The 72,089-nt window shown below is 36.5% G+C and overlaps 2 protein-coding genes and 2 pseudogenes across 2 annotated transcripts; 1 reads left to right on the forward strand and 3 right to left on the reverse strand.

The window, feature by feature from the left end:
- Positions 1 to 4,025: 4,025 nt before the first annotated feature.
- LOC132612726 (beta-D-glucosyl crocetin beta-1,6-glucosyltransferase-like) lies at positions 4,026 to 22,247 on the forward strand (annotated as a pseudogene).
- Positions 22,248 to 23,603: 1,356 nt separating this feature from the next.
- On the reverse strand, positions 23,604 to 25,161 carry LOC132615486 (UDP-glucosyltransferase 29-like). The gene has a single exon (XM_060330090.1). It carries the CDS (start codon positions 25,084 to 25,086, stop codon positions 23,749 to 23,751), a length of 1,338 nt encoding a protein of 445 aa, XP_060186073.1. The 5' UTR covers positions 25,087 to 25,161; the 3' UTR covers positions 23,604 to 23,748.
- Positions 25,162 to 33,185: 8,024 nt separating this feature from the next.
- Positions 33,186 to 41,671, reverse strand: LOC132615487 (organelle RRM domain-containing protein 1, chloroplastic-like; annotated as a pseudogene).
- A 5,205-nt stretch (positions 41,672 to 46,876) lies between these two features.
- Positions 46,877 to 48,408, reverse strand: LOC132612727 (uncharacterized). The gene is made up of 4 exons (XM_060326827.1): positions 48,220 to 48,408; positions 47,538 to 48,149; positions 47,382 to 47,462; positions 46,877 to 47,284 (listed from the first exon to the last, which is right to left on the reverse strand). Exons 1-4 carry the CDS (start codon positions 48,406 to 48,408, stop codon positions 46,877 to 46,879), a joined length of 1,290 nt encoding a protein of 429 aa, XP_060182810.1.
- Positions 48,409 to 72,089: the final 23,681 nt, after the last annotated feature.

The following is a 72,089-nucleotide window of genomic DNA, read 5'->3' on the forward strand; positions in this document are numbered from 1 at the left end:
CTCACGGATGAACTTCGCGAAAATGCGTTGGTCCGAATTGCATCCCAGAAGCAGAGAATGGAAAGGTATTACAACCGGAGGGCCAATTTTTGACATTTCCAAGTTGGGGACTTAGTGCTTCGGAAAGTTTCTTTGAACACCAAGAATCCCAACGATGGTAAGTTAGGTTCGAACTGGGAAGAGCCGTATAAGATAACCGAAATAACGGGTAAAGGGTCATATCAGCTGGAATCCATGGATGGACAACGGTTGTGCAATAACTGGAACGTGGCACATTTGAAGAGATACTACTACTAAGGTATGGACACTTGCCCTTGTGCTTATATTTTGCTAATCTTTTTTTGTTTTTGCAGGAATTCGAGTACCGAATGAAGTTAGATGTTAGGTCTGAAAACACGTGTTGCACTCTTTTCCTTAGTACGGTTTTGTCCCAAATTGGGTTTTCCGACAAGGATTTTAACGAGGCAACGAGTACAACGTGTTACTTGCTAAAAACGAATGTAAGTATCCGGAAATTCGGGGGTACCCCACGAGTGGGACTGGATAGTGCTTACCCGATCATACAGGTTGGATAAACACTAGGGGACTACTATACCCACATCGAGGCTTACCCCGATAAACAGAAAACGAATCAACAAAGCAAGACGCCATTAGGTCCTCGAAATTTTGTTTCACCTTCGTCCAAAACTGGACCTTCTGTATTAAGTTTCGATGTAAGGACTAAACGATTAGAATGAATCGTGTCCACTTAGTATTTGCTACAGCAAAAACAGAAAGAAACGGACGAAATCCTCATATCATGTACATACAAATACTTGCAATATAAATTATTGAAAATTCAGATTGTTGCATTTTGGATATGTTTTCTTGATAAACACCCTACCCCAGTGATTACCACTGTATTCGCTTTATTCAGATACCCTACACCGGAGACTACAGGCGAAATTCGACAAAGGCAAGGTCACGTTGAACCAAGCCAGAATCTTTAACACCCTCGAATGGGGATTGCTATATCAGAATCTGCTAAGACAGGGATTCAGGTGTCCGAACCTAATCCACGGAAGGTGAACTGTCGAATAATATCGACCCTAAAATGCCTAATGTGATTCGGAGACGTCTGAATTCACAGAGCATAATTAAGTCCCATGGGCAAACAACTTGATCAAATCCCCGGACAAATAATACCGGACAAAGTGTAATGCCGATAACAAGGCATAACTCGAAAAAATATCTCCGAGCAAAAGTCATAATAAACACAGATCGAAGAATAAAGAAAATCAACATGCAAAATGCGCATTCCATATATGTAAGGTTTTTTACGCTTGAAATTCCTACGAAGATAAAAAAAATTTAAAAATTAAAAAAAAAACTACAAAAAAACAAAAAACAAGCCAAAAAGGCAAAGACAAAATAAAGGCTAAGTACAGGCCCTGATCTATCTGGTGCAGCTGGAACCAGAACGCTCATATACTGTTTGCTCGGAATCCTCGAAATCGGTATCAAAGGCTCTCTTGGCTTCCTTCTCGGTCTTTCTGGCTTCGAGTATCAGGGCCAGGAGATCCCCAAAACCATGTTCGGCTTGCTCAAGGGTGGCCCTCCGGGAATTCTACCGTTCATACTCCACCGTAATCGTGGTATGAGCTTCGGCAGCCTCCACATTCCTAAGGGATTCTGCCAAATTGGCCTCAGCCTGGGCCAGCTTGGCCACTAATTCATCTCTTTTTTCATCGAGGACTCTTTGGATTTGAGTGGCCGACTCGAGCTCGGCTCTGAGAAGGTCATTAGCCTCGGCTGTCTCCTCGAGTTCAGTTTTCAGCTAGTCACAGATTCGGGCCCTATCCTCGGCTTTTAGCTCGAATACCCTCATCCTCTCCTTATACTTAGCAATCTCGGATTCAAGCAGCCAATGCCTCTCGACCATGTTCGAAGAAAAACGAGCATTATCTTGGCTAAGGCCGACCTTGTCCGCTTCCAGAAGCCGGTTCTTCTCGACCATCCCGGCCAACTCATTCTTTAATCGAAGGTTTTCGGCCTTCGCTGATTCGAGCTCGGGTTGAAGGTTGAAAAGGGCTACAGCTCGATTCAATTGATCCTCCTTCACTTGCAAAAGGTGCTGGAACTTCTCCATTTCCCGACCCTGGGCGTCCAGCTGGCCCCTAAGGTCGTCAATCTCTTGCTGAGCACGGATAAAGGCTTCATTGACGAGTACTACGCTCTGTGAAAGAAATGAGACATTAAACTTGGATAAAACGAGAAGGAAAAATTCACATTAAATTATGAAAAGATAGGCTGATAAGCTTACCCGGTTACCCGCGTGCATGCCCTTTTTAATAAGACTCTGCCAGGGGACCCCGGTCATATTTCGCTTATCCGAGTCCGAGACGAGGGGTCTTAGGTAGCTTGCAACCCTCACAGGACGTGATAAAAAACTGCAGTCCTCGGGGACGGTAATCACTGTCGATCTCGTCCTTCTAGGTTCCACACTCGGGGCCGGAAAGATGCGCACCAGGCTATCTCTTACACCAGTTTCAATGGACCGGCTAGCTGCCTTCGTGACTCGAAGGATAGGGAGATGTTCGAAACCGGCAGCTTCCTCGGTAGCAGGAGAAGTATCCAAGAACATATCATCAAAGTTATCTGACCTCGAAGCTGGAGTTGGAGAATTCGGAGCAGTCTCAGCAGCCTCAGTAGAGGCAGGGACCTTGGAGGTTGCAGCAGTTTCGTCACCGGGCAGTGGACCAGTATCCATTGGAGCCTCGGTCTCGGAGACCGACTCAGCCCTCTGATTGGCTTCGGCAGCTGGTGCATGCCCGGACCTTCTGGATCTTTGCAGAGGAGTCTCCTCGGATGAAGCATCACCTGAAATGTCAACATATTCAATCAACCTTAGAGGAGTCGGGTAAATAACTTCTTCCCCACCTGTGTGCAATGCCGGAGCTGACGGTCCTTCCCCGACTGAAGGAAGTGGCGTAATGATGATATCCTCCTCCTAAATAGAAGCAACGGAAGAGGTCACACCAACCCTCCGAATGAGGAAATCGGGCTCTGTTTCATCTCTTAGAGGCCGAATGACGCTTCTTGACCTCTTCTTCGGTTTCTGCCCTTTGTCTGAGGGCTTTCTCAGCCTTTTGTTGGCAGCAACAATGATACGGCATGTACCCGCTGAATTAAATTCAGAAGCCGGCGCAGCTGGCTCGGCTGCTGGCTCTGGTCTGGGCTCCACCGAACCCTTGGGTAAACCTGAATACCGAAGAAGTTATGAAAAACGGGAAAGGAAAAGATAGAAAATGCGATAAATTCTGACATAAGCATAGTATTACTGTGGTTTTGAGCGATCCATCGGCCACGCACATGAGTTCCCATGTCCGTGCTTCATGGGCGTGTTGGCTAAGAAGAGCACCAACCCATTCATTCATATTCCGTATAGCCGGAGGTATCCATGCCACGACTGTTATAAAGGAGGGGACAAATCGTGTTAATACGAAAAGGCGAGCATTTGACAAAGCATTCAAGGGTAACTATTAAAAGAATTGAGAAACTTACGATTATCATTCCACCTCTTCGGAAAGGGCATATAGTTAGCCGGAATAATGTCCATGGTTCTCACCCGGACATAGCGCTCTAGCCAACCTCGGTCTCTGTCTTCATCCATCTTCGAAAAGATCGGGTTCCAGCTTCGCTTGGCGAGCTTTATCACACCACCTCGGAACAACCTCGGGGAATATAATCGGACGAAGTAAGCCATCGTATGCTTTTTATTTATGTTGTTGGCCAACAGCCGGAGGCAGGCCATAGTCCTCCAGACTATCGGACTAATCTGGGCCAAGGTTACATTATGTGTCCGGCACATATCCAAAATGACCGGGTTGATTGGGGGGTCGAGCTTGAGTGTAAAAGGATAGGTGTAAACGTACAGGAACTCCCGATGATCGGTGATCGATTCATCGAGTCCAGGGGAAAACAATTGCACCGGATGGTTATCCCATCCGCAATCAGCCCGGACTTGATCAAGTTTGTCCTCGGTAATGGATGATGGATATCGCCTTACATTAAACCCTCTATCAGCAATCGGAGAAGGTTTCTCAACTTCAAACTCTTTGCTATAGTTGGGTTTGGACGGTACTATGTCCAAAGCAGTGGGCTCAGCGACGTTTTTTCCCTTGGGTTGAGAAATTGGCTCGGTTCCTTGAGAAAAAACTGAGGGAATATCCTGGGAGGTGGTTTCCGTGTTGGCAGATATTTGAATTAGATGATGAAAAAGGAGATTCGGTGAACTCGATGAGGGAGAAGGAACAAGTTACAAAAAATAATAAGAGTGAAGAAGTAGTTGAGAGAAAATTTCAAAATGGCAAAGTGAGAGAAGAAGCAAAGTAGCACTTTCAGTCAAAAGAACAGTAGTAGAGAAGTTGACAAAATTGGTCTTTTTATGATCGAAACAAATAAGAAGGGGGATGATCACTATCAAAGAAGAAAAATGGAGAGAAGAATGATCAGTGAGTGAAAAAGGGAGAAGTGAAAATAGTAAAATGAGAGGGTTGAAAGCCTTATATAAGCATGGGAACCGAGACGGTTACAGAGCCCAGCCAACCGAGGGATGCCACATGTCCCACAAATAATGAGACGTGATTTGAAACGACGTGCGTTACGGCGGTTACCAAAGTTGACCGTTCGGGATGAGACACGTGGTTGATGACAGAAGGGCGTGACATAACTGTTCCCACCAAAACGAAAAGATAAGAACGGGCTTATGGAACCGCCAGTTTCGTGACTCATCCACTTCCCGTTACTCTGGTAAAACTGCAGTCCGAAAAGTGAGGGGACTATCTGTATACGGTAAAAATCGGATATATGAGAGACCAGTGAGACCGGAGATCGAAGATAAAAAGAGACAGGCATGGTCATCGAGTCATCCCTTAGAACTGATGGAATTGCACCGGCTGTGGTTGACATGAGAAAAGTGAAGAAAATATGTTTGGTCCGGTATCTCCGGACCAAACTCCACAAACCAAGTTAATCGTGGCCGTTAGTCCGATTTCTCCATTATCGAGTTGATCGTGGCCGTTGGTCCGGTTAATCAGTTACAAAATTGCCACGCGTCAAGACCGTTCTGTCACATTGTACTGACAACCGTACGAATGTCAGATCGTGCGGCCCAACCTTATCCTTTTAGGGCCTTTTCTTTTATTCCAAAAAGGCTTTATGTTGTATGTAAGGCCCATAAGGCAAAACTATAAATAGGGGGCATTTCCCTACTTTGAGGGGTTAGCTTTTTGAGATCAAGAACATTGTAATAGATAATACATATTGAAGCTCTCTCTTTTAGTCCGGACCAGTGGTGTTTCATGCTTATTCATCCAACATAGTCGGCTTAATCATAAATTTCTATATCTTTGTCCAAGTCATTAACGCATATATTTGCACACATATGCTATAGCACGCAAATCCATGAATATTTCTCATAAACCCAAAATAGATTAAAGTTCATCCACATATCCTATACCTCACTTATAAATCCAATTAATTACCTAAATTCGGGGTAAATAGTTTGGCGCCCACCGTGGGGCTAGGATAATAGTGGTCTTTGATCTTGGCTTCTATCTCTTACCCGTTAAGATTGAAAAAATCTTTTGTTCGTCTCTGTGAAAACGGACCAAATGGCAAGCAGTGGACCAAACGGTAAGAAAAATTTAATGAATTTCTTCTACAAATAGTTGTTTGGTACATCTCAACTTCTTTGATATGGAATCGGCTGGCACACTACAAGAAAGTATAGATATCGCAATAAAAAAATTTATATTTGGCAACAACTTAGTTTTATTGTTGGCAAATGATTTTTTTGTTGCCAAAGAATTTAATTTTGTTACCATAGTATTGATTATTGTTGCAAAAAGTATTTTTCACAACAAACAAAAAAGAAGTTGTTGCACGTTGTTGCAATAACAGCCGTCGGGAAAAGTTCATACAACAATTTTATTTTATTTTTGTTGCAAAAAGTACTTTTTGCAACAATAATCAATCTATGGCAACAAAAAAAAAAATTATTGCCACATATATATTTTCTTGTAGTGGCACTTTTATCTCCTGTATTTCAGTTGTTAAAAGCTAACTTAAAATTTTCCTGAAAACTCTAGCTGCAATTTTTGTCATCTATTTGTTGTTGCTACCTTCTCGGTTATTCCTCTCACTGTAGTTTTTCGATCCAGCTAGCATTCTAGTTAAATTTAGTGTATTCCTCTCAGATCTCCATTCAGCCCCTTGTCAGACTATCTTGAAGTATAAAAATTTGCCAAAATAATCATTTTGAGCTTTGCCTTCTTTTTAATCGAAGGAATTATTGTACTGCTTCTGTATCATGGCCTTAACCTCTACAAATATCTGTTATATATACATGTATAGGAACAATATACTCTGCATCATTCATTAGCATTTAGTTGTTAGATGGGTGTTGGGGTTGTTGGGTTCTTTTGTGGGATTGAAAAATATGTTGGATTTGTAACTTTTGGTTCTTGGTTGATGAAAGACTGGTTATTAATATGAAGGAATGATTTTTGATGAACTTTTTGGTGGTGTATCTGTTTTGATACATTATTTACAACGTAGAATTGTGCGTTACTGCGTTAGGACATGAATATATCGAATTACTAGGACAAGCTAACCTGAAATTCTTGATTTTTGTTATGGGATGGGTGTTCTTTTTTCGTTTTTCACCCTGTTACTCTAGAAATGACGTCTCCTCTCACCAGGTTGAAATTAGTGAGGTGTATGAATTTAAGTGATATTGAACTTACAGGGACCACACCAGGAAGTAGTGAAGTCTGCAACTATCTGCAACATTAGTAATATTAGCACATTAAAGTAGTAGAGGGCTATGTTATAGTAAAATATGTCACCAACTTGCTTATATGTTTACATACACACAAAGACATCGAGTCTTTTGGCTGACAGTGATTTAGCGAACCCTGATTTTCTGAAGCAGATTTGGAGATTGCTGATATTTGAAAGAAGTTTAACTATATATAGTACTGAAGACATCGAGTCTTTTAGCTGTTAAGACTTAGCCCGACCAATTAAATAGACATCGTTTGTTCTTTTGGAGTATCACAGCCTAAGCATATGGAGGGAGATCTTCTGCCTTTAACCAATTACCTTTAACCCTTTTCTGTTAAGATGATGAGAATATGAGTAATTCTGCTATCTTTTTTGTTTCCATTCTTCAAGAATGGAGATCTGGGGGATCTGGATCTTAACAAGTATAAAGGTACCATTTTTATGGCTTACTGATTAGAAAAAAGTGGAAAGGTACCATTTTCTCTACATACATTTTGTATACTGTGTTACATAAATTTTCACTGGTAAAAGAAACAAGGTAAAGAAGATTGTTAATTTTGTTGATTGTTGTATCAGAATAGATACCTATTTATGCCTCAACTAGAAAGAATACCTTCAGTCGGAATTTTTTTAAAAACAAATAATAGATGTTGTCTATCTGATGACTGTTCTGAGGAATTTGGTGTACTCGTGCTTTATCACCTGAAGATTATGTAATGAGGAATTGGCTGCATATGGATACAATGAGGTGAACTGGGCATCAACATTAATTCTTGTTCAGCCAATATCTACCTTAAATATGAACTACAATAATTCTTGTTCATTTTCTGGATTCTTTGAATTGCTAAAGTACCTCAAGTGAATTGTGCATCAATATTCTAATTGATCTTTTCAACTACTTTCGTTGTATATTTTCTTAAGCTATTGATTCAAAACAAAAGTAGCATGAAAAGTGACATCTCTGATTATGAGGATCTGATCATTAGTTATGATCCTTTTGATTTATTTTATTTTATTTTAAATTCTTTTAGTAGCCAAATGATGTAGCGAGCATACACGTTTGACCCATGGGCATATGAAGATCATTTGATGGCGGTAATCCTAATAACAACCAATGAAGTTCCGTGCAGTTATATTAGACAATCAGGTATAGTAGTCGATTCAATGGATGTAGTAGATCTTTTATGATTAATGGTTGTAGTGGATGTGTTTAATGTTATTTTTGGGGACTAATGATATTACTGATGTTGGAGTGGATGTGTTTATTGTTTGTTTTTGAGACTAATGATAACTTGATTTCTGTTAATGTCAATATGGCTTAATGATATATCGAGGTTACTTGATTTTAGTAAGCAATTTGAATAATAAATTGATGCTTTATTTTATATTAATATATTAAAAATTTCAGATCAAGGTAAGCATGTCAAGTGGGCCGGGCCTGGTTTTAGTTAGTGGGCCAGGCCAGATTTTAATTATTTTAAAAAAAAAATCGAATACTAAAATTTATTAAGTTTGATACTTTAAAATCTAGTTGTTGTCAACTTTATTTTAACCATCAAGTTCCTTAAATTATACTTTAGCCCTATTTTCAATCTATAAATACCATTCATTCTTCTCCATATTATCTCACAATTCCCTACTCTCCTCTTTCCCTAAATTTCCTACTCATCGAAATCTCTCTCTCTCTGTCTCTCTCTATCTTCCAACTTCCAAGTTCAAATTTCAAAATTTAAATTTAATGGATAATGATAATCCTCCACCTCCTCCTCCAGTCCGAAGATCAATTTAAAGTCCGGCGTTGTTGCATTTTGAGCGAGTAGACGAGGAACATGTTTAATATCAACATTGTGGTCAAATATATCTCCATAAGTCCGAATCGATTTTTGGGGGTACCGGTCCGTTACGTAGGCACTTGGACAAAAGGAACAACATTGAACTTTGAAGTTTATCTCTTTTTTAATTTTCTCCATTGATGCTAGCGTTTTGAACTTTTCATTTGTAATAAGTTAGCCGCTCAAGTGTGTATGTTTTGAATTTGCAATGGTTCCAATTTAAGTTTGAAGTTTTATTTTAAATTACTTATGTAGTCTTGTATCACATTCTCAACTTTATATAATTTTTAGCACTTAAATAGCCGTTAGGAGTCTTCATTCCAACAACATATTCAAGATATACACAAATATACCATTAACATATACAAGATATACACAAATATACCACTTAAATTTTTTTCTTTTAAAAAAAAAATTAATTCGAAGTGGGCCGGGCCGGCGGCCCGTAGGGCTAGAACCAGGGTTGTTGGTGGTCCGGGCTACCAGACTAAATGGCATGTCCGGCCCAGCACCCTAATTTTTTCCCCTAGCCCAACCCACCACCCTCTTACCGGGTTAGGGGGCCGGGCCGGTTATGGGCCGGGTTAGGTGGGCCGGTTATGGGCCGGGTTAGGTGGGCCGGTCCCGGGCTGACCCGGCCCAATTGACAGGCTTAGATCAAGGTATCAACAATAGCATAACTACCAACGTCTAGGCAGTAAAAATACATTTTTCAAACTTGCAGAGGTTGTAAGCCCCCGCTAAATAAATGAATTGCGGGGGTTTTAACCCCCGAAACCTTTTTAAATAAAAACTATTAAATAGTCAATTTTACGAATCACGGAGGTCGAAACCGTCGTTAAATACGTTATATAACCGCCACAATTTTATAGCAGCGGTCGACCAACAAACCTCCGCAAATTGTTTGCGGCGAATAGAATTGGAGGGTTTTGAGGACCGCCGTTACAACAGATGGGGGGGGGGGGGAGGGTTAATGACCTCCGCAATGAGTGAATTTGACTCCTTCAAATACAACGCTTTTTTGGAGTGGCATAAACTCTTATAGCACCCTTGGTATTATGAAATAACACCCAACATGGGTGTGGTTGCCATGTTAAAAAAAAAAAAAAGTGTTTTCTTTTATATATGAATCAAACATTCATGTGAGCATATTTTCGCTAATAGATTGTGATGAAACTCGAACTTAGACCTTTGCTTACTTTGAGTCACGTTAAACCGTGTGAACGATAGAATCTATGAGTTTAAACTCACATATAAGAAAAATACTCTATTAATTAATACGCTCAAATACTTACATTGATTATTAGAATAACGTTAATTGTCCATGTAACAATTGTCTAAGTTCGAATATACTTCTTAAAATTTAATTTGTAAAATTATACTTGAGATCTACAATTAAAAAAGAAATATTAGATGAAATTAACCTAAATAAAGCTTCTTATAAAATTAGAAAAATAAGCTTCAGAAAAATATATCTCTTTGTTTTTGGCAACTCTCTATTGGTGATTTGGTTTGTGTACTTGTATTTGAGAACTGGATCTTGGGGTTATTCAGTGAATCATGCCAGTTTGACTCATTTGCTCCTCCAATCCCTATGATATGATATGATATATTGTAATACTATAGTTCATTTATTTCTTGTCCTTTTAATTTTCAACTACATTATGGACACTTCAAAAACTCTTACAGTTTTCAACTTTTATGTTTGTATTCTTTTTATGTTTGTATTCTATTATAGTATAGATTTTCTGCTCTTTCTAGAAGAATGTACATTAGGAAGAGGAACAAGTCAATTACGAGGCTTAGCTTACTTTTAAATTTTGTTTGTTCTGATGGAGACTCACAATATTGCGACTTATTGAAACTTTTATGCTTTAGACTTTACAGTTTAGACGGCATCAGTGAATCTTTAATTTGTTTCTACAATTAAAGATTAATTACTTCATGAGCAAATTTTGGGTAAGTAATTTCAATAATAATTAACATATAATTACTCTTTTTATAGTGACCCGATGTTAATCTAGATATTGGAGTATAGTTTTACCAGTATCTTATGCCTTTGAAAAAATTAAATGGCTTTATTAGTAGACGTTTTGAGTTGATCCCCATAGATTGAGTATTTTGATACTTTTGCTCTGTAAATAATTGCTATAAAACTCGACAATTAAGATAGAAAATCAAAAACTAACTCGGGAAAATCAAAAGCAAATTAATCTAGTCAAACAAAAGGTATGTAGTAATAAAGCTACTTTTAAAATTGCATTTTGCCTCTAGAATAGAATTAAATCAAGCACGAAAAAAGTTTAACTATACCAAATTTATTTGTCTATTTGTGAATAAAAAGACCTAATAGAATTAATCAAAAGCTGATCGAATCGGCCCATCTTCCTATTTGATCTTTTGGCTAGTGATAGGTATGTGGTATACATAAAGTAGTGACACCCGCAAGGCCGCAACCTTCAAATTCTAGATTCGCTTTTGTGAATGAAAACTCATTTGTCAAATACGGTTAAAATTCTATTTGTAATTAATATTAGAATAACAATAATAAGAATAATTTTAGAGACCTCCCACTATTTTTAGCTTTGTAACACTAACTTTCTTTTAATTTTTTTGCTTTGGAATATTAAGCTTCTAATTTAATTTGGTAGGAGGAGAAGGAGGAGAAAACTTTCGACAATATTAGGTTCTAGATTATCCTGCAAATTAAGGGGTCGTTTGGTAGGTAGCCAAAATTATTCCGGGATTATAATCTCAGGACTAATATATCCCATCTCTTGGGATTATTTTATACCATCTAAAAGATGGTATAAAATAATCTCAGTATAAGTGGGATAAGAAGGGATATCCCATCTCTTGGAATGAGATGCATTTTATATCTTGTTTGATACAAGGTATAATAAATTTATACCGTCTACCAAATATGATACAAAAAATTAGTGTTGGGATATCCCAGCTTATACCATGCACCAAACGACCCCTAAAAGAATGGTGACAAATTGAATATCCTAATGTAATATCCTAGGAACAAGTGCATTGAAATCGACGTAGCATTTCTTGTTTATCTTGTAAGCTTATTCCAAATCAAACAACATACATTGAAATCACAAGAAAACCTTAATTTTTGTCCTCATTGCTCTTCTTTCTGATAATAATAAAGCCACTCAATGCCACCAACCCTAGAAAGAGCCAACCTCACATTTCTCTTCCTTTTTTCACTCTAAAGAAAAAACAAAACATGAATTTTTGCTTTAGGAAGAAAGTTTCCGTGGGTAAAAAGTAACCGAACGTAAAAAAAGGGTCCCTAAAAATACTATAAGGCCTAGGGACTAGGGTACTGATGTTTCCGTGGTTGGCTTATGGACACATCTCTCCGTTTTTCAACTTAGCCAAGAATCTCGCGGACACGGGATTCTTGATTCGTGTTTGCTCTACACTTATAAGAGCCCGTTTGGATTGGCTTATAAGTTGCTTATAAGCTGTTTTTAGTTTTTTTGAGTATTTGGCTGACCAGCTTAAAGTCATTTTGTGCTTAAAATAGACTCAAAAAAATAATTGAGCCCATTTAACTTAATTTATCTAAAGTAGCTTATAAGCTGAAAAATAGCTTATAAGCCAAAAAAAATAAGTTAGACTACCCCAACTTATTTTTTTTAGCTTATAAGCTGCAAATAACTTACAGGCATAAGCCCATCCAAACAGGCTCTAAGTCGAGAAACTATCGAGAAAGAAATCCCCAAAAAATACTCTACTTCAATTAAGATTGTTGAGCTTCGTTTACCAAAATTGCCTGAACTTCCTCATTGCCAGACAATCACTGATATCCCACCCGATATCGATAGCATTATGAAAAAGGCCCTGAAATTGTCCAAACCCAACTTTTCGAAAATCTTGGAAAATCTGAAACCTGATTTGGTGATTTATGATTTATTACTGCAATGGGCTGAAGGCGTAGCCAACGAGCACAAAATTCCAGCAATCAAGTTCATAACTATTGGTGCAGCTGTTTTTTGAATCCGCGACTTTTGTAGCACAAAAAAAAAAGTTGAACCAAACTAGAATAAAAAAACACACACACACACATTAGTAGGTTTCACGCACCAATTTCGTGCGTGAAGGAGGTCTTCCAGTTTTTTTTTTTTTTTTTTTTTGGGTGTTACCTTTCAAATCACGTTTTTTTTCATACTTTGGGCAAAGATTAGTCATGTTTCAAAACCCCAAAATATCAATATTTTATATAAAACTTAATATCTTTTTTTGCGTACAATAATGTCGGCTCATTACATCAAGTCCACCTAAACGTTTGGATCGTCGTTTTAGGGGTTCTAAAGTGCCCCGAAGTAAGTTTTGAAACTTGTCATATTTATAGGGTTTTGATTTAAGTGTTTTATTATATTTGAATGTACAAATATAAATATTTGATTTAATAATAATTCATCCAATACGAGAGGTTTATACTAATTAAAAAACAATTCATTCCATTTAATTACAATACTAATTCAAAGCAATACAATAATAAATTACAATAACAATACAATCTTCAAGTTCTAGAGGCTCTATTACTTCGAGACGTGCTTGTACTACCACGGCCTTGTTGCCTACACGAATGCTTGTCATGGCCCTATTGCTTACATGTAGAGCACTTGCGAGAGTAAGTTCTTTCACTAACATCCATTTGATTGGGTCTACGACTCCGTGAGTTAATGCCTAATTTCCTGATGTAATCCTTGTTAGCAACCATCGAAAACGGCTCGTTTGACCAATAAGCTTCATTACCAAGTGGGTGGAATTGCCCGGAATATGCTTTAAGGTAACTGTGGACCTTGTATTCCCCCGCCACATAACTTGTTACAGTTTTTCTCATTCTCTCGAAGCACTTGACAGCATGAGAACACGACATGTGGTACATTTGCCACTTACCACAAGTACATGTTCTTGTTGCCTCATAAACGGTATGCACGTTTCCACCCTTACCATTGTAATAACCCGTCCTAACTTCATACACATGTTGAATAGGGTCATACTCGGTCATTTGGTGATGCTCACATTTTTTTCTATAATGCTCCATATTTTTGAAGGGCTTTGGCATCCATGTCCTGCCGTCGGCTAATATCGCTCTGGCCTGCCTTGTCCTAACAACAAATCGCTCCACAACCTGCTTGAAAGTCATTCTCACCATTGTGGTGACAGGTAGTCCTCGAGCAGATTTCAGCAAGCCATTGAAAGACTCTGAGCTGTTTGTTGTGAGCATGCCCCATTTTTTGCCTCCATCAGCATGAAGAGTCCATTTTTCAACTTCGAGCTTCATCAACCAAACGTATGCGGGTTCACTCACTGCCCTGATCAGATCCATTTTTGCAGCCCATTTTCGTTGTTGATGCTCCATCGCATCCCCCCACATCAATTTGTTTAGAGTGCCATTGTGAAACGTTGATTGCAAATTTGCCTTCAAGTGCCTTAAATAATAGCGATGGTAAACAAAAGGAGGCTGCCACCCAGGTAAATTATCCATATTGTGCAAGATGCCTTTATGACGATCAGACAGCACGCATATGCCGATACGATCCTTAATAACATGAGTTTTCAAATGGGTCAAAAAGATCCCCCATGTGTCGTTGCTCTCGTTAGCGGCAATTGCGAAAGCAAGAGGAAATATTGACCCATTGGCATCCATTCCTATTGCAATTAGGAGCTTGATGTCGTAGGCACCATATACATGCGTACCATCTATGGATATCACTAGTCGGCAGTGAGCAAAACCATCAATGCATGGTTTGAATGTCCAAAATACGAAGTTGAAGATTTTACCCTCTATAAGCCGCCACTCTACAACAGTACCATTATTAAAATGTTGTAGAGCTGCCATATACCATGGCAGCGATTGAAAAGAAGTATGCCAATTTCCAAAGACCATCTCAAAAGCGCGTCTACGCCCGAGAAATCCCTTTCTGTTGCTTATAGTTTTACTATATACGGTTTGAACGTTTCGAATACAATCTTTGATGGGGTACCTGCACAATTTTAAACAAACAACATTTAGTAATGATCTTTCAATTGATATAAGACATATAATGTACTAGGTAGGATAAGTTACCTTGGCGTTTCGACAATGTCTTTAAGTAACACTTGAGCAATCATGTTTGTATCTAAATTATAATGATCTGCTCGATTTTCTTCCATATCACAAGTGTGTCTTTTGCGAAATTTTGTGATAGTCCACATACCATCAGGCTTAACAATTCCCCGAAGCAACCACTCACAGCCTTGATACCGTCGTCTACAAACTAGCCTCCATATCTTTGTGTTTGACTAATCAACCTTAAACTCCCTCATGTCCTTAAAACAATAAATTTTGACAGCCCGTTGCAACGCCTTTTTGGATGCGAACAACATTCCCTTTGCAAGGTAGCATCGATCTTTATTGAGATCCCTTGGTTCAATCTAGGTTTTTAGGCGACTATCATCATCTTCTATTGTGAAGACAAATGAATCATCACGACCCTGCAGACTGTCAAGATAAGGGATATTGTTAGAATTCCACTGAATTGGGCTTTCAGAAGTTGGGGTTTCAGCCATCGGTGGTGGTACGTGGTGGTGCATTGGTTCTTGTTGGTTTTGGCTTTAAGGAATATTGTTGGTCATACCAACTTGAACATCATCATCATCTTCATCATCGGTTATGTCACACCCTAAAAATGGTAGGGCATGACGGGCACCCGACTCTCATCAGAGTCGAGCGAACCCTTAGAGATTCGCTCTATTAAAACCTGTCATTTCAAAAAAAAAAAAACTTTTAAGAACATAAAATTTTCCAAATAGAAATCATTATGTCTATAACGGTTATGAAAACTTTCAATCAATAAGTACTTTAGACCAATCTAAATCATCTAAAATATATATACTCTTTTAAAATCCATAAATGACTCAACTGATATCACTTTGTCGACATCTCGACAAACATACCACAGGACACTGTCTGCAGAAGTCTCTAAGAAATAAACTGAACATTATGAGTCAGGACAGGGCCCTGACATACCCGTAATCATACATATCTATACATGACTCAGCACAGCTCCAGAATGAGGTGGAACTTGCCAATCACAGCTGACGTGCAAGCATCCTAGCTAGATACTTAACCTGCCAAATAATCTGGGGCTGCGGGCATGAACGCAGCGTCCCCAGGCAAAAGGACATCAGTACGGACAATGTACTGAGTATGTAAGGTGGTAACAAATCATAATCATAATTTGATTTAGGAGAGAAGAAATCACAATCTAACTCAATACCTGCAGCCTTCGCTGGAAGAAACATAAACATATACACGAAGTCTCCAAAACAATCTTTAAGTAAATAATGCAATCTAACACACATTCTTTAAGTAAATAATGCAATCTAACACACATGCCGCTTCCGACATATTAACAAAATGGTCCCTTCAGACAGCCGCTTCCGGCTAGTATCACAATAGTCCCTTCGGACGGCCGCTTCCGGCATAATAATGATGGCCCCTTCGGGCAGCCGCTTCCGGCTTAATAATAATGGTGGCCCCTTCGGGCAGCCGCTTCCGGCTCAATAATAATGATGGCTCCTTCGGGCAGCCGATTCCGGCTCAATAATAATGATGGTATGGAATGTAAACATAAGTCGTAAATGAAATGAAATAGTAAAACCTCGCACCCCCTTCGGAGTGGTTTTAAAAATTTAAATAGTAAAATCTCACACCCCATTCGGAGTGGTTTTGAAAATCTAAATAGTAAAATCTCACACCCCCTTGGGAGTGGTTTTGAAAATCTAACTTTATGTTTCCTTTAGTATAAAACTAATTTCCTCGAAATCATTAGTAAAACCTTATACACATTTCAACTGGCACCTTATGGGTGTTCCCTTCGGAACAGAATATGAGTACAATATCAATAAACCATCATAAGAAACATTTAGACTTACTCGTCTAAGAATGGAATCATATGGAGTACTTATAGAATGAATAATAACAAGGATCATGCCAAAATGAAAGAAGGAATAGCCTTAACATACCTTTAGCGCTTACTCGCGAATCCTTTTCGCCTCGTCGCTCTTTTAGCCTATTTATATAAAGTAACGTTGTCGTTAGTAACTACATTTTCTGGTTCACAATTCCATAGCCCATTCCTTATAGAACTTATCCGTTAGTTCACATATTTTCATTTTAAGGCTTTCTATTATCTAAAGACTTGACGAAAATCGGGCAGCACCTCCCCTATATATTCGCCTATCCCGAATTTCCAATTACTCTCCTATTGACACAGAAATACCAACAACAATATATGGGCACAACCATATCTTCAATTCTTTTTAATTCAACAAGAACAACATATCAAAACAGCCCCAACTACAACATAAAAGATGCCCGAAATTCTAACGAACACCTACAATACACCAAGCAGCCTACATACACTTCTCATACATTATTTCATGCAATCTTTTCAGCAAATTTCAGTAAAATGCGACCAGCAGTCACACGATAAATATATCACCAAATTCGTATGCATTTAGCTACATTGTCGACACTATAACCTTACAACAACCTATAAACAATTTTAACTCCAACTCTGACCATTAAATTCCTTCATTCTCATCACATAATCCATGATTATAACAACCAAAATATTAATTCAAATCAGTCCATCAATTTCAATTAAAAACAGCCCCTACGGCATTCAACAACATTCCAACACCAACATATATAATTTCATTCATGCAATTTATGTTACCAAGTTACAACTATGCTTCAACATCAAGATACATAATTTCATGGCTTCAACCATGCTTCAACATCAACACATATAATTTCATACATACAATTTACATTTACACATTCATCACCCATCCAAATTCATCCTAAAACATATAGAAAGTGATAAACTCTTACCTTAACAAATTGGCTCCTTAATTTGATGAATTTAGTGGCTTCAATTAACAACCACCCTTGCTGCCCTCAAGGACCAATTCACGTTCCTATAGACCTTCATTTGATTTAAAACACCATGGAAATTTTAATTTGAATCAAGCTTGGTGAACTTGATTTTTTTCCACCATAGCCGTGAGCATTCCCTCTCTCTTTCTCCACCAATTGATTGAAAATTGAACAATTTAATGGTGTAAGGTGGGGCTGGCCGTGAACAGTGGCTCCGTGAACAGTGCGCCGCTGTGAACAGTGGCGCCGCCGTGAACAGTGCCCCTGAACTTCTTTCTCTCTCTAAGCTTGAGAGCCCCTATCTCTAAGACCTAATTTGCAAGATTAATTTGTGGTATAAGTGATGACTTAGTCATCCACTTATGCTTATATATTATCTTTACAAAGTGGACATGTGTCAATTTTCATGGCATGTGTCCATCTTTATTCAAGTCCAACCAAATCTCGCCACGTGTCGTGGGGCCCACTTTTCGATAATTAGATTAATTAATCACTAATCCCTACTTAATAATCTAATCATGGTATATTAATCCCAACTCTCCATTAATATTTTTACACTAAGTAAAATTTATAAACAATTCATGTTCTCATAAAAACCGGGAATTAAAGATTTCTACTTCGTGCCCGAAAATGATCCCGTCTTTAACTTGAGTCGATTCTTTTGCGAATAACTCGACGTATAAAATTACGGGATATAACAGGTTACCTCTGCATTATTAGCTATTTCATCGTCATCACTTGATGATGACTCATAATAATTAGGAAAATCTTCATTATCAAGTGCATTCATCCTCCTACACAAAAAGTAACATACTTTAAATACCAACATCATATATATATATACAGATAATTTAATATCAAGGTGATGAACTTACTGTTATTCATAAGCACTGTCATGGTGTAGAGAATGATCAACTCCACCGAACTGAGAGGATTGACCAACATCCATATTTGGTACCACTGGCGAGTTTTGAGAATAGTTCCTATAAAGATTTGAAAACTGGTTATTTACCAATTCATACAACAAACACGTGCTACTACACATAATAATAATAATATGAAAAATCCATATTTACCAATTTTCATTGTAAGCTTGATTCAATTGCTAGCTTAGATTTTCCAGCGGCACCTAACCACTCAAAATGTCTCCATAAGAACTAAAGTCCCCATAAGTGTTACCATGAATAGGCTGGACTTGAGGGACTTCTTCTCGAGGTATTTTTTCAACATACATCTCAAGAACATTAATGAATACTAAATCACGATATTCTTCCGGCGATCCCAAATAATCACTCAAAGCTTCATCATCGTTGATATTGTGCATGCCATAACGCACTACACCGTTTGATATTGTTTGTGGATATCTGCCAGTTAGTGAGCTTCCAAACTCAGTGGGTGTAGTTTTCATTCTTTTGTGCATATAACTGACTAGTGTTTGATAATTTAAAGTTGTTGGAAATTTAACATGGGCTTTTGGTTTGATACTTTAACGAATGGAGTAATTGTCCTCGACGATATCTCCATCCCAAAATAGTGAAACCTTAACAGTTGAAGCATTTTGAGACATTTTTTCTATGAATTTTTTTTTTTTGAATGACTTGTAAGACTTAGACTTATGAAGTTGATGAGTTTTTCACTCGTCAAGCCTTCAAGTTAAATAGATTCCTGAAATTGTCATGCGTGGTGTGTTGTCAAATCAACACTTACATTGCGCATTAAAATGGTACGCAATACAAGTCGTGTTAAAATGGTCAAATAATGCAGCAATGTATTGTCAAATCAAGCCTTTATGTGTCATAGATTCCTGAAATTGTCATGTGTGGTGTGTTGTCAAATCAACACTTACATTGCGCATTAAAATGATACGCAATACAAGTCGTGTTAAAACAGTCAAATAATGCAACAATGTATTGTCAAATCAAGGCTTTATGTGTCATAGATTCCTGAAATTGTCATAATCAACACTTACATTGCGCATTAAAATGGTGCGCAATACAAGTCGTGTTAAAACAGTCAAATAATGCAGCAATGTATTGTCAAATCAAGGCTTTATGTGTCATAGATTCCTGAAATTGTCATAATCAACACTTACATTGCGCATTAAAATGGTGCGCAATACAAGTCGTGTTAAAACAGTCAAATAATGCAGCAATGTATTGTCAAATCTGTGAGGGAGGCCTTTTCACGCACGAAATTAGTGCGTGAAAGGAGAAAAGCCTTTCGCGCACAGTTTCTGTGCGTGAAAGGTTAATTTTCCACAACACCTGAAAGGTTAAGTTTTTCACTTTCACGCACAGATTTAATAGGTTATTTTTTTTAACCTATTAAAATCACATTTTTTCCATACGTCGCACGAGTTGTTATTAAGATAACTAATTATCATTAAGAAAATAATAATACCGCCCAACTTCGACGCACCGGTAGATACCACCCCGACGTATTAAGGGTTTTGAATCCTAAGCTACGGGTTATGAATCCTAAACTAAGGTTTTCAATCCTAAAATATAAAGATTAAAAATTAATAAGTCAAATAATTAACAATTAGTTAGCATACAATTAGTATAAATAATTAATAAATAAACAATTAATTAACTAATCAAATAATTAACAAGTCATATATTTAATAAATAAGAAATTAAGTAACTAATCAAAAAATTAATAAATATTTATCATATATTTAACAAATAAACAATTAATTAACTAATGAAACAATTAAGAAATTATTAACAAATAAACAATTGGCTTAACAAAAACTAAATAAATAATTAGCCAGTCTAACAATTGAAATAGCTAGTCTAAAAATTAATAAATACTTAAGTCGCTAATTGAACAATTAACAAATACTAAGAGCCTGTTTGGATGGGCTTATGCCTATAAGCTGTTTGTAGCTTATAAGCTAAAAAAAATAAGTTGGGGTAGTCTAACTTTTTTTTTTTTGGCTTATAAGCTGTTTTCAGCTTATAAGCTGCTTTAAATAAGTTAAGTCAAATGGGCCCAATTATTTTTTGAGCTTATTTTAAGCACAAAATGACTTTAAGCTGGCCAGCCAAACACTCAAAAAAGCTGAAAACAGCTTATAAGCCAATCCAAACGGGCTCTAAATAAACAAGCAATAAATAATTAACTAATTAACAATAGATAAACAAATTAAAAAAAAAATAAAGGGGGCAGTCGCAGTGGGTGCGGACTGCCCAACAACACGCAAAAAAATGCGCAATCCACCACAGATCCCTCCCATCATACCTAAGGTAATAATATATTTAGCAATGTAATAAAAAATTCGTAGTAAAATATCTAGAATGAAGGTGTTTTTGAGTTTTCAAAATGAGCTCTGCGCCGCTCTAATCCAAAATCTAACCTTAGAAACTTGTTCCTACACTTCAATATATCAAGAATATTGAGTTTTTAATTGAAAAACAACAAGAAAATAGCGTTTTGGGAGTTGGGGACCACCTGAAATCGTCGTTGATGGCGGGGGTGTGGTGGAGGTGAAACGGTCGGGTCTGTGGTGGGAAAGGAGGGGCGACTTTTTGTTGCCCTCCTTCACGCACGAAATTGGTGTGTGAAAGGCCCAAGTTGTATTTTTGCAGTTTGGTCCTTTCACGCACTAATTTAGTGCATGAAACCTACTAATGTGTTTTTTTTTATGCTAGTTTGGTTCAACTTTTTTTTTTGTGCTACAAAAGTCGCGGACTCGCTGTTTTTTCGTACTTTTTTAATTCGATAAGAGAGCCCGAGGTTGAATTCCCTTTCCCAGCTATTTATCCTAGTAAAAATGAGCTAGTAAAATTTGGTGAAGTTATAGCAAAAACTGCTAAAGAGAGAGAACCTGATGAAGTGGATCATTTTGCTGAAGGAAACATGCAATCATGTTGATGAGTACCTCTAGAACTATAGAGGCCAAATACATAGATTATTTAACTAAATTGAGCAATTGGAAAGTTGTTCCAGTTGGTCTACCAGTCAAAGATCTCATAACTGACGGCGCGGATGACATGGAGCTCATTGATTGGCTAGGAAAAAAAGATGAAAATTCAACTATTTTTGTCTCTTTTGGGAGTGAGTATTTTTTGTCAAAGGAAGATATGGAAGAAATAGCTTATGGATTGGAGCTTAGTAATGTTAATTTTATATGGTTTGCAAGATTTCCAAAGGGGGAAGAACAAAATCTTGAAGATGCATTGCCAAAAGGTTTTCTTGAAAGAATTGGAAAAAGGGGAAGAGTTTTGGACAAATTTGTACCACAACCAAGAATTCTAAATCATCCAAGTATTGGTGGATTTATAAGTCCTTGTGGTTGGAGTAATGTGATTGAATGTTTAGATTTTGGGGTTCCAATTATAGCCATGCCCATAGAGCTTGATCAACCAATGAATGCTAGGTTGATGGTAGAATTGGGAGTTGCCGTGGAGATTATTAGAGATGATGATGGGAAAACTCACAAGGAAGAAATTGCACAAGTTATTAAAGGGGTCATAAATGGGAAAAATGGTGAACATTTGAGAGCCAAAGTGAGAGATGTCAGCAAGAATCTGAAATCTAAAAGTGGAGAAGAGATAGATGCAGTTGCTGAAGACCTAATTCAACTTGTAAGAAAAGTAGTAGCAATAAGCAGAGGCGGATCCAGGATTTAAATTTTATGGGTTCAATCTATAGAATTTTATCATTGAACCCATTATATTTTTAAAATTAGGGGTTCATATCTACTATTTATTGCAATTTTAATAATTTTTTACACATAAATTTAGGCTCCGCGTCCAAAGTTTGGGATTCAGTTGAACCCCAACCTTATAGGCTACATACGCCTCTGGCAATAAGTACCAAGTAGGGAAAAAAAAAAAAAACTGATCTAGTGAATAAGCTAAGCTAGCTTCGACTTGGATACTTTATGTGTGTTGATTCTACTAAAAATATAAATAATACTTTTCAAACCCAGTAAATTAGATGGAATGTGGTAGAATTCTGAATTTGCACTCATTATTAGCTTATAATTAACTTACTAAGGGAGGGGTTGGAAAGAATCGACGATTCAACGAAAACCGAAAGGTGCATCTCATAGATGTAAGTATTCCTCTTAAAATTTAAAGCAACAAAACTATATATGAAACTTAGGGTATGTCCGTAGATATAATAAGTTGGTATTTTATTTATTTCTTAGTGTTCAGTAATTAAGTAAAAAATATTATCGATATTTATATATAATTTGTACAAGCACTTTTGTGTTTAGGGGGTGTGGGGGGGGGGGGGGGGGGAGAGAGGAAGGAGATGGAGTGTGTTGGAGGACGGACGAAGTGGATTGTCACTTATGGAATTTGTTTATGTACTTCCACAAGAAAATTCATTTTCTGATTTTTAAAGAACTTGTTTTTGTAGAGAAAATATTTTATACATGCATTTTGATCAATCAAACTTGAAAAAATTAAAAAAAAAAAATTATAGCACCCCTAATCCAAATTATTTTTGAGAAATCTAAACCTAAACAAAAGTCCATTTCATGGACTTCTTATCCCATAACACTGCCGACCCAAATTCTGAAATTAGGGTCCACTTAAAATAAATAGCCATCAGACATAGTTGTCAACTTTAGCTCCCCTTACAAAAATGCTATGGAAATGTGAATTTCAACAGAGTATTAGTCAACTTTTAACTGCAGGTCCTTCTGGGCACTTTAGTCAAATACATTAATCAATTGTATGCATCTATAATAGACTTGAGACCAAGAAGTACGTTAAGAATACTCGAATTTAGTCCTAATCCTGTATTAAAATATCAAAGACCATTATTAAATATTCGAGCTGGTCAAAAACTCCATATCATTTTTCTAATGATTGTAGCGGTTAGTCATGTCCTTCATTTGTTGAATTGTAAAGGAAAAGCAGGTTTTATGTCCCACTCTTTCAATTTGTGTTTTATGTTTTTATTTTGTTCGTTTAAAAAAAAAATCACTTTTTACATTGAGTAATTTATTACTTTCAATATTCCACATGACATATTCAAAACTACAAATTTAAATGACATTTTGATACATTATACATACTTTTAATCTAAGATTACAAGATAAAAAAAATACTTTCTGAATTTCCGTGTCCAATCAAACTAAAATACATAAATGGAGAGAGTAAATCATATTGCTAATCATTTGTTGCTACAAAGTGCCACTAACTCTTCCACCACTCCATCTATCTCTTCATCCCCTTTCATATTCATTTTTTTACTCAATTCTCTAACTTTCTTCCTCACGCCCTCACCACTTTCCTCAATTACCACTTTCCTTATCACCTTTGCTATTTCTTCACTTTGTAGCTTCCCATTCTCATCCCTCAATGCTTCAACTCCCATCCCAATATATTCCACAACTCTAGCATTCATTGGTTGGTCAATATGCATTGGCATTGCAATTATGGGCACACCAAACTTCATACTTTCCATAAAAGAACTCCATCCACAATGACTCACAAATCCACCAACACTCGTGTGTTGTAGAATCACGGCTTGTGGAGCCCATTTTTCCAAAACCATTCCTCTTTCTCCTACCCTTTCTAAAAACCCTTTTGATAGTACATCTTGAATACTAATATTTTCACCTTGTGGAAACCTAATTACCCAAATGAAGTTCACTTTACTAAGCTCTAGTCCTTGACCTACTTCATGGATTTCCTCCTTGGATAAAAAATACTCACTCCCAAATGAAACAAACACAGTTGAACTTTTTTCTTTCTTGTCAAGCCATTGCGTAATGACCTCCTCGTTGTCATCTTGGTTAATGGAATCTTGAACTAGTGAACCAACCGGTACTATCTTTTTGGAAACTAATTTTGAGAGATAATCCATATATTTCCCTTCAAAATCTCTACAGGTTTTCACTAGAATAATATCGCGAGATTGTCCAAGAGTCTCGTCGAATGGGGACTTGTCATCTTGTGATTCTTCCATCATCTTCTTCATCTGAAGCATCTCGTACTCACGCAGGTAAATTTCAGGAAATGGGAAGTTTTCTCCTCCCCTCTTATCAAACATGTGGAGAGCTAATGCAACTACAGCCGCACTAAAAGTTAGGAATTGCACAGCAGGAATGTTCATAGAGGAGGCAGACTCAGCAGCCCATGGTTGATTGAAGTCATAAATGACCAAATCCGGCTTTAGAGTTTGTAATAACTTGGAAAAATTTGGAGCCGCCATTTCAAAAGCTGTTTTGAGAGTGTTCATGAGATGGGGTGGGAGGCCATTCGTGGTGTGGTAATGAGGAGGAAGATTTGGCAGAGATGGAAGATGAAGCTCAACTAATTCTATTGATTGAGAATATTTATTTGTTACACTTTTCTTGATGGAGATTAGGTTTATGGGAGTGGAACACATGTAAATGTGGAAATTTCTATTTGTGAGTTTTTTGGCTAGCTCTAGAAATGGACTTATATGACCATGTGCTAACCATGGTAGCATGAGTATACTAATGGTATTTTTCTTGGTCTCCATTAATAACTGTATAGATCTCTCTTTTTCTCCTAGTCTATGATGGTTCTAGACTTTACTAGTGATCAAGTATACACGATGACGATCTATTTATAGTATATATTTAACTGTGTATGTGTAAATAGATTATTGCTTATATTGGTTGTGGTGACATGGTGTAAATTTATTATTTCATGACTCGTTTCTTTATACGATTGTGTCGTAATTGATTACGCAGGGGAGATATAAAAGTCGGAAAATGATTGATAAGGAGGACAAAAGGTTGTGCCAGCCTTCTCTCTTGGAATGACTTTTATTTTGAAAGATTGAGTTTGTAAATTAGTTTACGTGTCCTAGTTTGAGGGCTTGCTGATTTTTCTTTTATTTGTTTTTATTTGACTATGACCTAAAATTTAAAAATGTAAAGATGACTTTTAAAATTTGTGGTATGTTACCAAATAAGTTTCTTAAGGATCAAGAAAATAACTTTTCTGGTAGAACTAGGGACCGAAACCCATATGTGACATTTCATATTTAATTATCTCACCTCCACTCCTAACGCTCCATCCACCCTACCCCCACTCCCAACACAGCCTATTCCTACCCTGACCCCCGAACCCCCAACCTCACCCCACCTCCTTATATCCCCTCCACCCTTACCTCCTCATAGTATTTATAGTATATAAAAATGTTATTGAGATAACAGTTTATGTTTACTTATCAAATATCATAAAATAAGTAAGGAAATCATCTATTTTTAGGAAAATGTTTTTCTTCATACCAAACACACATGTCATGTCATTCCTATGAGGAAGTCAATCATTAAGGTAAAAGGGAAATGCTCAAATTAAAACAATATATAAATATGTGATATTCTTTTTGAAACTAACTAAACAAAACATACATAAATAAAACGAAAAAGGGTCAAATATACCCCTGTACTATCAGAAAAGGGCTAAATATACCCTTTGTTATACTTTGGGTCTAGATATACCCCTACCGTTATACTTTGGGTATAAATATACCCCTCCATGGTTAAAGTTGACCAAAGTGGACATGTGACATTAACATTTCGGTGAGGTGGACGCCACGTAGCGTGCCACCTCACACCCCCTTCACATCTTCACGACACCCCTCACCATCTCCACTGGCGCTACCACTCATCTCCGCCATACAATGACAACTGCCGCTGCCACCGTTAACCTATCACAGCCATACAGGGCGTGTTCAAGAAAGGCTCAATTTGGGATGATGACCATAGGGACAAGACAATCCAAGCCGAAACTAAAATTCAAGAAACCCAGATGACCTATACCTATAAGAAACACAAAGAATCATCAAAAAGTGAACTTGAGGTAAAAAAATCAAATTTTTATCTGGATTTTAAGAAACCCACACGAGGATCATTCTAGGAAAAGTAACAAGAAGCATAAAATGCATCTTTTTGTGGCTGCTCAAAAAAAGCATCAAAAGTGAACTTTGAGGTGAAAAAGATTTAACATTTTATCTAGAATTCAAAGATACCCACATGAGGAGCGTTGTAAGGGAGCATGCAATTTCCCTTTTGTGGCTATTCAAAGTTGAAACAAACAAACAGCTACCATTCAAATATTCAAACTTTATGACATTTCCCCACATAAAACCCTTTGGAATTTTAGCTTCCCAGTTCTGTGGAGTAAAGAATTTCGCAAATAGGATAGGTTAACAGCGGCGACGGTTGTATCGTATGGCGGAGATGGGTGGTAGCGCCAGCGGAGATGGTGAGGGTGTCGTGACAGTGATAATGAAGATGTGAAGGGGGTGGCGTCCACCTCTCCGAAATGTCAATGTCAATGCCACATGTCCACTTTGGTCAACTTTAACCGTGGAGGGGTATATTTGTGTCTAAAGTATAACAGTTGGGTATATTTGGACCCAAAACATAACGAAGGGTATATTTAGCCCTTTTCAGATAGTACAGGGGTATATTTGACCCTTTTCCGTAAATAAAATCCAAGAGATTATATGATTTTGCATTCGCTTACACATCTGCTCTATTTACATTTGATTTTCATTGTAGACAATTTCCTCCTAACAAAACAATTTTTTGTTCCTATTACATACTTTTCTATATTCATAATTTTCCTGTAGGGACTTGCTATTTTGTTATGTTCTTTCAATTGACGTGTGGAATTAAAGTTAAAATGAGAGACAGAGAGAGAGTATTGAAAAAGATATTTCTATAGTTGTTCATAATCTATACAACCGAATGAAGAAAAAAAATTATCCCATATAGTAACTTCTATTTATTTATTTTGTCAATTTTTTAAAATTGAATAAAATAAAGTTTAGTATATTAAAGTGAGAAGAAAAGAAGAGCAGCCGAATTTGACTGTTCTATGGAGAAGTTCAGCATAATGATATGAAAATTGAACGAACCTTAGGTGCCTTGAATTCGAGAAACTTAATTACTCCATCCGTTCAATTTTATTTGTCCAATTTAGATTTTTCACGCTGTTTAAAAAATAATAAATAAAGTGTATAATTTACCAATATGTCCATATTAATTAGTGCATATTTTTATTAGATTTGAAGTGAGTAGTTAATACTATGGATAAACCAGGAAAAATAATGTCTTCTCTTAATATGCTAAAAGTGACAAGTAAAAGTGAAAATCTATTTTTGAAATGATAGACAACTAAAAGTGAACGGAAGAAGTAAATAAAAAAAATCATTTTTGTGTCTCTGACTTAAATGCTTTATTTCGATTTTGATCCTCGAATTCAGCTTTTAAGTGTATTTAACCCTTAATTAATTCATACATGTACTTTTTGTCCCTAAAACTAACTGATGTCAAAAGTTAACGCAGTCAATACTCGGAAAAAGCAAAAAATAAAAATAAAATTTAAAAGAAGAGCAAATTAAAGGGTTTTTCAATAGGAGAGAATCCAATCTATCTATACATAATAGAAGAGGCAAAGCACTATGAGAATGCCAAATGTAAGCACCATAAAATTCTAATATAAAAATAAATAAATATAATTAAAAAAACTGCCAAGTATCACACTTTTTACAAATAATCAGACAAAAAGTAAAAAAAAAAAAAAAAAACTACCAAATTTTTTGAAACTGTCAGTTTATATTGTAGTTTATGAAATTAGAAACCGAAAGGTAGATAACTACTTCTTAGAAAACTGATGATTTAATTAAAAGCAAAAAAGTTTCTTCGAAAACTGCATGCCTCCATCATCGTTGAATTAAAATATTCTACCTGAACCACAATCTAATTTTATCGATTCGCCTCCCCCAGTTGCTTCTTCCAAAAAGTACTCCTTTTCTTTTTAACTAATGTTTTTGCATCTTTATGATGGACAAAATAAGGATATATATAGAAAAATATAGAATATGTAGAAGTTCCTTTTTTAAGGAAAGGATGATACATTTTTTTGTTAGAAAAATAATGAACAAATGAAATTATTCAATTGGGCAACGGTTCTCTTTGTTCTTGACTGTTTAATTCGGACAGAAAAAAAATACTGTTTAGTACTACTAAATATCTTATGGTTGAATTAAAAATAAATTAATGAGCAGTGACTATCAAAACCTTCTGCTCATTGCTGCAGTCTCTCTTTTTAAGAAGTTCTTTGTGCACTTTGCTCTATATCATGTAAGCATCAAAGATACATCAGGAGAATCATCTTTGCTCCCAGATACCGTTGCTTGGTTGCAGTAATTAACGAAAGTGAGTCTACTTACTTTTGCTGCTGTAAAAATATTACCAAATAAAACTCAAATTAAATGAGATCTTCACTACGTTGTGCAGGTTGAGCAATTAGAGATTGGTGCATTGGTCTCTATTAGGGGTATAAGACGTGTCAAAATTCTGAAAGCTGAACAAGTAAAATCCCGACATGGCAACTCTCCTACCTGGTTTTTGACACATTCTTCTATCTAGACAACCTGTTGGTACAGAGAATCACTAACCTTTTTAACCACTTCAAAGGAGTTGGAATAATGAATTTCTACGAAGTGACTCTTTTTTGTATTTTCTATTAGATGTACTGTAAATAAATTATTTGTTTTTCTTTTTTACCTGAAGTATGATATTGATATCCTGGCAGATGTTTTAGGTGAAAAGAACATAATTCTCTTTTTCCGTTACTTCCATCATATCAAATCCACAAAATAAGGTATATATAACATATTATTGTGTTTTTTTTTTATTTATTTGTTCAACTATATAAAGATAGCATATAATACTTCTTTGATCATTCATATGTTCTCAACTTTGGACAACAAAAGGTGGTTATCAAATTAGCTTTGAATAGAAATCATGATCAGAAGTATTGTTTCTTTGTTTCCAGGTAAATTTATTCTTTTCTTCAATAAAAGCCAACTTTATCTCTATTTTCGTTTCTATACTACAAACTGAAAGGTGAAAATTCTACTCATGCGAACCATATATATTAGAATATTATTTCGTTTCTCTAGACCTCAGTGAACCATGCTGACTGATCGAGTTTTCGCTTTGTGTCGACCTTTCTTTGTGACGATTCTATGCATGTCTTTAGACAAATTAAAATTCTTCAACATGAAGTAAAGAGAGGGGGATTATTTTTCTTTTCCACTAATTTAAAGTCATATCTGTATGTGTATGCCTTTCTATATTTTTATTTTCCAAGAAAATGTACCATCTATGAATTTGTTGCAATGATAATAAGTTTATTGAGGCAGGGGACTTGTGACAAGATTTAAAATAAAAAAAGGGATAAATTTGTGTTGATGTTTTCTAACAATGACAGTTCCCTTTATATACAAATTAAAGGGTTTACATTATTAAAAAAGTATAATAAAGTCTTTACTTGCGACTCTTCGACTAACCAATGAGGGAAGAAGTGGAGAGAACAAAAATTTCTCTTTTAAAGTAGAATTGCATCTTCTCATTCATAAATAAATAGATAACTATGTAATATCGAAACAAGACGCAGAGACCGTACAAAATAGTTTCTGTTAGTAGTTTTGTGCAACCAAAACATTAATATACATTTAACGAATTTAGGAATAATAAGATGTATCCACCTAGAGAACTTTTAGACAAATCTTCCTTTGTACATGAGATTTACGATAAAGTAGTTTTTAAAAGGCCTATTTCGACAATAGATATTAATTGCGAATCAATTCTTTAAGTTGAATGATGTAACTCCAACATTACCTTCTTGCCAACTTCAAAATTTTAGTTATAACTTTATTATATCAAACAACTAACTACAATAAAAAATCCTTTGAAGCATAAATGTTTAGTTACTCTATAATTTCATAAACTTTTTGTGTTGGAGCATATCGCATTGAGAAGCAAAATGACAATTACATTTTTCATAAAGTAACTAAATTAATATGCTACAAAACAAACAATATAACAGTTTATATAATTATTTTTTATAATATGGATCGCGCATCGCGCGGGTTCTAATACTAGTTGTAAACTAAAACCAGCGATTGGCGCGAGACTACTCTGAAGTTGGGTGATAAAATTTTGACCCGTCTAATTCAAGGCAATCTGTCTATTTTATACGGATTAAGCAAATACGGATAATAAATTCTACAACTGTTCATTTTTCTAAGAAAATAATTTTAGGAGCAGAACCGCTCATTTTGATTATTTGAAGGTCTATTGTGCTTAATTATACAACTAAGTTCAAAATCGGAATAACACGATAATTCAGAATATTTTGGGTTACACATTGCAGTAGCTTTTTCCTTTTGATAAGTATGAATGCAATAAATAACTAAATATCATTTCAAGACTTTTTAACATAAAAAATCATACTTTTCTTGTACAGTGATAGAAGAATGCATTAAAAAAAAAATTCATAATTTTCAACATCTCAACTTATGGTTTATTTTAATTCTTCAGCAAATGAAGGCCTTCTTCTTCCTTTTTTCTCAAATAATAAAGGCCTTCTTATAACCATTATAAATTTATTTTTGTATCAATCAAAAAGTTACAATTTAATATCAAGAAAAGTTCATCAAGAATGTAGTAAATTTCAAGTTTTTAAGTTTTAGTTAAAAATTTCAAGTTTTTGATACTTGAACTTTGCCTACTATTTTAGAAGTTTGACTTAAATTACTTAGTCATTCATGTCTATCAATAAGATTTTTTACAACAAGAACCAACGTATTGGATCACAACAAATGACTAACATTCTATTAACTTGAAAGAACCTTTTCTAATATAAATGTCTATTGTGAAACTAAAGACTATATCTCTTGTCTGAGAATATTAGAGTTAGAGCCTGTTTGGATGGGCTTATGCCTATAAGCTGCAAACAGCTTATAAGTTAAAAAAAAAAATAAGTTGGGATAGTTTAAGAGCCTGTTTGGATGGGCTTATGCCTATAAGCTGCAAACAACTTATAAACTAAAAAAAATAAGTTGGGATAGTCTAACTTTTTTTTTTTTTGGCTTATAAGCTGAAAAAGCTTATAAGCTGCTTTAGATAAGCTAAGTCAAATGGGCCCAATTATTCTTTTGAGCTTATTTTAAGCATAAAATGACTTTAAACTGGCCAGCCAAACACTCAAAAAAGCTGAAAACAGCTTATAAGCAACTTATAAACAACTAATAAGCCAATCCAAACGGGCTCTAACTTATTTTTTTTTTTTTGGCTTATAAGCTGTTTTCAGCTTATAAGCTGCTTTACATAAGCTAAGTTAAATGGGCCCAATTATTTTTTTGAGCTTATTTTAAGCACAAAATGACTTTAAGCTGGCCAGCCAAACACTCAAAAAAGCTGAAAACAGCTTATAAGCAACTTATAAGTCAATCCAAACGGGCTCATAATCTAAACTAGGGCCACCCCGAGATACTACCATTTGTGCGAACGACCCAAGAGAAATTGGTGAAAATGTTATAGGTCCGACCCGATTCCATACTTTTAAAGACTCCCGCCTCTATTTACGGCTTCAGTTTAACAAGAAAAAAATGGAAGAAGAAAGAAAAACGAAAGAAATGGAAGAAGAAATAATTGATCTTAGGGAGAGCATAGAGGTAATCAACACAACGATTGAAGGCTGTCAACAGATACTTGCACAGAATGTAGAGAAAATTACGGAGTATGAAACAATTTTTGAAGAAGTAAGCATTTATACTTCTTGTAGGAATTAGCTGTAAAACATTCTTCTTTCTCACAACTTTGCATATTGTTTTTTATTCTTGTTTACAACCGAGAATTCTTGTGCATAAAAACAGAATCAAAAGATAGAGCATTATAATCAAAAGATAGAACATTATATATGTGGATAAATGTAGTTAATTTTGAATTTGAACTGCAAATTAGTTGTTTCTTTGTTGTATGGAATCAAATTCAATATTAACTACATAGCAGTTCAAATTAGTTGTTTCTATTGTCGTGTTCTTATTGAATAAGTTTGTCTCTGCAGATATTAAAAGATAAACCACAAAGCAGATTTGCAGATCCTGGAGAATGTATCAAGACAATAAAGCATGAATTACGGTTGCCAAAAATTAAGGCGAGACGATTTGACGAACGGCGGCTGTATAAAGTTGTATAGGCGCTTGTACAACTAGATGAACATCTGGATGCTTTAATAGCTGAGATCGGAACAGAGTCTATGATTAGGCTCTTCTTTCGCGCCGTAATCGAAGAGAAGGAAGACGGTCTAAAAGCTATAAGTAAGCATTTTTTATTTTTGAACGAGTTAAAGGGAAATGACGAGGATGCAGTTGGGAAAGGATTGACCGAAGCCATACAAGAAGCTTGGTTATTGGGTTCCCCCAAAATCCAACTAGTTATTGTTGTTCGTTATCTCATCAGAAAGAAATTCATAGATACAGAAAGAATGGTGCAGGCGATGGATAATGATGTTTCCGATGAGATACTTGAACTCGATAAGAAGTATCTTGCTGAGCGCAAGCGTAAGCATGAGCATGAGCATGAGCATGAGCGCCTGTGTTGATGAGATTGTTAAGCTCCTACATATCCTCTAATGTAGAACTAATCGAATTAGTTTTGTAAATCGAATTAGGTACATGTAATGTGACTTCTCACCAGTAACAGGTGAGATGTGAAGCATTCATATTAGATGTTTCGATAATTTCAATGTAGCAATCTTCCCTTGGGAGATGACCATTCATTAATATTTCTTGTCAGGCCTTTGAACAATTCCATATGAATGACAGACATGTCCAGAAAAGGTCCATTATAGTTAAATATGGAAATAAGCAACAAATCTGCAGCAATGTAAACTTTTGTGGTGAATTTAGAATTGCAATTTACCAGTCACAAAAAAACTTCTTGGTTCTAACATCTGATGCCGCAGATTCCTGGGAATCTTCACTCAGCTTCAAATTACACCTAAGATAAACCCTGGCTATTCAAACTTTCCGGAATGGAGATATTGCATGTAATTAGTTAATTACCAGAATTTTTAGGACAGAAGGGAAGAAGATAATACTTCCCTTTTTTTTTTAATCTGAGAGAAGATACCACACGTCTTTACTTTTCACGCTTTCATCCTTTAACAAAGCTAGTCAATAGAAAGTGATATCAAATTGCTTGTTACAAATCCAAATAGACATAGGATTACTCTCTTCACTAATAGAAAGTTGCTATAGTTATTTGATGCTCCATAAGGATACAGAACAGAGGAATTTTTTAAACAAGCCCATGTAGAGATTCCTAAGGGTAAAAAAATTCAGTCACAAGAAACTTTACAAAACAGAACTTGTAATACCCTTATTTTACCAATTGACATTCAAGAGCAAACCTTGAAATCTAAATGGCAAGAATTTTATATAAATGAGTGGATACTGGAAAATAACTTAGAGCAAAGACAACTGAGGTCGCCATCAAGGACCAGACTGTCAATGTAATATTGTGAAGAGGTTAACGTGTAATATAATCTCCCAGATGAGAAGCTGATATAATCATCTCATAAAAGTTGGAATCATCAACTTTATAAAAGAGCAAGCACAGAAAATTTAAAAGAAAAAAAAATATAAGTTGAATTAATCCTGATACACAGTTCTGTTTTTCTTTTTCAAGTGACTTCCTGATATACTACATTATTATGTCAAAATATCTGCTTTCATGGTATTATTCTAGGCGACCCAATCCTCAACATTGGAGATGTAGCATTCAACAAACAAGTTAAAGTCAGATAAGATCTCAAACCTCCATAGTCTTTACTGTCCGAGTCAAAATTTTCATCTGGCAGGACAGATAGAACACCAGGCACTTCTGCGATGGTACATCAAGAGATTTACTTGCAATGGTAAAAGAAAATTACTAGTACAGATTACAGTTTAAGATTAATAGTACGACATGATATCCTCACCAGCTAATTCTTGAGCACACGCCTCATCTAATCCACAACAAAATCCATAATTGGATTGCCAGGACACATGATATAAGCACATCAGTGCATCTTTTTCACTGTTAAGAAACCAATCCTTCTTTTAGCAAACTGTAAATAGTGAAGTGGAAATAACAATATATTTAATACTCACAAACAAATACTTACTTCCCAAGAACTTTGGTTAGAACTTGAACATAATAGTCAACCACTGGGCCTTTTCATATAACTCCAACAGATGGCCTGGGCATACGAACAACCCAGTGTTGAGAAGTCCCAGCCGGAAATAATGAAAAGCCTTCTGATAAGTTGGTATTTTACCAACTTATTTCTTCTTTAATCTTAGATTGTTGCTATGTTTTGATTGAAAAAATAGTGCATTTAATGTCGTTTACTTCCATTTTATAGGTTTATGTGATTTAGAAGTGATCGGAAGAAACCAAGTCAAAAAGAGGCCAAATTGGACAAAAACTGCACAGTTTTGCAAAACTGTCAAAAGTGGACAGTTTTGCAAAAACGGGACAGAACTGCAAAAAACGGGCAGAACTGCAAAAACTGAAATTTGGGGCATATTTTGTCATTTTTGGAACTTGAAAAAATGAGGTAATTACAAAAGAAAGAGAAGGGAGCAATTTTATTCATCTTTTGCCATTTTACAAGCTTGGAGGCTAGGGTTTCTTTCACCTACACCATTGGAGGAGAAGATTGGAGTTCTTTAATGAGATAATTCTTAGGACGGGTCGCAGGTCGTGCCAGTGAGCAAAAAAAAAAAAAAAAAAAAAAAAAAAAAAAATTTTTTTTTTTTTTTTTTTTTCTCTTTCCTTACTGTTTTATGTTTTGTCTGATTATGTGCAGTGAGGACACTACATTGTTTGTAGTTGGGGGTGACATGTGATAGCTAGCACATTATATTTTGGTTATGCTTTATTTGTAACCTTGTCGGGCTTGTTTTGTGACTGTCGTTGTGGCTGTGGATAGACGTTGTTACAAATGGAACTTGCTCAAATTTCTGAAAATGTCGTTCTTTTGGCATGTTGTGGATTAGTCACTTTACTTAATTTATTTTCATTCTTAGTTAGGTAGTTTAGGAGTAAAAATGGTATTGGGATGTGATTTTTTTTGCCTCTTGACTAACTTTTGGCTTACTTGGTACCAACATATTTAAATCTTGGCATATGAATTCTTGATTTTTGAAAAAGAAAAAAATGATTGAAGTAAGGGTTCTTGTTGTGACTTTTAGATTCAATTTTTGGCTCTTACTTTCACTAATTAGTCTCTTTTGGCTATGAGTGACTTTTTGAGTTCATTTGTTTCAATTTGTTCTTGGATACATATTCTACTTGAGTTTTCATGTGCCATGTGTGATGAGGTTTATTTGTGAGTTCTGTTGCATTATTTGTGGTCTAGAACTTGCCCGGAATGAGTTTCAAGGTGAAATCCTAGACTACACTTGGTTTGAAAAATGATGTTAGGCCTTCATTGAACCGCTTTTGTGCCTTAAATATCCTACCCTTGCATATTCTCCCTAGTCAACCCCTTTTGAGCCTTTAACCTTTTCTTTGGCAACCATGTTACAAACTTTAACCTTTTGTTCTTCATTGATCCATCTTTTGGTACCCTACCTCCTTAAGTGCGTTGAAAGTGCAAATATAGGCTAAAAGCCTAAGTTTGGGGGTGATGGTTGGAAAAAGTTGTTATGTGGGAGTTACTTTTAAGGCGAAGAGGTAATAAAATAAAAAAAAAAAAAAATAAAAAAAAAAAAAAGGAATTGAAGAAAGAATAAAGAGTTGTGAATAATGGGAAGACTAAGTGGTGCAATGAAAAGTAAAAATAAAAAAAAAAAAATAAAAAAAAAAGGGTGGAAAAATTTCAAAGGAAGTGTACTTTGATTGTTGAAAATTGTAGTGCTTAGGGAGGTTTTTGAGTCACCATTTCCAAATTATATCCCTACCTTAACCAAAAGCCTACATTACAACCCTTTAAGTCCTAATTGATTTTGAACCAAGTGTGTCTATATTAGCGGAGAAATACATGAAGGGCAAGCTTATGGTACTACTTGTGCAATTGAACATCTTTGTGAGAGAAGAGAGTTAATTCTTTCCATTTGATATCCCATTTGTGTTTCAAATTGCATTTTTTTGTGAGTTTGGGATTCTCTCTTGATTGTGAGGGCACATGAGAATTTATGTTGTGAATTTGTTCCATTTTCCAATTAAGATGAATGAACAAAAGAAAATTGTTTTGTGATAATGAGGCAAATTTTGAAGCTTTAGTGTCATGACGTGATTGCTACTTTGATTAACTTGGTGTTTGAGCACTTGAAATGAAAATTTAGTTTTTGAGAAGAAGTTGGTGATTCATATGTTTTGGATTAATTGTTGGTACCAATCAAAGTCATGTGTTTGTGCTTAAAGTAGACCTTTTTGACTTGGTATGATGTTGGTGCACTTTTGAATGGAGTCCTTTGAAGGAAATTATAATTTGATTTGCTTGAGGACAAGCAATAGTTTAAGTTTGGGGGTTTGATAAGTTGGTATTTTACCAACTTATTTCTTCTTTAATCTTAGATTGTTGCTATGTTTTGATTGAAAAAATAGTGCATTTAATGTCGTTTACTTCCATTTTATAGGTTTATGTGATTTAGAAGTGATCGGAAGAAACCAAGTCAAAAAGAGGCCAAATTGGACAAAAACTGCACAGTTTTGCAAAACTGTCAAAAGTGGACAGTTTTGCAAAAACGGGACAGAACTGCAAAAAACGGGCAGAACTGCAAAAACTGAAATTTGGGGCATATTTTGTCATTTTTGGAACTTGAAAAAATGAGGTAATTACAAAAGAAAGAGAAGGGAGCAATTTTATTCATCTTTTGCCATTTTACAAGCTTGGAGGCTAGGGTTTCTTTCACCTACACCTTCAGTGTATAAAGTTGATAGGGAACTTAACTGCCCCTTTGGGTAGCTATAATCTTTCACCATTGAGTTAAAATCAGGGTCAGGTAAAACTGATAGTACCCCAGGCATACCTAGTATTCAAAAAAAAGTATAAAAACGAAGATAGCTTCAAAATCGAAGCAAACAGGAAAAGTTTCAAGCAAACCTCCAAAACATATTATTTTTCAATCAGTATGCATGGCACCTAAATTATGGGCAAATAACGATGCCTTCAATCTTGACTGATAAATTGAGGAGGTCATGCAAGAAAACAGACAGGAAATTTACCAGCAATTGCATCAGCTACCGCATCATCAATGTCGCAGCAAAACCCATATGTGACATTGCAAGAAGCATTATATATACACATTTGAGCATCCTCTTTACTGTTTCATGAAGAACAAGTAGTTGCTAAAAAACAGCAACAACTTCCAAAGCAAGATATTTTTTAAGAGAACTCTCAAGTAAAAACTCTAGAAAAATTCTAAAAGTGGATAGCTGGAAAACAAATAAATGGAGCAAGATATTCAAGTAAACCCACACTAATTGCTTCCTTGACATCCTATATATATGAGTAGTCATTTGGATTGTGATTATATGAGCATAGTCAAGAAAAAGAGAGGTGCTAAATGGAAGTGCTTCGAGTGAGGAAAAGAAGCGATAAGAGGTAATATGAGTTTGTGAAGAAAAATTGAGTTGGTTGAAAAAAGATGAGATGTGAAGCTTGAAGACTGAAGCTAATCTTTAGCTTGCAGTAGTATAATTCAAATTGCAAGAATCAATTATATTTAACAAGAGGTACCAGAGGAGGTCAATCGTGATTGGCTACTTAAAGCACTTCTGATATGTATCAATTCAAGGGAAAATTCCACCAGTTATAGTCAGAGATTGTATCTGTCTAGAGGCACCAATTCATGTCAAATTTTGTAAGTATTCTCAGTAGCACTGAGAAGCTCAACGTACAAAATTTTGGATAATGGAGCATAAGGATGCAATATCATATTTCCGTTCACGAGTTATTGCATATAATCGGCTGCACAGCCACCACACACCAACTGATGTTGAAGCAGCAAGAATTTGGAAGGCTAGGCCGGAAAACCGTTGCATCCACTCACTGTGACATTCAAAGGATGAATATTTGCAACAAACGAATAACCCTGGACAACAAAAAAGATGCTTGGAGCGCCTTAGCACAATTTGCAAAACAGAATGGAATCAAAATGCAGACTTTAAGGACGAGCTTTGGTCGATGAGCTTTGGTCGATTTTAAAGTGACACATGATGGTAAAGCCAAAATTCTTTTGAAGTTAAGTTTCACTAGGATGAATTATCACAATTAGACCTGAGAAACACTACTAGAGAGACAAGGATGAGAAGAATAATTCACGGCTTGATTCCAGAATCTAAAGGCATAATCATATGTTGGTGGGTCTCAGAACCAACTCTAGTTGAGTTGAATATAAGTTGGCAAACAAAGAAGACCTTTAGAAACAGCTATTAAATCTTTCCAGAGATGAAGATCTTTTTTTAGCAAGAGGAAAAATAACAAACTCAAGAACGAGAAAACAGAAGATCAAATGAAAAGCACAGCTTTCAAAAGAGGATGGACCACTCAAAACTAGGAGAAGATTGGAAGAATTGCCATCAACAAAATTCAGCATTCTAACTACCAAAGAAATTATTATCTAAATCAGCAAAGAAACAAGGGTATAATTGCATAAAAAAGGTTAGCTATGCCACATATTGTTTGTCCAAGAAAGTAGAAAGTAATAGTGCCACCTTCACCAAAAGAAGCAACATAAGAAAGAAGATTGTCACTTTGAGCCTACAGTGCAGTCGAATATAATAGGAAAAAGAAAAGGTTATCACCATTGCATAGCTGAACAAGGGAAAGAACTTGCACTTGTCGCGGTAAGGAGGAAACTAATCGAATATGATCATGATTGGATTAATATTCAGGCAGTTTCAACCGCATGATTGGATACGCGAGATATTTAATCAACATGATCGAGTACCGGGACAATTGAACTGTTCTTATTATATGACTGGAGTTGAAACTCCAAGAGAGTTGCAACAATTTCAAGAAGCATCGTAACCTCAGCTAAGGAGGTTTACCTGACAAAGAGCCAAAATCCTAATTGTATAGACACAACACTTGCCGAGGCTGATAAGATTACAGAGCGAGATGTCAAGCTTTGGCAAAAGGTAATGAAGGAAGGTACTCTAGCCTTGAAGCAGAACAAACTTAGAACTTTGTGCCAAAACCAAGAGATGCTAAACCTATATCATGCAAGTGAGTTTATAAGCTGGAGAGTCGACCTGACGAATAAATCGAACATTAAAAGACTAATATTAGCTCGAGAATTCCTCAGAAATATGGACTGGTGTGATAAGCAATTCATATGAGAAAAATTACTATTATACACATGTAATAGCTCCAGCAGTTAGTAAATCATTACCTCTATGGCTGATGATGTAAACAATGAGTTCCATCGCAAAGAACTGACTTCGTAGAAATCTACAAGGATCAGCTAGAAGGTTTTGGCGCAGACAATCCTAATTAAATGTGCAAATCTACAATGATCAGCTAGAAGGTTTTGGCACAGACAATCCTAATTAAATGTGCAAACTTTGAAGCTCAATATGATTACAAGCACCTCAATTATGGTGTACATAGATTGTTGAGTTCCTTATCCAGACTGGTTAACAAATAAATGCAGCATATTTTTATGCAACTGCCCCATCAGTAGATGCTTCCATTACATCCTATAAATATAAGCAGTCATTTGGGTTGTGAGCGTGCGAGACGCAAAGTTTAGTAACAAAGGGAAAAGGGTCATATTTGCCCCTCTACTATTGAAAAAGGTTTAATATTGCCCTCCGTTATACTACCGGTCCAGATATGCCTTTAATCTTATACTATCGGTCCATATATGCCTTAATGTTATAAAAGTGGTTCAAACATGCCCTTACTCTATTTTTAACAATCACAATGGATCTTTGATTATCATATCAAAAGAATCACTTTCTCAATTAACATTTTCGCTAATTAATGTCTAACTGTGACTTTTTGCTTAGACATTAATCAAAGCTTCATTTTAGATTCAGCCATTGACATTGACCCGATATCAGTCTGAAAAACATGCTTCTATGACTACCACCCAACTTATTTATAATTACTATTTCTTCCTTCTTAATATATTTGATAATTTGACAACAAATAATTATTTATTAACGATGATAGGTGCTAGCAAGTTTGCGAAGAAGCTTAAAGACTGAAGCTAATCTTTGGCTAGCACAATTGCATAATTCAAATTACAAGGTTCAAATTGAATTAAACAACAGTGACCTCAAAAATACCAGAAGAGAGAAATAGTTCTATGAATTTCCAAATTTTATCAGCAGATATTCTACCAATCATATAAACACTTACACATCTTAATAAAACATACCAGATTGATTCTTTAGGTTAAAATTACAAGCTCCCAATTGAATTAAACAACAGTGACCTCAAAAATACCAAAAGAGAGAAACAGTTCTATGAATTTCCAAATTTTATCAGCATATATTCTACCAATCATATAAGCACTAACCAAAGCACATACACATATTTAATAAAAGGCGTAATACATAAACAGGCCCTCAAACTTAGCCGCATGTGGTAAGTATGTCTTCCAACTTTGGGTGTTAACGCAAGTAGGCACCTCAACTTATATAAAAATAAACACATAAACACAAATGCTGACGTGGCATATCAATTTTGGTGATATCTTAGATGATTATTTTATAAAATGAAGTGTTCAACTAACAAGTTGAGGTGCCTACTTGTGGACACTAAAAGTTGGAGGGCATACTTAACGATGGAGGCCAAATTTGAGTGTTTATTTATGCATTATGACTTAATAAAACGCATAAAAGATTGATTCTTTAAGCTTAAAGAAACAAACCAACCTGCCCAATACTCTTTCAAGAATCTCAACATAGTAATCAATGACCTCAGTTTTAGAACTAACCCCATTTGGAAGTTTTTCCATAAGAACCATCCAGTGACTTTGAGTTGTTGTACAAGTAGGTGTAATAATTGTAGAAGAAGTTGTTATTGAAGTTTCTCTGTTTCTTGAAACCAGGCAAGTACAACTGAATTTGGAAGAGTAGAGGTTTTTGGGTGGTTGTTTAGGAAAATTAAGGGTGGATTTGAAATGGGGTTTAAGGGGTTTAGCTGATAATGTTGGGATTATGGAGAGAGAGGAATATGAATGAGGGAGAGTTACTTCCATGGCTCACAACTTTCAAGCTCACATTTGAAGGTTGATAATGTTGGGATTATCAGAAATGATGAAATGAGGATATTTAATGGACTAAATATTTTATTCGACTAATCATGTAGCAAAATTATTTAATTATGTTTTTTATTAAACCCCAGAAAACCCCGTGCTACCGTTCAGGTGCGTAACCTGTTTACTATGCAATAACTCGTAGATTAGATAAGTTCAATGCGATAAGTTTTGACTGAGAAGACTGCTGGTGAGGAGAATTAAATTAGTAAAATTATTCAATTTTGGGCTTTTCACTCAATCATATTTGTCATAAAAAATAGAATAAATTCACTAAACCTCCTTAACCTTTTTGGTTTGAAAAACAATATCCCTTCACCTTTTGAATGACAGAATAACTCCCCTCGATCTTGAACCTAAAGGTCAAGGTGAATTAGCAAATTTTATGTATTTTTAAAAGGTCACAAATTACCCGTAATTAATAGGATTCTAAAATGCATTTTTACAATTTGTTTAAGAAAACTAATTTATAGTAGTACATATAAATTAAAATTCCAGATTTAAATAAATAATATTTCAATTATCTCCTTATTCTATTTACTTTTCTTCTTTTGATTTTCTGTATCCAAATTTGTTTTGCAATATTTATATGTAGTTTAATTTGAAATTCTAAATATGTCTTAATCCATTATGTTACTTCATTACTTGTATTATCACTGGTATTTTAACTAGTTGGGTAAATCGTAATAATTTATGTCATTCTTACATATTAAATAGTTTATATCTTTAAAACATTTCACTCGTAAGCATAATAACTAAAATTTACAGTTTGAATCTTAAAAATCAGATATTTTATAATTTTAAAACTCAATAAATTGTTAAAGCAAAGGAGGTTTTATTTTACGCCAAAGGAGCATGAGGTGGTATGTACTTGCATAAAAATTGTAATATCAGTTAGACGAGTTTACTAACTTTTATGCACTATTACTGAATATCTTTTTGTATTTTTTCATATTTTAGAAATATGTACAATAATATATCACATTTTAAAAATATATAAAATTTGCCAATTCATCCTACCATTAGATCTAAGATAAGGGGTTTTTGTCTCGTTCAAAAGGTGAAGGTGTATTGTTCTCAAACCAAAAAGGTTAAAAGGGTTAAGTGAGATTTATTCTATTTTTTTATGACAAATATAGTTGAGTGATTTTATAAAAGAAAAAACACCAGTTAGAGTGATTTTATTGATACAAAACAAAGTTGAATGATTTTGCTACATAATTCCTTATAGTTGAGTGACCTTTTGAGATAAACGTACCTGAATTGTTATTTTTTCGCGAGTTTCACACTCCTTTTTCTATTTAAACTATCACTATCTGTGTATTAAAACACACTTAGTTGAGTAGATGATGATAATTCAAATAAGAAAGATGAACAAATGATAGTCAGTTTCGAAATGTATTTTAATACATAAATGGTGATAATACAGGTAGGAAAGAAGAACAAATGAGAGTTAGTTTCGAGATGTGTTTTAATACATAAATGGTGATAGTTCAGGTAGGCAAAAAGAATAGCTGATAGTTGAAGTGTGAAACACGCGAAAACGTGATACTTCAGATTGTTTTTTACCATTAACTCTTAAAGTTTTCCCTCTGTTATATATTAACTAAATATTATCTAGGGTAAATTAAGTCAAACACATCTATTTAAGTCAAACACATCTATAATTTGACTCAATTTTAAAAGACCTCATGTATTTTAAAATCGAACATTTGAGCCTCATTTATCTTTATTAAGATTAAGTCGTGTGAATCTAAATGCACATTTGAGTATTAAGATTAAAACATTTGACTTTGAATATACATGTTGCATTAACATCGTTTTTTTCCTCAATATCGGAATGTATAAAGTTTGTCTTATTGTAAATTAATAAAATTCTAATTAATTTAATATTTTATTAATAAATATATTTATGTGTTAGTTGGTGATGGCTGTGGATGCTGACTAGCGACTGCGATTAGTTGTTAATGGTGTTGGTGATGGTTGTAGGTGTTGACTGGCTATGGCAATTTATGGTGGTTGTGGTTTTGGTTGTGAGTAGTAACATTGAAATTTTCATTTTTTTTTTTTTTTGGAAGATACTTATTTGGTGGTAATGATAACTGATAATATTAGTTAACAGTGGTGATTGGTGATGGTTGTGGCAATGATCGTTAGTTGTTTGTAGAATTATAAATAGTGACTGGTAATGGCTATAGCTGATTATGTAAAGTAGCCATGGTAGTTACGTTTGAGGAGGGTGGTTGTAGGTTGTAGATAAATAGATCCATGGGAGTCGAGCCTTTGCTGATAAATCATCGAAATCCTGTAAATTTTGATGGATTTGGCCGTTGAAAAGTCGGATTAATCCAACGGTGTATCTTGACTATGTAGCAAATAATTAACGGGTAACGAAGAATTAAGAAATTAGAGATATAAAATATCCTACCGGTATTACATTATTAAAGAAACAATAAAATATATCCTAACTTACATTATTACTTAAAGAAGGAAGTTTCACAGAATGTGCAAAAGAAAATATATGATCAAAGCCCAAATATATGGTCAAAGCCCATCCACCAACTTGATTAGCAACAACTCCATATGATAAATCAAGACGACATCTTGGCCGTTTGATTAACCAGTTCATGGATCAAATGATCAAATTACTCCTTATTAAGTCAAAGTTTGTGAAGCTTCTCAGCCTTAATCAATGGATTGGCCATGGCAATTTCCACCGTTCCCATTGCCTTATAGTCAAAGGTACACCCATGATTAGGGGTGTCAAATGGGCGGGTTGGGTTGAAATTGGTCCAATAAAAATGGGCTGAGGTAATAAATGGGTTAGGCTAATATTGGCCCAAAAGTTATTTGGGCTGAAATGGACTAAAAATGGGCTGGGTCATGACCCGCCCAACTTGACCCAGTTTTTTTGAAGGGTCTTCTTTCTAGAAAAATATTTTTTTAGAAAATATTTTCTAGAAATACATTTTTCGCAAAAAATATTTTCCTAAACATTATTTTTACGGACTTTAACTCCCCTTACAAAAATGCTATGGAAATGTGAATTTCGCGTGTATACGTCAACCTTGTATTTCATATTATACTCATGATCGTCGTAATGAACAACAGCGTCCTTGTCGGTGTTTGGAAGAAATTCCAGTATGTCAGTTGGAAGGATCTGCAAAAAAAACATGTTATTACCAAAAGAGGTAAAAGAACAATTGAAAATATATAATACGACAACACTTACGAAATCGTCTTTTTCGACGTACGATTTCGTCAATTCTTTGTCAAAACATGCGGTCAAACAAATGTCATCCATCTTAGATGAAGGCTGCCTCTTTAATATCACTGTATTTGTTAACAGTTATTTGAGTTGAGTGAAAGTGAGATGGAAAGAATGCCTATTTATAATTGAATTGAGTTATAGTGTTAGTGTGATCAAGTAGTTAATGATGTCTCGGATTCATTAGTTTTGACCATCACTCCCAAGTACCAACTACCATCATTTACTAACTCAGATTCAATGTGTTTGACTGCTCAAATCTGTACACTGCCCAACGTACACTGCTCAAATGTGTACACACTACTCAGAAAAGTTTACTGCATTTATACACAACATTCCAGTCACAGCTGCTTAATTCTCTATGCATTTAATGTCATACACAACATTGCAAGACTGAACTGTCAAAAAACCAGGAAATATACAGCAAAATTGCAGTCACAGCTGCTTAATATTGCAAGAATAGAATATCAATACAGGGCAAAATTGCAGTCACAGTTGCTTAATATGTTTCACAAAAACATAATTGACAAATGTACATCATTTACCATAATTGTTTCACAAAAACAACATTAAAACCTGCAGTCACTGCTGCATAACAGTCAGTACCAAAGACATACACATACAGGACTAAACTAATTCAACTTCATTTTTCCATTTCATTTCTGGGAAGTTGATGAACTTGTTTGACTTAAAGAGTTCAACTCAGCAGCTTTGGCCCTTGTTTTCATTCTCTTTTGTCCACTCATTTGTTGAAGACCTTGTTGTGTTATAGCTGGACTCCTTTTCCATTTTAGTCCTCCTGGTCTTGGTTTGTGATGTCCAAGACTACCAGTGACTACTGCTTAATTCATAGGCATGGTTGAAGACTGATTTGCCATTCCAGGCTGCATTAATAAAATAGATCTCCATTAGGCTAGATTGTTTGCATTAAATGGTTAATGAGGTTGCAAACTTACATTGACAATTTTGAAACCACTTTGGGTCTGAAGCACTCCCATTCCCACAACTCTTGGCCTCTTAAAGGGTGCCCCTCTTCCAGTAACTGATGCACTTGCATCAGAAGCCTAAGTCACATTTAAGGTGTCAAACACTTAGAATTGTAAAATAGATTAAGTGGTAATTTAACAAGCTAAGTAATACTTATGATGTAGACGACTGTCCTGTACCCCCTTCCAGATTGAAATGCAGCAGCCATGGCCTAATTCATATTTAAGTAGTTAGACTAAATATAAGACTGTAATATTTAATCAAGTAGTAAATAGCAAGGAAAGTTTTTACCTGTTTGGCAGAACCTCTTGGTCTTCCCCTTCCTCTACTTGGTTGGGAATTACTTGGTACTGTAGAAGAACCAACACTTGACCTTGTTGAACTAGTACTTGTCCCTCTCCCCCTTGCCCTTCCTCTGCCTCTGACAGATTGTGGATTCATAGGACAACCCTTCTTATTGTGACCCTTTGCATGGCACAAGCTGCAGGTCATCTCAACACCTCTTTTTGACAGCTTCCCTGTCTTGTTTTCTGTCTGCTCCTTTCTTCTACACTTCATTGGCCTACCTGGCAGCTTTTTAGTCTCAGGAGGGAGGACAGGAGGATTGGTTGACTTTGGCCACATTGCCATATTAGTAACAGGTTGAATGAATGAATTGTATGTTTTGAGGTAAGTGTCCTTAGTGTACCAATGTGTAACATAGTGAATAAGTTCCAATTTTCTGAAATGAAGTGCAGCTATGGCATGACAACAGGGAATACCTTTCAGCATCCAAGATCTACAAGTGCAGGTATTGTTGTTCAGGTTTACTATGAATTTATTACCCTAGCTGTCCTTGACCTCAAAGCCATATTCACCATTCCATTCAAGAGTACACTTTATTGACTTTGATGTGTTCTCTTGCAATACCTTCAAAGCCATTGGGCTGATGTTTGTTATCTAAGTCTCAGAAAACTCTCTTAGTTGTCCTACCCTTCTCCTAATTTTGACTCTAATTTCCTCAAGCATTGTGATAATGGTCTTGTGCCTTGGCCCCAAAATCCAGGAATTAAAACTCTCAGCCATGTTGTTGTCAACACTATCACAACAGCTGAGGTATTTAAAGTAGACCTTGGACCACCTATCTATGTTGTAATACCACAAATCTCCATTTATTCCATCACCTAACTTCTCCATATGATCCAAATTTTTTTGAAACTCCTGCTCATATGTGGACTTAGCACATCTCCAGAAGCAGTTTCTAATCGCTATGCCTGTCCATTTTTTGGAAAAATTGGCAATCACATGTCTTGCACACATTCTTTGTTCTGCATTTGGCAGTAGATCCTTATTGGCTATATCCAGACCCTAAAATAACATGTAAAAAAAAAATAGGTGACAGTAGAGCAGCATAAGTTAAAGAGAATGAAAAAAATTCAAAAATCAATAACCAAGAATACATTACCTTTTGCATATCTGAAAGAGTTGTCAAACCAGTCCCATCTCCAAGCTCAAGATCATGCCTTAGAATGTTGACAAACCATCTCTAAGTAAAAGCATTCTCAACTTCAACCACTGTCCAAGCCAGTGGTAGCATCTGGTTGTTCCCATCTTTACAAACAGCCACAAGCATTTGCCCTTTACTAACACCTTTTAAAAAACACCCATCCAACCTAATTGCCCTCCTACAACCAGCCTTGAATGCCTTCTTCATGGCATCAAAACATATATAAAAGGACTGAAACCTTTTGAATCCACCTTCAAAAGTTTCTTCACTCAGCCTAACCACACATGTACTACCTGAATTAGTCCTTAAAAGCTCATCCCTATAATCCAAAATTCTTTTGAACTCCTCTACATTGTCACCCATTATTTGTTGCAAAACAATGCTTCTGGCTTTCCTTGCCACAGTCCTACCAATATACACCTCTAATTCCTTTCTTATCAAATTTTGAAGCTCAAAAATTCTAATGCCAGGTTCAGAAATAATTTTGTCCCTGTACCTTTCTGAAATATACAAAGAATTTACCAACTTGTTCTTTGTTGTGCCATTGCACTTGTGAACAGGATTATAATTCTTCACAACAAAATCATTTGTTCTAGAATCAAAACTGGCAAACAATAACAATGGACAGCCAGCAGTACACTTTACCCTCACCCTAGTTGGTTCATTGACATATTTATTCAACTCTACATGTTCTTGAACTGCATACCTAGTAAGTGCTTTCCTAAACTGTTTAGCACTTTCAAATGCAAGACCAGTCTCCCAAACTATTTCTTTACACTTAGGATAAAAAAATAACCCTATTTCTAATTCTTTTTGGTCTCCTTGACTTCTTGGTAGGCTTTTCAACCACATCTTCGTCATCAGCTTCATCATCAGTCTCTATTTCAAAGCTAACAGGCTCATCTGAGTCATAAAATGGCTCATCCCCACCCAATTTTCCTTCAAATGTAGTCTTACTCCTAGATAAATATTCATCATGTCTCATATCTACATCCTTTGGCCCTAAATCTATCCCTTCAGATCTCTTAGCCTTTTCTTTCTTCTTTTTTTATTTTAGAGTCACCCTATCTTTCCTTAGATTCCTATCCTCCTCACGGACATCACTATCAAATTCTTCTTCTTCACCTTCCTCTACCACTACATTGTCAGACTCCTCAGATTCACTCTCACTTTCTAATTAAGTCAGAATCATTATCATCATCAGCTGCAGTAGCAGCCTCAGTCCCACCCAAGGGTTATCAAGGCCAACAGCCTCTTCAAACCCTAAGCCTTCACTACCCCCAAATGTTTGACTACCCTCACCAGCCCCAACCTTTTCATTTATATCTTCACATGTGGGGCTATCAAAAACAGTAAAAGATTCCCCACCCACAGGGGTAATAGGTGGAAGAGCAGGGGGGGCCACAATAGGTTCCTCAACAAGATGAGTCACAAAAATTACAACAATATCTCCGTTTTTTAATTGAGGTGCAATACCAATAATGTCCCTATCACTTTTAACTTCTACTACAAATCGACATTTAGGTGGTCTAATATATACACAACAAGATGAAACATTATAATTGATTTCTTTAACATAGTAAACAAGCTCAAAATAAGAGAATTTATCAAGATCAGCATCAAAATAATCTGTCACAATACCTCGAACATACTTAATACGAGGGGTTTTTTCTAAATTACCTCCGTGGTTAAACCTCAAAGTCACAAACACATCGCCCATTTTCTTCACAAAACCTAAAATTAAAAACAAATGAAAAATTACAAGATTCAGTTACCATTTACACCAAAAAAAAAACGAAGTTAAAGATAAAATTTTTGCAACTGAAAAACAGTAAAATCGAAATCTAGACAAACCCTAACGAGAACAACAAGAATCGTGTACCTTTGTGGCTAACTAATCTTCAATATCACTCAGAAACGACAAGATTTACGTATATTTTGGATTTTTAACTTTGCAATGATCGGTTTGTGTAGAGTGAAGTTTTGGTTGAGGAGTGAAAAGAGGGTATTTTGTTTGGGTTGAGGAGTGAAATGATCGGTTTGTGTAGAGTGTCGATTGGAACCGACGATGGGTATTTTGTTTGGGATGGGTCGGGTTAATTGGGGCTGGGTCGGGTTTTTATGTGGGGACGGGTAAAAATAAGTTGAGGAATTAAATAATGATGTGGACCAATTACCTCACGCGTGTCTAACACTACCCAGCCCTCAACTGGTCTGGGCCACTAGAGGGGGAAAATAATTAAAACGTAAGTTGTTAAGGGGGATAAATAAATAGAAGTTAAGTTTAGTTTCCAAACTGAGTTTTCGTGCCAAGTTCAGGAGCTAAAACATGTCTTTTCTCTAAAACATTCTACCTTAACCGCAATCTAATTTAATCTATTCGCCTCCCCCTGTTGCTTCTTCCAAAAGGTACTCCTTTTCTTTTTAACTAATGTTTTTGCATCTTTAGGATGGACAAAGTAAGGATATATAGGAAAATATAGAATATGTAGAAGTTCCTTTTTTAAGGAAAGGATGATACATTTTGTTATTAGAAAAATAATGAACAAATGAAATTTGGGCAACTTTTCTCTTTGTTCTTGACTGTTTAATTCGGACAGAAAAAAAATACTGTTTAGCACTACTAAATCTCTTATGGTTGAATTAAAAATAAATTAATGAGCAATGACTATCAAAACCTTATACCCTAACCATAGTTTTTCTTCTGCTCATTGCTGCTGTCTCTTTTTAAGAAGTTCTTTGTGCACTTTGCTCTATATCCTGTAAGCATCAATGATACATTAGGAGAATCATCTTTGCTCCCAGATACCGTTGCTTGGTTGCAGTAATTAACGAAAGTGAGTCTCGAATTAAATGAGATCTTCACTACGTTGTGCAGGTTGAGCAATTAGAGATTGGTGCATTGGTCTCTATTAGGGGTATAAGACGTGTCAAAATTCTGAAAGCTGAACAAGTAAAATCCCGACATGGCAACTCTCCTACCTGGTTTTTGACACATTCTTCTATCTAGACAACCTGTTGGTACAGAGAATCACTAACCTTTTTAACCACTTCAAAGGAGTTGGAATAATGAATTTCTACGAAGTGACTCTTTTTTGTATTTTCTGTTAGATGTACTGTAAATAAATTATTTGTTTTTCTTTTTTACCTGAAGTATGATATTGATATCCTGGCAGATGTTTTAGGTGAAAAGAACATAATTCTCTTTTTCCGTTACTTCCATCAAATCAAATCCACACATAAGGTATATATAACATATTATTGTGTTTTTTTATTTATTTATTTGTTCAACTATATAAAGATAGCATATAATACTTCTTTGATCATTCATATGTTCTCAACTTTGGACAACAAAAGGTGGTTATCAAATTAGCTTTGAATAGAAATCATGATCAGAAGTATTGTTTCTTTGTTTCCAGGTAAATTTATTCTTTTCTTTAATAAAAGCCAACTTTATCTCTATTTTCGTTTCTATACTAAAAACTGAAAGGTGAAAATTCTACTCATGCGAACCATATTTATTAGAATATTGTTTCGTTTCTCTAGACCTCAATGAACCATGCTGACTGATCGTACAAAATAGTTTCTGTTAGTAGTTTTGTGCAACCAAAACATTAATATACATTTAACGAATTTAGGAATAATAAGATGTATCCACCTAGAGAACTTTTAGACAAATCTTCCTTTGTACATGAGATTTACGATAAAGTAGTTTTTAAAAGGCCTATTTCGACAATAGATATTAATTGCGAATTCTTTAAGTTGAATGATGTAACTCCAACATTACTTTCTTGCCAACTTCAAAACTTGAGTTATAGCTTTATTATATCAAACAACTAACTACAATAAAAAATCCTTTGAAGCATAAATGTTTAGTTAGTCTATAGTTTCATAAACTTTTTGTGTTGGAGTATATCGCATAGAGAAGCAAAATGACAATTACATTTTTCATAAAGTAACTAAATTAATATGCGACAAAACAAACAATATAATAGTTTATATGATTATTTTTTATAATATGGACCGCGCATCGCGCGGGTTCTAATACTAGTTGTAAACTAAAAATCAGCGATTGGCGCGAGACTACTCTGAAGTTGGGTGATAAAATTTTGACCCGTCTAATTCTAGGCAATCTGTCTATTTTATACGGATTAAGAAAATACGGATAATAAATTCTACAACTGTTCATTTTTTTAAGAAAATATTTTTAGGAGCAGAACCGCTCATTTTGATTATTTGAAGGTCTATTGTGCTTAATTATACAACTAAGTTCAAAATCGGAATAACACGATAATTCAGAATATTTTGGGTTACACATTACAGTAGCTTTTTCCGTTTGATAAGTATGAATGCAATAAATAATTAAATATCATTTCAAGACTTTTTAACATAAAAAATCATACTTTTCTTGTACAGTGATAGAAGAATGCATTAAAAAAAAAATCATAATTTTCAACATCTCAACTTATGGTTTATTTTAATTCTTCAGCAAATGAAGGCCTTCTTCTTCTTTTTTTCTCAAATAATAAAGGCCTTCTTATAACCATTATAAATTTATTTTTGTATCAATCAAAAAGTTACAATTTAATATCAAGAAAAGTTCATCCAGAATGTAGTAAATTTCAAGTTTTTAAGTTTTAGTTAAAAATTTCAAGTTTTTGATACTTGAACTTTGCCTACTATTTAGAAGTTTGACTTAAATTACTTAGTAATTCATGTCTATCAATGAGATTTTTACAACAAGAACCAACGTATTGGATCACAACAAATGACTAACATCCTATTAACTTGAAGTTTCTAATATAAATGTCTATTGTGAAACTAAAGGCTATATCCCTTGTCTGAGAATATTAGAGTTAATATAAACTATAAGCACGAAAATAAGTGATAATGACTTTTACATACTAGATCCTTCATAGAGGTCTTTTCTCGTACTTACGAGCCTTGACTTTTTGCAACCGTAAGGGAAAGAAAAAGGTAGAAAAGAATAAATAGATAGAAGAACAATTCTTTCTTTTTTTTTCCTTATCTAAACTATTGAATTAATTTCTTTTTTTGGTTCTTACATCTGTTGAGACTTTTGATTTTCCTGCCTCGCATCTTTCCCCGAACCCAAATGCTCTGAGCTTTTGCAGATCCTCATCATTTTAATTGAAAAATTAATTTACCCCATTATCTTCGACTATCAAGATCCCATTCTGAATTCAACACAAAATCTTGAAATCAACATGGATGCTTTTAGCTTCTTCGGCCTCGGTACAAGATAGAAATATCTCTTCCGGAAGATGACCACAAGTTTTATCTAAGATTCCATATCTTCTTAACCAATGAGTAATATACACTATTTGAATTTTAGGCTCACCCAATAGACACGCTTCCTCTATTGCTTCAAACAGTTCACTCTCAAATGCTTTGGTGTCTTCTTCCCTTATCTCCTTAAAATATGCACCATACCTTTTTATTGCTTCTAAACCATCATCCTTTTCTTCGACTACGGCATGGAAGACGAGCCTAGCCATAACCTCGCTTTTGATATCTCCTAGTAAAGCGATCAATGTTGATTTGTCATCTAGTTCTAGATGTGTGTGTACAGGTTTATACCACACCGTTCATCGTATCGATGTTCCTTAATTTCTCGCAACCTTAATTCTTGTTTTACAGTCTTGGTACATTCTTCAAGCATTGCAAGTCTGTTTTCTTTAAAATTCCAGATTTTCAGCAGACTATCCATATACAGCTATTACCTCTTGTGGTTTGTCTTTAAGAACCTGCAAAGACAAAATTACTTCGACAAGAACAAGACAATAGTTTTTTTGATATGATCAATGGTTCCTTTTGTAGTGCTACATTTCCAAAGATAATAATTCATACAGGTTTAATTCTGTTACCAAGTTTTGATTATCCACAAGAATTCTCTAATCTTAGGTCAATAGCCTTATGTAATTTTTCAAGTAAGATTATTTCTAAGCTTCTTCTTTTATGACGATTTTTCTAAGAAGAAGAAGCTTATCCTTTAAATAATTTTTTTCTAAGCTTTAGGAAAAAAAATCGATCATTTTAGGAAATTATCAGCTAATTCCTTTTTATATAATCAATAGTTTTTTCTTATGATGCTAAATGTCCAAAGTTAATAACTCATCTCAAGTCTCTTCCCTCGACCCGATGGGCCTAGCCTACTAGAACTAAGGGTGCTCACAGGTCAGTTTGGATTGGTTTTTAGTTAAAATTAAAATCAAATCAATTTAATCGGTTTTCTCATTAATAAAACCAAAACCAAACCAAATAAAATAAAAATGTATAGGCTAAGGCGGTTTTTCGGTTTTTAATCATACATATATGCGTATCCTTTTATAACTATATCACAGCGAGTCGCATACCAGAATTACCAAGTACTTAACTTACTTCTTTGAAATCCCAGCAAACAAGTATGAGCAAGCATGCGGAAGAGATAAAGAAAATAAACAAAGCACTCCAGTAATATTAGAAAATAAAACCTGCACATAGGCTTCCGTATTAGTTAAAATAATTAAAATAATTACATGAGTATGTTAAAGTTAAGAGAATTCAAATATTGTTCTTTATATAAATAGAAGGAAGCAATATAAAGAAATTGAAATTATAGCCTTATGTAGTTACGTCCTTCTTTAACAAAGTATAAATGTTTCATTCCATTGGATTTATTATTTTGCCTTTTCTTGAAATCACTGTAAATCAAAAAAGAACTTATTAACTCAACTTGTGGAATCATAAAGACCTATGGAAAAACAAAGATTGTGCCTTGTTTTATGTAACAACAACTATAAAGTACTGGCACTCATCTACAACAAAATAATTTTGGTCTACCTCTTGTGGAAAGGGAAGGCTGAAACATAAAATTGGAGGAGGCAATGATCATAACTTGGCCAATTAGGTTAAGTTTTTATGAAATAAGCTTTTTTTTATTTCTCTTTCATTTATATGAGTTTGGATTAATGACTTCATCTATATCTATCTATCTATACTATATTAAAAGCGGAAAAGGCCTTAAAAATGTTGTTTGAATTTTTTACCCTGCACTAAAAGACTCTATAATAGACAAAATTGTCAACGCCAATTTTTTTTTAGAAAATATTAGTTTTTAATTTCCAATAGTCACCAATAAATCTACCTCCTGATTTGCTTACCTAACAAAATTTTTTGTTTACATAAATCTATTATGTCATCCATCTTCACATGTTCGTTGTTTATACTCGGTTTATTTTCAGCTTATGAATATTCTTGTAATAACAAGAGATGTACTTCCAAGAAACTAGTAGTTATTGGTTATTCTTTTGTTAAACTTTCAACTTTTGGATATCTTTTGCACTTCTAAGAAATTTAGTTGTTATCGGTTATTTTTTGTTAAATTTTCAAGCATATGGATGGTTTTTGTGATAGCAATTATGTGCACTTCAAAGAAGTTAGTCTTTCTTCAAGCTTATGCAAGTGTCTAGATATTTATTACGCGTCATTCAATAACTAAGTCAATATAATAATATTATTTTGTTATTTAAATAAATATTGTATCTATTTTAATTTCAATTGCTATTTTACATATATATTTTTTTGTATAATTTTTAAAATTTATGGGCACGATTACGCTGAAACTAGTTCTTTTAATAAATGGGTTTATGACCTAAAGTCCATTATCCTCTTTAGAAATAAAACTAACGGTATATAAAATTTTGATGATAATATATACTAAGATACTTAAAATTATTTATAAAAATCAATTTTACATATATATAATTATAAAAAATTGTATATATAATTTGTCAGCCCGGTTTTTTTGCATTTTTTTTTTTTAAATAAAACCAAAACCAAACCAAATCGAATGTTGTCAATTTTTTAAAATTACAATCAAACCAAACCCAATAAAAAGTCTGTTTATTAAATCGGTTTGACTCGATTTTCAGTTTGGATCGATTTTTAACCAAACCGTGAACACCCCTAACTAGAACAGGTTAGGAAGTCAGATTGATTATCCACAGGAATTCTCTAGTCTTAGGCCATTAAGCTTGTAGAATTTTTCAAGTAAAACTATATATTTCTAAGCTTCTTAACCAACGATTGGCTCTATAATCATCTCTCCTAATCAAAGTGGGTTTGTGAAGGCTAGAGCTACCACTGGAAACATCAAGCTGGCCCGATCGAATTGATCAATGACATAGGAAAACCAAGTAGGGAGAACATGTAGTACTCAAGCGAGATATGGCTAAGGCTTGACAGAGTGAATTTCTGTTGTTGTGTTCTCCAGAGTTTGGGATTTAGTAAAGATTGGATTGACATGATCTACAGGATTATCTCAAATAATTGCTATTCCGTAATAGACTAATAGTTACTCGAGAAGACATGATTCTTTTTCAAATCACAGGAGGGGCAAGGGGCTTTGGCAGCGAGATCCTATATCCCCATCCCTTTTTATTATAGGTGTTGAATAGTGTTACTGTTATCTCTTAGTCGCATTGGAAACAACCTCTCTATTACATAAAGGTAGGGGTAAGGTCTGCGTACATCTTACCCCCTCAGACCTCAGTTGTGGGATTAGACCCTACTTGTGAGATTACATTGGGTATTCTTATTCTTAACGACGTTTTATTCAATCATAGAGATTTCACAAGATACTTTGTTGAGACTGACAGACTTCACACGGTATTACATGAACAAAAATGCCACTCATTTTCTATAGTTTTTCTCTACAACGTAGTACTAATTAATACTTTCCAGCTAATGAATGAAAAATAATCCCACTCATCAAATTATGATTTTGTTCAAATTTGCAAGGATAAATTGGTAGGCCAACGTGATTAATTTTAAAAAGTGAGAATGATGAAATATATTGTGGGGAACTCTAAAATTAAGAGACATGCATTTCCTACAACTTTGTGTATTTTAATCCTCGCATCTTCTTTTTCACGTAGTACAAAATACAGACTCTATTAAATTTTATTTTCCTTAAATAAAAGCGAGGAAGCAATGAATTTGAAGAAAGGATTGGAATGCTTACTTGTACGAAATAATTTTCGTACTCGTTAATCTTGTCGACATTCACTTTATGCATCTCTTCACAGTGTTCCAACACTGGTTGGTTTAACTGTATTCTCTCCTTAAGATCATTTATCTCCTGTGCTTGTCAGATAATTTGGCTTTTCAGCTTTTTTTTTTTTTTAATATTAAATAGGGGGTTGGGGAATGGGATTATAACGTAGGGATTCGAACCCTCACCAACAAGGTGAGAATTCATGTAGCCAACCAACGGAGCTACTAAATCCCTACAAAAAGACGAAAAGGACTAGGTATGGATCGGCGGATGGCTTTTCAGCTATTTTGAGAATTACAACAACAACAATAACAACAAACCCAATGAAATCCCACAATATGGGGTCTGGAGAGGGTAAAGTGTACGCAGACCTTACTCCCACCTTGACAGGTAGGGAGGTTGTTTCCGAAAGACCCTCAGCTCAAGAGTAAACAAGACAAAAGAGTCAGGTAAGGACAAACATATCAGAATAATGAGAAAAATAAGAAATAACAAGAGCAAAGAGCCAACAAATATAAGCAGAAAACAAAGGGCAATGAACGATAGAGCAAAACTACGACCACTAGTGCGGGAGCATAAGTGAGACTACCTACTAAGCTTACTAGCCTTCTATCCTAATCTGAGTCCTCCACAACCTCCTATCTAAGGTCAAGTCCTCAGTAAGCTGAAACTGCGCCATGTCCTATCTAATCACCTCTCCCCAATACTTCTTTGGCCTACCTCTACCTCTCTTGAGACCGTCCATAGCCAGCCTCTTATACCTCCGCACTGGGGCATCTGTGTCTCTATTCTTCACATGCCCAAACCATCTCAGTCTCACTTTCAGTATCTTTTCCTCCACTGATACCACTCCCACCTTGTCCCTGATGTCTTCATTCCTAATCCTATCTCTCCTAGTGTGCCCACACATCCACCGCAACATTCTCATTTCCGCGACTTTCATCTTCTGCATATGAGAGTTCTTGACTTGCCAACATTCTGCCCCGTACAACAAAGTCGGTCTAACCACCACTTTTTAGAACTTTCCCTTAAGTTTTGGTGGCATTTTCTTGTCAAACAGCACTCTAGAAGCGAGCCTCCATTTCATCCACCCTACACCAATACAATGAGTAGCATCATCGTCGATATCCCCATTTTCTTGTATAATAGACCCAAGGTACTTGAAACTTTGTTTCTTTTGACGACCTGGGTACTAAACCTTACTTCCACGTCAGCCTCATGTGGTACGCCACTAAATCTGCACTCCATGTACTCCATCTTGGTCCTACTCAGCTTGAATCCTTTAGACTCCAACGTCTGCCTCCAACCCTCTGGCTTAGCGTTAAATTCGTTACGAGTCTCGTCAATCAAGACTATGTCATCCGCGAACAACATACACCATGGCACCTCACCTTGAATTTGTCGCGTCAATCCATCGATTACCAAGGCAAATAGAAACGGGCTAAGAGCTGATCCCTGATGCAAACCCATCAGAACTGGGAAGTGCTCTGAGTCTCCTCCTACAGTCCTTACCCTGGTCTTGGCTCCCTCATACATGTCCTTGATCGCTATAATGTACGCCACAGGTATACCTTTAGCCTCCAAATATCTCCATAAAGCCTCTTTTGGCACTCTGTCGTAAGCCTTCTCTAGGTCGATAGATACATGTGCAAGTCCTTTTTCCGCTCCCTATACTGCTCCACCAATCTCCTAACAATATGAATGACTTCCGTAGTAGAGCTCCCTGGCATGAATCCGAACTGGTTCTCTGAAATAGACATGCCTCGCCTCACCCTCATATCTACCCCCATTTCCCACACTTTCATAGTGTGGCTTAGCAGCTTGATACTTCTATAGTTGTTGCAGCTTTGAATGTCTCCCTTGTTCTTGTACAAAGGAATCATTGTACTCCACCTCCATTCTTCGGGCATCTTCGCCGTCTTTAAAATGACATTAAACAACCAGTCAGCTACTCCAAACGTGCCCTGCCTGCACACTTCCAAAATTCCCCAGGGATCTCGTCAGGTCCGGTCGCTCTTCCCCTACGCATCCTACAAACAACACCCTTAACCTCATCAATCCTTATACTCCTATAATATCCAAAATCGCGATGCCTCTCAGAGTACTCCAACTCTCCCAACACAATGTCGTTGTCTCCTTCTTCGCTCAAGAGTTTATAGAAGTACGATTGCCATCTCCGTCTAATGAGAGCTTCTTCCATAAACACTTTGCCATCCTCATCCTTGGTGCACTTCACTTGATCCAGATCGCGTGCCTTCCTTTCTCTCGCCTTGGCCAACCTAAATAACTTCTTATCCCCGCCTCTATCTTCTAGTTCTGCATAAAGTCGTTTAAAAGCTACCGGTTTTGCTGTCGAGACCTCCAACTTCGCTTCTTTTCTCGCCATCTTATACTTTTCCCTATTCGTCCGCTTTACTTCATTATCCTTGTTGTCTGCCAACTTCGCATATGACTGCTTCTTTCTTTTACCTTCCCTTGGACTGCTCCGTTCCACCACCAATCCCCTCGATGCCCGCCACGGCGACCTCTCGAGACCCCCAGCACCTCTCTAGCTGCTTCTTTAATGCAACTGGTTGCCCTATACCACATATTAGTCGCATCTCCTCTCCTCTACTCTCCCACGCCTCCATTGAAATCTCTTCCTATGAATACCTTCTCAGTAGGCGGCAAACCTCCCACCACTTCATCCAATTCCTCCCAAAAGCGCCTTTTTTCCTCCTCGTCCAAGTCCGTTTGCGGCACGTAAACACTATTTTGAGAATTAGCTTAAACTAAAAAAGGTCTGAGCAAATATCAAATCAATACCGATTAGGTTTGGACTTTTGCAGCTGATAATTTTATTTTATTCTAGAAATTTTATCTTAATTGAAATGTAAGAGAATTTGTATAGCTTCAAATTATTAATCAGTATTGGGTTAAGAATTGATTATTGGATGTGTATATGTTTCATCAATATTTTTTGGTCCCGTTGTTCCTTTTTCTTCTTGTTAGATTGAGTTCTTGAATGTCACACCCCTACCAGGCGTATGACGGACTCTGACCTGTAGGCCGGGAACCACCTGACTCATCCGTGACTTTCAACATTATAAACCATAATTCAAAGAATATCTGCATGTACAAAAGGCCCAACATAGGAATATCCGCTTATTCAGCACATATGTACATATGCAGACCGACAAGGTCGCCACAACATAATGTATTTCATAAAGCCGGCAAGGCTAAAAATAAAGCATCAAGAGCTCAAAATAAGGCCGACCAGGCCACCAATATACTATACCATAATATGAACCGGTGGAGCTACAAAACATCTAACTGTACACACACGTCTACGAGCCTCTACATAGAACACAAATGATCATAAGGACAATACCAAATAGAATGCAGCTCCGAAATAAGTGGAGTGCTCCTGAGAATCCGCTGATAGAAGACCTACGGGTCTGATCCATCTCCCTGCCTACCTACGGGCATGAGCGCAGCGTCCACAAGAAGGGACGTCAGTACGAATAATGTACTGAGTATGTAAGGCATGAATAACAACATAATATATATGTGAAAGGTAACATGGAATATGAGAGATAACTTGTACATCTAGATGCCTCATAAGGCGGATGTCATGCATGCTTAGCCTTTAAAAAAAACTTTTCTTAAATATATATATATATATATATATATATATAATATCATCATCATAACGTACTCGGCCCTTTCGGGACTCGGTGTGTAACGTACCCGGCCCTTTCGGGACTCGCTGTGTAATACCAACTGATCAGTGGTTGCATAATAGGTGTCGTACCCGGCCGACTATAGCGCGGTCGGTGTAGTAAAATACATACATATTCAGAGACTCTCTCTCTCTCTCTCTCTAGGAAACTAACGGTCTTCTTCTTCCCACCCCCAACTCCCTCATCTACCCCCACCCCTACCCCCCAACTCCGGCCACCCCCCAACTTCGGCCACCCCCAAACTACGGCCAGCAATCTCCCGGTGGCCTCCCCAGGTAAGTTTTCTCTTTCTCTCTCCTAGGGTTTGTGACAGCCCTATACCCACCCCCACTCCTCTTCTTCTCCTATCTTCCTTTTCTTCTTTTCTCTTCTCTCCTCTCCTTCTCTCTGGTCCGACAGATTCAAGCTTCCGGCCATGAACAGTGTTTCCGGCATGAACAGTGATTCTGCCGTGAACAGTGAATGGTGATTCCGGCGTGAGCAGGTTCTGTCTAACTGGAGTTGGTACCTCCGGTTTTTTAATTTTATTTTTTTAATTCTCTGTATTTTATCCTGGCTGCTAATTTGCATTCTTGCATTACTTATTTCGTTCTTGTCATAGTAGTTACACTCTCATCTAGATTAGTACTAACTTGTGTTTTAGTATTGATTACTGCCTGGTCGAGTAGTTTATATTTGCTTTACTGGCTTTGGTAGATGATGGTGGACTAGGGTCATGTTCTTGGATACGGGTGAGGGTTAGAGGGGGTAAGTGGGTTAAGGGAGTCTCTAGTCTACGAGTAGGGTCTTGGAATATTGGGACTCTAACGGGGAAGTCCATCGAACTAGTTAAGATTTTTAAAAAGAGGAGGATCAATATAGTTTGTGTCCAGGATACTAAATGGGTAGGATCCAGGGCTACAGATGTGGATGAGTATAAGTTATGGTTCTCAGGTAGGTCGAAGGATAGGAATGGGGTAGGCATTTTAGTATATAATGACTTACGAGAATATGTGGTAGGGGTTAAGAGAGTCAACGATAGGTTGATGACGATTAAGCTGGTTGTTGGAGGGTTTATTTTGCACATTATTAGTGCTTACGCGCCACAAGCGGGCTTGGGCGAGGAGGAGAAAAGACGTTTTTGGAAGGATTTGGACGAGATGATGGGAAGTATACCGTCCACTGAGAAGTTATTCATCGGAGGAGATTTCAATGGGCATATTGGGTCAATTTCAGGGGGATATGACGATGTGCATGGAGGTTGTGGTTTCGGGGACAAGAACGGAGGATGAGTTGCACTGTTGGATTTTACAAAATCCTTTGGGCTGATGGTGGCCAATTCGAGTTTCCCGAAGAAGGAGGAGCACTTGGTAACCTTTCGTTGTTCGGTGGCTAAGACGCAGATAGACTTTTTACTCCTTAGGAAGGAAGATAAAGGTCTTTGTAAAGACTGCAAGGTGATCCCGAGTGAGAATCTATCGACCCAGCATAAGCTCTTGGTGATGGATTTAGAAATCAAGATGAGGAAGAGAAAGAAGGTCGTGGACGACAGGCCTAGGATCAAATGGGGGAGTTTGACCATGACGGGTGCCCTGGAGATGGGGGAGAAGCTGAGATCTATGGGAGCCTGGGAGATTAGTGGGGAGGCGACCAATATGTGGGATAGGACGGCCAGTTGCATTAGGGAAGTAGCTAGAGAGGTGCTGGGGGTCTCGAAGGGTAGTCGTGGTGGGCACCGAGGGGACTGGTGGTGGAATGGAGGAGTTCAAGAGAAGGTGGAAGCAAAAAGGTGGCGTATGCAAAGTTGGTAGACAGCAAGGATGATGAAGAGAGGCGAACGAATAAGGAATTGTACAAGATGGCGAGGAAGGAGGCAAAGTTAGCGGTTACGACGGCAAAGACAACAGTTTTTGAATGCCTGTATGCCGAACTAGAGGACAAAGGCGGGGATAAGAAGTTGTACAGACTAGCCAAGGCGAGGGAGAGGACGGCGCTCGACTTGGATCAGGTGAAGTGCATCAAGGACGAGGATGGTAGGGTACTAGTGGAGGACGCTCTCATTAGACAGAGATGGCAGTCATACTTCCACAAACTCTTGAACGATGGAGGGGACAGAGATATTGTGTTGGGAGATTTGGAGTACTTCGAGAGGTGTCGTGATTTTGGATATTGTAGGAATATAAAGGTTGAAGAATTTAAGGGTGCTATTCGTAGGATGAGAAGGGGAAGAGCGACCGGGCCCGATGAGATTCCGGGGGAATTTTGGAAGACTGCAGGCAGGGCAGGTTTAGAATGGTTGACTCGACTCTTTAATGTCATCTTTAAGACGACTAAGATGCTCGAAGAATGGCGATGCAGTATAATGATTCCATTGTACAAGAACAAGGGCGACATTCAAAGTTGCAACAACTACAGAGGGATCAAGCTGCTAAGCCACACTATGAAAGTGTGGGAAAGGGTGGTGGAGATGAGGGTGAGGAGAGGCGTGTCTATCTCAGAGAACCAGTTAGGATTCATGCCGAGGCGCTCAACTATAGAAGCCATTCATCTTGTACGGAGACTAGTGGAGCAATATAGGGAGAGGAAGAGGGACTTGCACATGGTATTCATCGACCTAGAAAAGGCATACGACAAAGTGCCAAGAGAGGTTCTATGGAGATGCTTGGAGGCTAGAGGTGTACCTGTGGCGTACATTAGGGCGATCAAGGACATGTATGATGGGGCCAAGACCAGGGTAAGTACTTTGGGAGGAGACTCAGAGCACTTCCCAGTGGTGATGGGGCTGCATCAGGGATCAGCTCTTAGCCCATTTTTATTCTCCTTGGTGATCGATGGATTGACGCGGCAAATTCAAGGTGAGGTGTCATGGTGTATGTTATTTGCGGATGACATAGTTCTGATTGACGAGTCTCGCAGCGGGGTTAACGCTAAGCTGGAGGTTTGGAGACAAACTCTGGAGTCTAAAGGGTTCAAGTTGAGTAGGACCAAGACAGAGTACTTGGAGTGCAAGTTCAGTGATATAGTACAGGAGGCTGACGTGGAAGTGAAGCTTGGCACCCAGGTCATACAGAAGAAAGATAGTTTCAAGTATCTTGGGTCTATTATACAAGGAAATGGGGAGATTGATGATGACGTCACACATCGTATTGGTGCAGGATGGATGAAATGGAGGCTTGCTTCCGGAGTGTTGTGTGACAAGAAGGTGCCACCGAAACTTAAAGGCAAGTTCTACAAAGTGGTGGTTAGACCAACTATGTTGTATGGGGCGGAGTGTTGGCCAGTCAAGAAATCTCATGTTCAGAAGATGAAAGTGGCGGAAATGAGAATGCTGCGATGGATGTGTGGGAACACTAGGAGTGATAGGATTAGGAATGAAGTCATTCGAGACAAAGTTGGAATAGCCTCAGTGGAAGACAAGATGCGGGAAGCGAGGCTGAGATGGTTTGGGCATGTGATGCGGAAAGATGAAAATGCCCCAGTGCGGAGGTGCGAGAGGTTGGCCAACGACGGTTTCAGAAGAGGTAGAGGTAGGCCGAAGAAGTATTGGGGGAAAGTGATTAGACAGGACATGGCGCATTTCCTACTTACGGAGGACATGACCTTAGATAGGAGGGTATGGAGGACTCATATTAGGGTAGAAGGATAGTAGCTAGTCGCGTTTATCCTCCCTTAAAAGTAGTTATGTTGTTCTATAGTTTCTTGTCTCTTAATTTCTGCGAGTTTCTGCGAGTATCTGTTGGTTTATAATGGCTTATTTACTTTCATTGTTTTCATTTTCATAGTTATTTATAGCAATTAATTCTCCTTTTACCATGACTTTCTTGCTTTGTTATTCCTTGCTTTCATTTTTTTTTTTTTGATACTCTTGATCATATCTAACCTTTTGTCTTGTCATTTTTTTTTTCTTCTCGCCTCTCTTGAGCCGAGGGTCTTTCGGAAACAGCCGCCTTACCTTTCAAGGTGGGGGTTAGGTCTGCGTACACTCTACCCTCCCCAGACCCCACATAGTGGGATTATACTGGGCTTGTTGTTATTGTTGTGTTGTTGATATATATATATATAAAACATGCATGGGAGACAAATAAAAGCTATAAATGAAGTACGTGGCATGCTCATGCTCTGAATATCGGAGACGTACTTCACCATAGTAATGGAGTATCGGAGACGTCCCATGAAGTTTTGGAAGGTACAAGCCATGGGAAGTACGTAACAACGAAGTAAAGGATGAATTACGATTTCGTAAGTCGTAATCGGGAAAGACAATTTTGAAACACAAGAACATGACCATTATCAAGTATAATAAATTATAAATATCATGTAGGGAGAGTTTGGGAAGATTCCAGGACCAACCAAATCAATAAAAATAAGTTTGTTGAAAATTTGGAACAAGTTGGCAGAATTAAAGACAGAATTTTGGGTCAACTTTGGAGAGGTATATGTCACGACCCAGCCCCGTGGGCCGCAACTGGTGCCCTACTTGGGCACCCAAACGGACATACAAACTAAATCATCATTTTTAAATAGAGTTGAGAACGAATATTATCAAACGCATTCAAGTATATAGCAGAAGCCGACAAGGCTATATTTCAATATTTAGATAATTTCCAGAAAAATTTCGGCAGAGTTTCCTTTGTTTTACAGACTATCCAAATTAACCCTGCGCACAGATAATACCAACAATGACCACCCAGGGCCAACAAAGCAACATTTAAACATATGCGGACCGGCCGCCGCGGCGAATGGGATCGCCCAAACACAACATATACACGCATCCGTACAGAAGACCCTAACCCACAAACATGTCTACAGACCTCTAAACAGACCGACGGAATCATATAACGGGACAGGGCCCCGCCGTACCCATGAACGAGAATATATATATATACAGTAGTGACAGACTGTACCAAAAGATGGGCTCTGAATAAAAGAGCGCTCCAAATGGCAGAAAAGATATCCTAGACGGACGGATCAGCAAACCTGTCGTCGGTACCTGCGCGGCATGAAAACGCAGCCCCCGAAGAAAGGGGGTCAGTACGAAATATGTACTGAATATGTAAAGCCTGAATTACAGAACCAAAATCATAACTGGTACAGAACGTACAGAAAAAGTGAGTAGAAAATCCAAAGTATCAAATACATATCTTCAAAACATGCGGAGTGTGTACAGAAACATATGTCATATCAAATCCGGCCCCTGCCAAGGGACTCGGCAAACAGAATGTGGCCACCCTCCCGACGCTGGTGCCACAACACAGAAGAATCAGAATAGGGGCATAACCCCGTAACATAGTATATCATATCAGATGGCCATGGCAAATCATATCAGAACATGTGTACATGGCACAGCATACTCCACAAACCCATGTACACGTATACCTGCCCCCTCACATCGAGGCACGGCGAACAATGCAGAGGATTACGCTTGACAACATATCCTGGCCCGGGCTCAGTGTGGGAAACATTGGGGCATCCACGAATAGAGTAGTGAGAAACTAAATGCAGTTAAAATATCATAAATATTTTCAGAGACTCGATGAGGCATATCAATGACAAACCAATTCAATGAAGTCAGACGGGATCATAATAAGTGAGTTTCGGATGTCATAATGAATTACAGAAGCATACCTTTCTGAAGTCGTTCCGAGTGCCAAAACAATTTATAAAACTTAATGAATTATTTAAAACAATTTTTGTTTAGTAGTTAATAGAGTAGTCATATGTATAAAATCATTATCATAAATTCAAACATAAGTAAAATGATCATATTTGAAATTCGAAATGATAATCATACCAAATTCTTTCAAAAGTCGTCCGAATTACATAAAGGAAAGTCGCGGGACCCACGAACGGGTATCGACCCGAATCGGGCCCGCTCATGGAAAACATACGATACATCATGCAAACTCTTATGAAAATATTGGAGCAATCCGAGCCTTTATGCAAAAGATATGGCATTTCGTAGTTACGGAATTCTTTAAAACAACTTTTTGTACAAAGTTTGAAAATCAATGCTTTCGAAGACATAATTGTCCATACTTCATCACAACATACATAAGAATGCCAAGAAATATATATAAGGATCATAACGTGCTCGGATTTCGAATTTGGAATTTCCTCGAGGCTCGTGATATAGCCTATTGAAAACTAAGGCATGCCAAAAGAAAGAAGGGTTGCGCTTTACATACCTCGTACGCACTCCAAGATAGCCAATCTAAAGTAAATTCCAATCTACGCCTCGGGCTCCCCAAGGTCTACAAATATGCCAACGAATATCCAATATTAAACATAGGCACTTAAGCCATTCATTCCAAACTAACATTAAATTCTACAGAAAATTCGGCAGCACTTCCCCTGTAAATAGGCCATCCCGAGAATTTAACTCGCTCAAAATCAACAGCAACAACCACAATAACCAACCTAGCAACTCCAATAACCAATCTGAAAGACAATATTACATTAATACTCTCTTTTTCATCATTCGACAACTTTCCAAATATTCAATTCAACGGCTTACCTTCAAGCCAACATCAACGCCTATACATTCAAATACTAACCCAAACCCATACTAACAACATTCAAGAACATTCTAAACAATTCACATAATATTTCCAACGATCCAACAATTTCTCCAAATTGGGCCGAAAACAGCCCCTAAACTATAACATAACGATGCCCGAAATTCTAACGAACACTTACAACACACCAAGCAGCCCATATACACTTCTTACGACTTATTTCATGCCATCTTTTCAGCAAATTTCAGGGAAATACAACAGCAGCCACACGACACCACATCATCTATCCATATGCAAGTAAATCACATTATTATCTCTATAATCCTTACAACAACCCACAACAATTTTAACTCCAACTCTAACCATTAAATTCCTTCATTCTCATCACATAATCTATGATTACAACAACCAAAATATTAATTCAAATCAGTCCATCAAATTTCAATTAAAAACAGCCCCTACGGCATTCAACAACATTTCAACAACATTCCAACATTCGTGCAATTCATGTTACCAAGTTACAACTATGCTTCAACATCAAGATACATAATTTCACACATACAATTTACATTTGCATATTCCCCACACGTCCAACTTCATCATCAAACACATAGAAAAATGATCAACTCTTACCTTAACAAGTTGGCTTTTTCCACTTAGCTAGAATTTGTGAAATGCACTAATACTTGTTCTTGTTGCTCCAAATGAATTCTCCACGTTATTATCACCTTCCTAAGGGCTGAAATACCTAGAAAATCTGATTTTTGGATCAACAAATTTGAGCTCCAATTTTGCTAGCCATGGCCGAATGCCATGGCTTATGCTCTCTCTCTCTCTAGCTTGTATATCAACGTTTCCTTCACGTATACACCATATTAAACCTTTAATCCAAATTGATAACATGAGTGGGAGGTTGAAATTACCTTTAGCAATCAGAATCTTCAAGAATCTTGTTCCTCTTTCCAGCTGCTTTCTTAACAACACAAAAAAAAACTTAAGCTACAACTTCTCTTTAACTAATATCATGTCAAGGGTCTAGGATTTAGCTTATATGATGGCTCAATTAGAAAGGGGGTTTGGGAGAGAAAATAAGGGTTTTGGATCTGTTTTAGGTCGTGTGAAATGATATAAGGCAAAGTGGTGACTTATCTATTGAGTTTAATGGGCCTCATGGGCCGAAATGTGAGTGTTTGGGTCGGGTCCAAACTTGCTGCCCTGCCAGCCCAACTTGCATCGTTCATATCTCCTTATCCCGATATCATTTGGACGAGCGGTTTGTTGCATTACAAACTAGACTCGATGAACTTCATTTTAGGCTTTTGAAACACCTTAAAACTCCTCATATTCAAGGAGATATGCCTCCTACAATATAGACTAAAATCGGGTCCGAAATTTTACTGAAGTTGTTCCGATTCATTTCGTTTAACTTCTAATCCTCTTCCAACCTTATGTAACCTCTTATGCATACATATACACACTTATATACATCAATAAAAAATCCATATACACATCTTGAAGGGTCCAGAGACTCACAATAACCTTAAACATAACTAGAGAACTCACAAAGCTTTGACGAAACTCCAATCGCAAAAGTATATTCATATCTTTTGTCCACCCTCTATATCATTACTAATAATCTCAAATACTTTAAAAGGTCACTCGCATTACTTCATATACATACTCATAGCGCGATTCCACACCCTTTAGGTAACCGTGTCGCCTTGGGATACTTAAGGAAACCATGTATATATAACGATATTCTTACTAACTCGATTAACTTTCCTTGAACCTTCTTAACTCATTCTTTCTTGTTTAACTTCTGTCACGACCCAACCCCGTAGGCCGTGACTGGCGCCCTACTTGGGCACCCTGACATACCTATCCATATTTGATCACACACAAATAGCATATACGGCCATAATTACTATATGTCGTCTCAAACTATATCAAACTGTTCAAACACATCTCAACGCAACCGTATGCAGATATATATGTATAGATGTCAAAAAGCCGGCAAGGCTATCAAATATGTCAAAAGCCGACAAGGCTGTCAAATGGCACAACGGCCCAAAACGCATATACAAATGCATGCCGACAAGGCTGCCACAACATATACAAAATGCACGCCGACGAGGCTGCCATAACGAATAGAGTCATGCAAACACATCCGTACAGAAGTAGGCACACACACCCACAAATACGTCTACAGACCTCTAAACAGACAAACCGAATCATATGGCGGGACAGGGCCCCGCCGTGCCCCTGAACAAATACATATATACATAGCGAACGAATATATACCAAAATGTGTGCTCTGAAATGAGAAGAGCACTCCAAACAGCAGAAGAGGGTGTCCTAAATGGGTAGATCACCAAACTGTGCGTCTGTACCTGCGGGCATGAAACGCAGCCCCCCCGAAGAAAGGGGGTCAGTACGAAATATGTACTGAGTATGCAAAGCAGAATATACAGAAAGCAAATCTGAGACATAAACGAAATGGAAGTACCAAACATAAGTACCAATCCAACATATCAAAATGTTTACTTTCAAAATATAAGTCATGCATAAGGTACAGAAGAATATGGTCGCCCACCCGTCGATGGCGCCATAACACAGCATAACACCAGAAAGTTTCAAATCTCCGTATCCCCGTCACATATCACATCACAACATAACGCCATACACAGCATAACACCAAATATATGTGGAACCCGACCCTCGTTTGCGAGTAGCTCGGAGAACCATAAACACAGCATAACTTCGGAGTATATCAAAGCGCGCACGATAACAGAACCGGCGAAAGATATAACAGAACGCACGAGCAGAGTCATGAGTAACCATATGCATAAAATCATTATCATAGACTCAAATATAAGTAAAATGATCATACTTGAAAATCGAAATAATAGTCATAACGAATTCTTTCAAAAGTTCCCGAATTACATAAAAGAAAGTCGCGGGGCCCACGGACGGGTATTTACCCGAGTCGGGCCCGCCTATGGAAAACATACTCATTATATGCCATATAAACTTCTACAAAAATTATTGAAGCAATCCGAGCCTTTCTGTGAAAGATATGGCGTTTACAAATTACGAAATTCTTTAAAGTGAAACCTTTTTATGCAAAGTTCGGAAAGCGATTATTTCAAAGACATAATGGTTCATATTTCATCAAATCATACATAAGAGTGCCAAGGAATATTTATAAGGCTCATAACATGCTCGGATTTCGAATCTTAGAATTTTCCTCAAGGCTTATAATCTAGCCTATTGAAAACTAAGGCATGCCAAAAGAAAGAAGGGTCGCGCTTTACATACCTCGTCATCTGTACCAATTCAATAATTTAAACTCGTCTCGATTGGCACTTCAACCTATAACAATGGTAGCATGTCCGTCAAATCTGTGGTTACTATTATACGTTCTATCTCAAACGATAACTCATTTTTATATAAAACAAGTGGGCAGCACTTCCACTACTTGCACACATCCACAACTCACATACGAGGTCAACAACATCAATAACAAGACACAACTCAAGGACATAACAAAATCAGCCCCATATGCACTACATACACCATTGTTATCATTCTTTCTCTTTACATCCATGGAGTACAACAACCACAACAACAAAGTGATTAATACACTAATTCCTTATGTTTATCTAGCCCCTTTAACAATGTTAGACCAGCCATCAAGAACAGCCCATACTCCAGCAAATATACTACATATATTGTACATAATCATAACTATAATCCCTGCATTTCGACTCAACAAGAGCAGCCACGAAAATTACAACAAACAGCCCCCAAACTGTCACTACAAAACAGCCACGAAATTCATTACAAAACAGCCCCAAAACAGCCCTTAGTTACCACATAACAATGACCGATAATCTCACGAACATCTAAGAATATACCAAGCAGATCGACACACTTCGCATACCATATTTTATACGCTTCTTTCCTCCAAGTTTGATGATTCGCATCAGCAACAACACAGCAACAACATCAACCTCTATATGCAAGAAAACTATCGTAACATTACAACAAGTTCTAAAACAGCCCCATCCATTATAACGTCACAATACAATTATTAACTATCCATAGTTCTCCAATTACTCAAGAACAGCCCCTAACTACAATTTAACCATAACAATGACAACCTCAAATAGCCATATAATCACATGAGATATTCCACCAAAAACCTTATCAAAACAGCCCACGACAACAACAACATCAACTATTATATGCAAGGAAACTGCTCTAATTTCACAACAAGTTCTAACATGATCTAAACTTCCCTTTCACCTTTTACACATAATCCATAACATTAATAACAACAACCATCCATGTACAAGAAATTACTTCAATTTCATTTCAATAGCAAACCCAAAACAGTCCATCAACACTACAACATCGAAATACAATTTTCGACCTTTATTCCACAAAATTACAAACACATGGAATCAAGTGTAATTTTTACCATTGACAACAACCCCTATACATGTCAATAACCATATTTCCAGCCCTTCAACATAAACAAATTATCTACAAATGTCATACCATAATTATGACAACACTAATCAAACTCAACCCAACTAAAACAACTCCAAATCTGCCCACTTTTAATACCAACTTTAATCAAACAATTTTTCTTACTTCCAACTTCACATAATACAACTTAATAGATCCATTACAACATCATTAACTCCAATATTATAGCAAAAAAACGAAATCTTACCTCAAATTAAATTAGGACACTTTAGAAGCTTAAGTTGTTCCAAAAAAAATCTGCCATGGCCATGAGTTGCGATGGCTGTTGTAATCCTTGTTTTCTTCCTCTAATTGGACTTGGAAATCATCAACTTAATTGTGTAGAAGGGGGGGGAGAAGAGGAGTTGGCCGTGAGCTTCATGAAGCTACTGCCATGTCCATGGCCGTGTAGCTCTCTCCCTCTTTCTTTAGTTCACTTTGTGGAGAAGATGAGTGCCTCTCTCTAGATTTTCAGATTTGTGGTTGAAGAGGAAATCCCTCTCTCTCTCTAAATTTCGAACATAATGAGTATTGGAAGTGTGAGTCATCCACTAAAACCTCACATGTTGTCTCATCTCTCTAATTTTCAGATTTAGGAATGAAGTGTGGAAGATGACAATGTGATGAATGAATTATTTTAGTCATCAAAGTGTTGTTTATGGGCAGCATAATGCTCCCACACGTGCCCACTATAGAATGTCTTCAAGATCATATTTTTTTTTTTTGGTTATAATGCTTGGTGGAGCCCACTTAATACACTAATTAGCCTAATTAATTCTTAATCCCCACGAATATTTCTACACTAACTGCAATTAATTAACAAGTCGTGCACTTATTAAAATCGGGGATTAAAAGTCTT

Source organism: Lycium barbarum, chromosome 10 (assembly GCF_019175385.1).
Source record: "Lycium barbarum isolate Lr01 chromosome 10, ASM1917538v2, whole genome shotgun sequence".
Classification (NCBI taxonomy): Eukaryota; Viridiplantae; Streptophyta; class Magnoliopsida; order Solanales; family Solanaceae; genus Lycium; species Lycium barbarum.

Excerpts from the sequence above, each read along its gene's own strand:
- LOC132615486 (XM_060330090.1), bottom strand. The coding sequence starts at position 25,086 with ATGGAGACCAAGAAAAATACCATTAGTATACTCATGCTACCATGGTTA.
- LOC132612727 (XM_060326827.1), bottom strand. The coding sequence starts at position 48,408 with ATGAGACATGATGAATATTTATCTAGGAGTAAGACTACATTTGAAGGA. Across the intron at positions 47,463-47,537 it reads AAGGGCAAATGCTTGTGGCT|AGATGGTTTGTCAACATTCT; the intron begins GTTTGTAAAGAT and ends GCTTTTACTTAG. Across the intron at positions 47,285-47,381 it reads CTCTTTCAGATATGCAAAAG|GGTCTGGATATAGCCAATAA; the intron begins GTAATGTATTCT and ends ATGTTATTTTAG.